General features: G+C 42.6%; 1 protein-coding gene across 1 annotated transcript; it reads left to right on the forward strand.

The window, feature by feature from the left end:
• The first annotated feature begins 11,791 nt into the window (after positions 1–11,791).
• On the forward strand, positions 11,792–57,078 carry LOC134566219 (uncharacterized). Its single transcript, XM_063425928.1, has 2 exons — positions 11,792–11,817; positions 54,816–57,078. Exons 1-2 carry the CDS (start codon positions 11,792–11,794, stop codon positions 57,076–57,078), a joined length of 2,289 nt encoding a protein of 762 aa, XP_063281998.1.
• The last annotated feature ends 15,011 nt before the right edge of the window (positions 57,079–72,089 follow it).

Consider the following 72,089-nt stretch of genomic DNA (forward strand, 5'->3'; position numbering starts at 1 on the left):
ATTCGGGTGGTCCTATCTCCCCCTCCCCCCTATTCAGTCTGATATTATTGCTGTGGAGCTCTGTTATACACTCAGACACATTACTGGGAGTATTATTGCTGTGGAGCTCTGTCATACATTCATACACACTGCACATTACTGTGAGCTTTATTGCCGTGGAGCTCTGTTATACACTCAGACACATTACTGGGAGTATTATTACTGTGGAGCTCTGTTATACACTCACACATTACTGGGAGTATTATTGCTGTGGAGCTCTGTTATACACTCAGACACATTACTGGGAGTATTAATACTGTGGAGCTCTGTTATACACTCAGACACATTACTTGGAGTATTATTGCTGTGGAGCTCTGTTATACACTCAGACACATTACTGGGCGTATTATTACTGTGGAGCTCTGTTATACACTCAGACACATTACTGGGAGTATTATTACTGTGGAGCTCTGTTATACACTCAGACATATTACTGGGAGTATTATTGCTGTGGAGCTCTGTTATACACTCAGACACATTACTGGGAGTATTATTGCTGTGGAGCTCTGTTATATACTTAGACACATCAACAATATGGAGCTCCTAGAAAAGGGGGGCATTAAGATAGAAAAGAGGGACCCAGGGGTTTGGGCCCAAAATGGGGACTGCCCTTTCTAAATAGGGACACTTGGGTGGTACGAATCTAGTATAGACTTGGCTGAACCATATATGGATCTTAGCCACACTCCGTATGTGTAGACCTGTAACTATAACATGGAAACAATGGTGTACTATCTATCACACCATCAAAGCCACACTCAATACTCGCTTTGTTCTGAGCATTCTCTACTGAGAGCGGGGAAACAAACCGTGAACAATGATCTAATTTTGCTAATTTCTCCTGTCTACACAACATTGTCATTCTTTCTCTAAACCGTTTGGGTTCCCTGGGGCTTACAAACATAACTAGTAGTTTTTTTGTGCTACTGACTTTGAGAAAAATTAAAGACAAAAGACAATGTGAATATATGTATTCATAGGGAGAAACCTCTGTGGGGTCTATTTACCAGACAGTGAATTGGATTAGGGCTCGAAGTCCCCAACCCCATAATTATTTATTGACCCTACGCAATCATAGAAAGATTTGTATGTTTTGCAATTCTCAGTAGAAAGCTGACGGGTGAACGACAATTTTCATAAACCCCTATAGGCAGCCCCCCGTTTATTAATGGCAGGTTCGGGGTGTGAACATTAGAAAGAAAATAAAATGAATGTAATGAACCCACCCAGCATAACTAACTGAAATGCAGCCGACTCATTGCGTCACGAGTTGGAGTGTCCTTTTAATATTAATTCATTTAATAATAATGTAATATTATTTTGTCTTATCAGAGACAGACAACACATATAGCAATCCAAAAAACCCACAAGATTAAATGTATGTTTGTTACCAGATTGAATCCACTTCAGTAAACATGACCTTAAAGTTTAGTGCAATCGTTTAGTATCAATGTCACAGTTACGCAACGCGCAAACCTTCTTCCCAACCGCAGATACCACACCACGTAGAGACTGCATTGTCTGAATGTGTTGGTGATAAAGATCAGAAATGTATTCCTTCTGTTTTGTAATTTTTTTAACCTAAATAAATATATGTCTCATTCTTTGTCATGTCATTTATTATTATTGTTTTTCATTTGAAATTGAAAAGAGATCGGGAAAATCAACATTGCAAATCGTGAGACGTCTCCACCACGACCACTGACAGATCACGAATGGCGTCATAATTCTGGTGAAGGACAGATAAATGTAAAACGCCCTTTAACTACATTATTTATTCATTAATCGGATAATTGGGTTAAACTGATTTACAATGTTTATGCCAAGAGAGCTAAATTGGAAAATATTACAATTTATCTATATTTCTATCTGACGCAAACACGGGCAGATCCCTGTGAGCAGTCAAACTTTAGACACCATAACCACTACACTGCTTTGCAGTTGTTATGGTGCTCAGAGTGCCCCTTGAACGTACATACAGCTCAGTAAGCTCCTCCTAACCTCCATTATCTCGTAATAATTATATATCACCAGGGAGTGCGGCAAAGCTTTCTGGAATTTGTAGTTTCGGCTAACAGCTTTTAGAAGTACTAAATATATAATAATAGATTTCTTAAATTTTTAATGGAATTGTGCAAGTGAATTGGCACATGAACAAAATGTTTTAATTATGTATCCACAAACAAATGTATTAAACATGTAATGTTCTAATTAGTGTTTTATTGAGGTGACGTACAGTATGTAACAGAACATTACTGGGAGTTTCATTGCTGTGGAGCTCTGTGATACATACATACACACTGCACATCACTGTGAGTTTTATTAATGTGGATACACTCATACACACTATACTCTGTTGTGAGAGTTATAATGCTCGCTGCCCTGGGCATGGGAATAGATATATAGATAAAGAGATAGATAGATAAAGAGATAGAATAGATAGATAAATGAACTGATGGATAGAAGATAGATAGATAGACAGACAGACAAGCAGATAGATAGATAGATAAAAGGTAGTTAGGTATGTACGTAGGTAGGTAGGTAGATCTACCTAGCAGAGCTGGGAGTAAATGAGTGAGTGTTGGGGGTTAGTTCTGTATACCCCACAATGCGGTACGGCCACACAGGGGTAAATGGTGATTGAGCAATAAACCCTGATAATGATTATAATGTATCGCGTAATATCAGTATTCTTTGTTAACGGCATAAATGTGTGCGATATGTAAACTCTTCTGCTTTATGTTTACAGACGGGTGACCGGCTCTTTCATGGAACCACAGCCAGTCCAACATCCACGAGAAACGGGATACAGCTCGGAACTGGTGAAATGCGTCTGTTCTGCTTCCACAAACCCTCCCAGAGTCGTTTCTTTTCCTTCGACAATTCTTATTGCGAAAACCAAAGCCATGTTTAAAGGAATCACTTCACACGTTGCTGAGCACATTTTGAATGTAGATAGATAATAAAATCCAGGTATTAATGTTTGATCAATAGTTAATAATGTAATAAAAATAATAACATATAATTATAGTATTGGCGTGGAATTCAGATCATAGGATCTACCAGTGGAGAACTTGGACAATTCTTTGTTTCCCTGCCTGCCCTGACACTGTCTATAAAACGTTTCTCTCGGATGATCCATCTGGCTAATTTGTATCCTTAGCCTCGCTGATTGGGAAAACACAGTGTCCGATTCCCCATATTATTCCAGTAATCTCCTTTTCAAACTCGTTCCGGTTACAATGTTCAATAGTTTGTCTCATTTGTTGTTAAATCTCCCTTTACAATGTTGTACAGCTCTGCAGAATAAGGTGGCGCTATCTAAGAGAAATCATGTTTCCACAAACATCCCAGAATTCACAGCTTGTGTGGGTTTTTTTTTTTTGGGGGGGGGGGGGGGGGGGGGGTGAGATGGGGGAGGGATTTTACTCCCAGATGGCAGCAGAATGAGGACCAGGCAGCACATTTGAAAATAATTCTACCACAAAAAAAATAAATAAAAAAACGAACCTGTTACAGATACATTTTTCTGACATTTTAGAATATTTGGTATTTGAGCAAGTAATATATAAAATACCGTCTACTTAAAGCTGACACTGTAACCGTATATTTAGCGAATGCGTATTACTGACATCAAAGCAAGCTTTAACACGTTTTGTTGTATTTACTAATAAACAACTAAAATCAGTCAGTCTGGAGGCAGCCATCTTGAAATAGCAGCTGTCAGTGACACATCTTTAAAAAAGCGACCAATCAGAATGTGGGATTGCAGCCTTCCATAGTGCAGGGGACAGGAAATGGCGATTCGGCCTCACCGATTACACTCAGAGCCCAGTATGGCCAAGATTAGCTGGTACTTTCCGATTCAGAATTTATATAATAAAGTATATTATTATTATTAATATTGTTATTATTATATATGGTTGCGATTCTTTTTTTATTATTATTATTATTATTATTAATATTGTTATTATTATATACGGTTGCGATTCTTTTTTTATTATTATTATTATTATTGTTAATATTGTTATTATTATATACGGTTGCGATTCTTTTTTTTATTATTATTATTGTTAATATTGTTATTATATACGGTTGCGATTCCTTTTTATTATTATTATTATTGTTAATATTGTTATTATATACGGTTGCGATTCCTTTTTATTATTATTATTATTATTAATATTGTTATTATTATATACGGTTGCGATTCCTTTTTATTATTATTATTATTATTATTGTTAATATTGTTATTATTATATATGGTTGCAATTTTTTTTTATTATTATTATTAATATTGTTATTATTATATACGGTTGCGATTCTTTTTTTATTATTATTATTATTATTGTTAATATTGTTATTATTATATATGGTTGCAATTCTTTTTTTTATTATTATTATTAATATTGTTATTATTATATACGGTTGCGATTCTTTTTTTATTATTATTATTAACAGCAGGCATGGGTATTCCATCTGACGATATCGCTTGGTTAGCAGGACAGGCAATTATTATTAACAATAACTTTCCCCCATTTTGTTACAAATTATGAATTATTTAGAAGAGCTGCACTCTGTCTAGTAAAGGTTTAAAGCAGGAATGCCCAAAAACTAGAACTCCCACTCCCACAATCCTTTGCCAGGCTTTCTGAATGGCCAGTCATGGGAGTTGCAGTCCTGAGCCATCTGGGGATCTGACATTTGTACAGCACTGACTTAACGTAGAGGCATAAGACTGGACGTCCAATAGCTTTACATAGATTTTTATATTTGTTAAAGGGACACTATAGGCACCCAGACCCAGTCAGCTCATTGAAGTGGTCTGGGTGCAATGTCCCAGCCCTTAACCTTGCAATAGTAATTATTCCAGTTTGTGAGAAAATGCAATAATTAACTTGCAGGGTTTAGACTACCTCTAGTGGCTGTCAATCAGACAGCCACTAGAGGCACTGTCAGGTGGTTAGGTGACTTGGCAGTCTAGCAAATGCCAGACATCCTCATGCTCTACATGAGGGCATTGAGCGTCAGTTAATTCCCCACAGGAAAGCTTTGCAGCAATGCTTTCCTATGGGGAGGGCCTAACGCGCTAGCAATACAGGGGCAGGGGCAAAGCGCTGACAGGGGCAGGGGCAAAGCGCTGACAGGGGCAGGGGCAAAGCGCTGACAGGGGCAAAGGGGCAAAGCGCTGACAGGGGCAAAGGGGCAAAGCGCTGACAAGTGCCGAGGGACATCAGCCCTGATATCGGGTAAGTACAGTAAGGGTATTTTAATCCTTACTATGCTACGGGGTGGGGGATGGGGGGAATAGGATGGAGCTATAGTGTTAGGAATGCAACTTTGTATCCCTAGTACAATAGTATTCCTTTAATATCTCGCAGATCACATGGTGTATTACTCAGGCATTTCACAAACACAGTTTTAGCTTTGGGTAAGATATCTCAGTGGGTCAGTGACAAACTGCGAATTCTAGCAAATGAAACCCCAAACAGCAGATTTATCAGCCGAACCTGTGACCAGCTGTGACAGCGTTGCAGAATTTTTTTAAAACCAGCAGTTTTAGCCTCAAGATCGAACTGTAGTTCAGTGTTTCATGAATAAACTGCTTAGTGATTTCATAATCATTTTTTTGACTCTTGGAGACAAACCCCTCATTACGACTGAATTAAAAATAGCTTATAAGAGGCCTTTCAGTTTAATTAAATGCTGCTTCATCCTCCATTATTAGGTAAAGTTGAATTGTGTTGGTTGGTATCATTCTTCGGTATCAGCTGTGACCATTTCCAAAAAGAGAAGGAATTGCTGCAAATCATGCCCATTAGTCATTGTGAGTGTCTTTGCTCCCAATTCCCTTTTCTCAGTCTGGTCAGATGAGATTCACTGAATTGAGATGTGAGCATTTGAGTTTCCAAGTATCTCATTGTGAAAGAGATTAAAAGTTCCTCTATTGATTAAATACAATCTGATTAACTGCCATCTTGGTTGGACAAAGACCTCTAGCTGCTGTGCAAAGAGCACGTCAGTGGAACGTGACAGATATACATAATTCATCCATCCATCCATCCTCCATCAATTCTTCATCCATCCATCCTTTCACCCATTAATTTATCCATCCATCTATCCATCCATCCTCCATCAATTCTTCATCCATCCATCCTTTCACCCATTAATTTATCCATCCATCTATCCATCCATCCATCCTTTCACCCATGCATTTATCTATCTATCTATCTATCCATCTATCCATCTATCCATCTATCCATCAATTCTTCATCCATCCATCTTTACACCCATTCATTTATCCATCCATTAATCCATCCATCTATCACACCAAAAAAGACATGGCCTCCTGGATTTAGGAATTCAGCACTGTGTGAAGTTATGTGTAGGAATTCAGCACTGTGTGAATCTAGGTGTAGGAATTCAGCACTGTGTGAAGGTAGGTGTAGGAATCCAGCACTGTGCGAAGGTAGGTGTAGGAATTCAGCACTGTGTGATTCTAGGTGTAGGAATTCAGCACTGTGCGAAGGTAGGTGTAGGAATTCAGCACTGTGTGAAGGTAGGTGTAGGAATTCAGCACTGTGTGAAGGTAGGTGTAGGAATTCAGCACTGTGCGAAGGTAGGTGTAGGAATTCAACACTGTGTGAAGCTATGTGCAGGAATTCAGCACTGTGTGAAGTTAGGCATAGAAATTCAGCACTGTGTGAATCTAGGTGTAGGAATTCAGCACTGTGTGAATCTAGGTGTAGGAATTCAGCACTGTGTGAAGGTAGGTGTAGGAATTCAGCACTGTGTGAATCTAGGTGTAAGAATTTAGCACTGTGTGAAGTTAGGTGTAGAAATTCAGCACTGTGCGAAGGTAGGTGTAGGAATTAAGCACTGTGTGAATCTAGGTGTAGGAATTCAGCACTGTGTGAAGTTAGGTGTAGGAATTCTGCACTGTGCGTAGCTGGGTATGGAAATTCAGCACTGTGCAAAGGTAGGTGTATGAATTCAGCACTGTGTGAAGTTAGGTGTAGAAATTCAGCACTATGTGATGGTAGGTGTAGGAATTCAGCACTGTGTGAATCTATGTGCAGGAATTCAGCACTGTGTGAAGCTGGGTATAGAAATTCCGCACTGTGTGAAGTTAGGTGTAGGAATTCAGCACTGTGTGAAGGTAGGTGAAGGAATTCAGCACTGTGTGAAGGTAGGTGAAGGAATTCAGCACTGTGTGAATCGAGGTGTAGGAATTCAGCACTGTAACGGACCGTTTCAGCAGAAAAGGGTAAAAATCCGTTTAGGTGATAATCCCCTTTTTCACAGACAGGCACAGCTACTGCAGAACATCAAAACTCACGAATTGGATATAAATGAATGCACCAAACTCCCGAACGGCATACAAGGGAATAAGGTAGCACTCCAACTGGAACCTCACGAATAACTGATAGCAGACGAACAGGAAAAGCATGCATCAGCTTACACTCCTAGCAATCAGCCTCCAACAGCATACAGTGAATCCCCCCAAGAACGAGACAAGGCTCTGTGTTGAGGGTCAAGCAGTGGTCTGTTTATTGAGGGCTACCTGCCCCTGTATTTATGCAGGTCTCCCACCTGGTGGACACTCCCCTAGGGGACCAAATGGAAGACTGTAACAAAAGACAGACATTTAGCATTTCAGGAATAACAGAAGTAAAACATCCCCACAATGCATCCTGGCTTCCTCCCTTCTGCCCTGGAGATAATTGGAGAAGTAATCCAATTATCTCCCAGGACAAAGACAAAACTCCATTACACATGTGGGGACCTAAATACAGTATTATGTTTTAAAATATATAAAGTTACTTCTATTACATTAAACACAGACATGTTACATATCCCCAGATAGCTCAGGTCTGGGTGCACATTATTAGGTGAATGGCACCCAGACCACACGAATACAGTTTAATCGCCATGGAGCCAAAGTCTTTAATCACATGAATAGGCTCCATGGCATAGCTATCTGGGTTACCACAGTTCACATAAAAATAACTACCGTATGAACGGCTGTTCGGCTACATCCCCACGAATAGGAACCAGGAGACGGACGGCTCAGCGGTGTTCGTGCAAATAAGTGTCCGTTTATAGTTCCATAGATTAGGTGCCGAACACCGCTGGCCGTACGGTACTTGTAAAATGGCCGCCGCCACGTGTTCGGTCGATGAACAAAGACCACCCTGCCTTCTTCAATTAAGCTGCGGTTAACCGCAGCTTTAGGGTGGTCAATTGGCGGCACACTCCAGCTCCCAGGAGGTCGTGCAATCGGTAGTTTGTTCGGTAGATAAAATCTACTGAACACCCCGGCAGAAAAGGCACGAATAAGCCTTTCTGCAGGGAAAATAAGTCTTTTAATGTCTGGTCCATAGTCCAAAGGCAGCAGGCGGGCAACCAGGCTCCTCCAATGCAATGTGGCGAGATTGGTCTCGTCACAAGCACTGTGTGAAGTTAGGTGTAGGAATTCAGCACTGTGTGAAGGTAGGTATAGAAATTCAGCACTGTGTGAAGGTAGGTGTAGGAAATCAGCACTGTGTGAAGGTAGGTGTAGGAATTCAGCACTGTGTGAAGGTAGGTGTAGAAATTCAGCACTGTGTGAAGGTAGGTGTAGGAATTCATGTATGTACGTGGTGGGCATTGGATAGCATTCCCTTTATCCCCCATAAAACCATAACTTACCCCTTCAAATAACGACAGACAACCTCTTGGAGAAAACAGGCCACAGCATTTATTAACACAACCAAATACTGTATAACTCCTTTAACATATAACGAAATAATAAATATCATGAATTAACAAACAATTTGCATATAGTCATACAGTAACCAAAGAAACCGTCCTTGCCAATCTAACTTCCCCAAGGCTCTCACCTCCCCCCCTCGGCATAATAAAAACATCTTCCTTTTCAGGGCTCCCCACCAGTTCGGTGGGGCCCAACCATAATGCTCCCCACTGGTCGACTTACAACCCAGTGGGGACACGTCCAACCTGGTACCTCCTCCAGGTTCACCATAAGAGACAGGGGGAGGATGAGACCCGGCCATTATCCCCCTTTTTCATCTAATCTACCAAACCATCCCTTATTTGGCAAGGACACCCCCCCCTCCCCCGCCTCGCTGTGACAACCCCCCGGGCCCAAAGCAGCAAAGGGAGGGTGGGCGGGAAACTTGTTGCTGGCCCGGCTCCTAAGTGGCACTGAGGTCAGTCTGATCTGTCACCACCCACTTCCTCACATCTCACACTCCCACATGTAGCATATAGCCAATCATGCTTTATCCATCCCACACTCATACATGTGCCCCTGTCCGCTAAGCTGCGCACTCTCCCTGGGGCCTGCACTGTGCGAAGGTAGGTGTATGAGTTTGCACAGAACCTGATTTTCCAAAAGACTTAGACAATGAACATAAAACACTATCTCTTAAAGCAAAACTTTAGTATTAGAAATACAAAGATGTATTCCTAGAACTAATGTCTTCCTCAGTTGCCGTACTGATTGAAATTCAGGTATTTGGTCTTTTGGTTTGAATTCTCACTAGTGAATAACCCTGATAAATACTATTAAATGGTTTACAGGAAGGCATTTCGGCCTCCGGGAGTCTTATATTTAAATTGCGCCTTGACAATGGTTGCATAATCTGCTCCTATTCTTAACAGAGCAGGAAGGAGGAATTATCAATCCTGTCGCAGAATAATGCAACGATTATCTTATTATTTGTTTAATGTAAAATCCCAACATAACATGCAATTATTTATAGTCACGCCAAAATGTATAATGCTGGCTTTAAAACGCATCAATAAATGTATCATCTAATCTACTAATCAAATGATATAAATGATATAAATGATATAAACATCGGATGTTTTATAAATTAGCTGCTGCCTGCTATGAATGATTCTCAGATTCACCTTTGTGAAATCATGTCAAGAAATAAAATAAATATTCAGTAAGAGCCATGCTTATAATTCCATTTTTATGCCCCGTGCTCAGAGATTAAACATGTACAAATTAAACGAAACCAAATGCAGTGTGCGACCTAACACCCAGAATGATATTGTGACTACAATGCCCACTAAAGGAGGCCAAATTATACCAGATCGCCCTCACCTTGGTAGTCCTATCCCAAACAAGTCATTACACAGGCTAGAGCACATACATACAACATACAAGATCCAGCGCACTCGCTCATCCACTAAACAGCGATTTCAAGATTCACAGATTGTAATAGTTTTATTTAAAAACACCTCATCTGGGCAAAAATAATGGGCTTTAGTTACAGTATATGATCATATATAGGTTTACTTCACTTCTTATTTGGTCAATGTCATTTCTACGACTCCAAAAAGTACGAGAATGGGGATCTCCCTGGTGATGCAGTGACTTTAGAATCAGATGTGGCATTTTGTGAACGCTCTTAATGCATAGACGCACCATTCGAGGTAATTTCTTTGGGAAGGCAGGCCTTGTGGACGAGCGGTGGCCCTTGCAACCTGTGAAGAGGAGCAATTCGACGTTGTTGAACGGGTAAGTTTAGTAACAGTTGCTTCCACATGTCTATTGAAAGAAAAGGTAGGCAGTTTGACCAAACGAGGCATTCGGCCAACATGGCCTGTGAAGAGGAGCAATTTGACGGCATTGAACAGGTAAGTATTGTAACAAAATGTAGGACTTCTTATATGGTTTTAGTGTCTTTAAAGTTGATCTGTAGGAAAGTGTTAGCTATATTATATTATCCACTGATGGAACCATTCCCATCAACCTTCAATCACAGTTACTTCTCGTTTAGAAGCTTCCATGAAGTCCACTATGTAACCACACAGCAACCCAACAAACTGGAAACCATAATGTAGAGTAAAGGAAAGCAGGTGGTGGGACAACACTTCTTTGAGTTAGCCGGAACTAACAGAAAGGGTAGAGCAGAGCAGAGGTGAACACCAACTGTATGTATTTACAATAATAAACCTATAGCCTGATATTGGCGATGACGTACTCCTGGGAACAAAAGGGACCTAGGAGTGCCATGACAGAGCACCACAAATATCTCAATATAGACACGGAAGCCCCCTTTAACCAGTGAATAATTCAAGTCTGTCAGGACTCGTAAAATATCTGTGGGTTGGTCGTTGGTGGCTGTAGATGGCTAACTACGTGTTTCACTTGAAATATGCAGATTGGATTTGCAGTAGGAATCTAAAGGCTCTGGTCAAACCCCAGTTCATAAAGGTGGATGTATTGGGGTCCATAAAATCAATATTAGAAAATCCTATGTGGAACAGCTCCTTACTGATCTTTGGGGGGGGACTTGAAAAAACACTTTTTGAAGCAGTTTAGGTTCTTTCCTCTTTTTACGTATTTTCTCACAGTGGCACCCACGACCCCCACATTCCATGAATTGGCGGAAAGTGGAAGGAAGGAACCCAATCAGAACTCCCCATGTCACCATGCATGTGACAAAAACCACATCTGGGACTATCGCACAATGAGCCCTAAGCCAGTCAAACTAAGAAGGATCCCATGCTACCACTTGAGCCGAAAATCCCTTATAACTTGTGTTAAACTTTTTCATGTGTCATCCTATGTATATTAAAGATTTAGCAATCAACATAAAAATCCAGTCCAGTCCTGGCACAGCCAAGGCACACATTGTGTGGAAGGTGTGGGCATGGAGACATTGTGTCTGTTTATTTTCCTCTCCCTGTGCTGACTGGCAGAGTTTATGGCAATGATTGACAGGGAGCTAAGATGGAGGTGCGCAGTCCCAGTATAAGGTAAATAAAGCAGGATAAGTTAAAATAATATTTAAAAAGGGTAAATTTCCCGTTAATTTACAGAGTAACTCGTGACATTGTAGGAAATAAACTCACATTACCACTGCATAGTAGGTTAATAACAGCAACTAATGAAAAAACAGCTCACAGCAAATTAATAGATTGATCATAATGAAACCAAAATATGGTGATTCCAAGAAACAGAAACTAGACCATTTCAGCCAATACCGAAAGGAGACCATCACACATTCTTAAAATAACCAGCACCTCGTATTCTCAGCCTGCACCTCCTGCTTTACGTTCTCAAAAACCAGACTATAGCCTTGTGGGGAAATATATATATTCTAAGAAAGAGCAATATGTTTTACCTCAAATCATATTGTGAGGGTTTTCTGCTTAAGTACATCCTGGCATTATAAATATTATTAATAATATAAACCCTCCCAGTATAACTAACTGTAACCTAACCTACACAGTGCATCTAACGTGTGTGGGAGCCTGGAGTGTCCCTTTAATAATATAAACCCACCCAGTATAACTAACTGTAACCTAACCTACACAGTGCATCTAACGTGTGTGGGAGCCTGGAGTGTCCCTTTAATAATATAAACCCACCCAGTATAACTAACTGTAACCTAACCTACACAGTGCATCTAACGTGTGTGGGAGCCTGCAGTGTCCCTTTAATAATATAAACCCACCCAGTATAACTAACTGTAACCTAACCTACACAGTGCATCTAACGTGTGTGGGAGCCTGGAGTGTCCCTTTAATAATATAAACCCACCCAGTATAACTAACTGTAACCTAACCTACACAGTGCACCTAACGTGTGTGGGAGCCTGGAGTGTCCCTTTAATAATGTAAACCTACCCAGTATAACTAACTGTAACCTAACCTACACAGTGCACCTAACGTGTTTGGGAGCCTGGAGTGTCCCTTTAATAATATAAACCCACCCAGTATAACTAACTGTAACCTAACCTACACAGTGCACCTAACGTGTGTGGGAGCCTGGAGTGTCCCTTTAATAATATAAACCCACCCAGTATAACTAACTGTAACCTAATCTACATAGTGCATCTAACGTGTGTGGGAGCCTGGAGTGTACCTTTAATGATATAAACCCACCCAGTATAACTAACTGTAATCTAACCTACACAGTGCACCTAACGTGTGTGGGAGCCTGGAGTGTCCCTTTAATAATATAAACCCACCCAGTATAACTAACTGTAACCTAACCTACACAGTGCATCTAACGTGTGTGGGAGCCTGGAATGTCCCTTTAATAATATAAACCCACCCGGTATAACTGTAACCTAACCTACACAGTGCACCTAACGTGTGGGAGCCTGGAGTGCCCCTTTAATAATATAAACCCACCCAGTATAACTAACTGTAATCTAACCTACACAGTGCATCTAACGTATGTGGGAGCCTGGAGTGTCCCTTTAATAATATAAACCCACCCAGTATAACTAACTGTAACCTAACCTACACAGTGCATCTAACGTATGTGGGAGCCTGGAGTGTCCCTTTAATAATATAAACCCACCCAGTATAACTAACTGTAACCTAACCTACACAGTGCATCTAACGTGTGTGGGAGCCTGGAGTGTCCCTTTAATAATATAAACCCACCCAGTATAACTAACTGTAACCTAACCTACACAGTGCATCTAGCGTGTGTGGGAGCCTGGAGTGTCCCTTTAATAATATAAACCCACCCAGTATAACTAATTGTAACCTAACCTACACAGTGCATCTAACATGTGTGGGAGCCTGGAGAGTTCCTTTAATAATATAAACCCACCCAGTATAACTAACTGTAACCTAACCTACACAGTGCATCTAACGTGTGTGGGAGCCTGGAGTGTTCCTTTAATAATATAAACCCACCCAGTATAACTAACTGTAACCTTAACCTACACAGTGCACCTAACGTGTGTGGGTGCCTGGAGTGTCCCTTTAATAATATAAACCCACCCAGTATAACTAACTGTAATCTAACCTACACAGTGCATCTAACGTATGTGGGAGCCTGGAGTGTTCCTTTAATAATATAAACCCACCCAGTATAACTAACTGTAACCTAACCTACACAGTGCACCTAACGTGTGTGGGAGCCTGGAGTGGCCCTTTAATAATATAAACCCACCCAGTATAACTAACTGTACCCTAACCTACACAGTGCACCTAACGTGTGTGGGAGCCTGGAGTGTCCCTTTAATAATATAAACCCACCCAGTATAACTAACTGTAACCTAACATACACAGTGCACCTAACGTGTGTGGGAGCCTGGAGTGTCCCTTTAATAATATAAACCCACCCAGTATAACTGTAACCTAACCTACACAGTGCACCTAATGTGTGTGGGAGTCTGGAGTGTCCCTTTAATAATATAAACCTACCGAGTATAACTGTAACCTAACCTACACAGTGCACCTAACGTGTGTGGGAGCCTGGAGTGTCCCTTTAATAATATAAACCCACCTAGTATAACTAACTGTAACCTAACCTACACAGTGCATCTAACGTGTGTGGGAGCCTGGAGTGTCCCTTTAATAATATAAACCCACCCAGTATTACTAACTGTAACCTAACCTACACAGTGCACCTAACGTGTGTGGGAGCCTGGAGTGTACCTTTAATAATATAAACCCACCCAGTATAACTAACTGTAACCTAACCTACACAGTGCACCTAACGTGTGTGGGAGCCTGGAGTGTACCTTTAATAATATAAACCCACCCAGTATAACTAACTGTAACCTAACCTACACAGTGCATCTAACGTGTGTGGGAGCCTGGAGTGTCACTTTAATAATATAAACCCACCCAGTATAACTAACTGTAACCTAACCTACACAGTGCACCTTACATGTGTGGGAGCCTGGAGTGGCCCTTTAATAATATAAACCCACCCAGTATAACTAACTGTAACCTAACCTACACAGTGCGCCTAACGTGTGTGAGAGCCTGGAGTGTCCCTTTAATAATATAAACCCACCCAGTATAACTAACTGTAACCTAACCTACACAGTGCACCTTACATGTGTGGGAGCCTGGAGTGTCCCTTTAATAAAATAAACCCACCCAGTATAACTAACTGTAACCTAACCTACACAGGGCATCTAACGTGTGTGGGAGCCTGGAGTGTCCCTTTAATAATATAAACCCACCCAGTATAATTAACTGTAACCTAACCTACACAGTACACCTAACAGTAACCTAACCTGCACAGTGCACCTAACGTGTGTGGGATCCTGGAGTGTCCCTTTAATAATATAAACCCACCCAGTATAACTGTAACCTAACCTACACAGTGCATCTAACGTGTGTGGGAGCCTGGAGTGTCCCTTTAATAATATAAACCCACCCAGTATAACTAACTGTAATCTAACCTACACAGTGCATCTAACGTATGTGGGAGCCTGGAGTGTTCCTTTAATAATATAAACCCACCCAGTATAACTAACTGTAACCTAACCTACACAGTGCACCTAACGTGTGTGGGAGCCTGGAGTGGCCCTTTAATAATATAAACCCACCCAGTATAACTAACTGTACCCTAACCTACACAGTGCACCTAACGTGTGTGGGAGCCTGGAGTGTCCCTTTAATAATATAAACCCACCCAGTATAACTAACTGTAACCTAACATACACAGTGCACCTAACGTGTGTGGGAGCCTGGAGTGTCCCTTTAATAATATAAACCCACCCAGTATAACTGTAACCTAACCTACACAGTGCACCTAATGTGTGTGGGAGTCTGGAGTGTCCCTTTAATAATATAAACCTACCGAGTATAACTGTAACCTAACCTACACAGTGCACCTAACGTGTGTGGGAGCCTGGAGTGTCCCTTTAATAATATAAACCCACCTAGTATAACTAACTGTAACCTAACCTACACAGTGCATCTAACGTGTGTGGGAGCCTGGAGTGTCCCTTTAATAATATAAACCCACCCAGTATTACTAACTGTAACCTAACCTACACAGTGCACCTAACGTGTGTGGGAGCCTGGAGTGTACCTTTAATAATATAAACCCACCCAGTATAACTAACTGTAACCTAACCTACACAGTGCACCTAACGTGTGTGGGAGCCTGGAGTGTCCCTTTAATAATATAAACCCACCCAGTATAACTAACTGTAACCTAACTTACACAGTGCATCTAACGTGTGTGGGAGCCTGGAGTGTCACTTTAATAATATAAACCCACCCAGTATAACTAACTGTAACCTAACCTACACAGTGCACCTTACATGTGTGGGAGCCTGGAGTGGCCCTTTAATAATATAAACCCACCCAGTATAACTAACTGTAACCTAACCTACACAGTGCGCCTAACGTGTGTGAGAGCCTGGAGTGTCCCTTTAATAATATAAACCCACCCAGTATAACTAACTGTAACCTAACCTACACAGTGCACCTTACATGTGTGGGAGCCTGGAGTGTCCCTTTAATAAAATAAACCCACCCAGTATAACTAACTGTAACCTAACCTACACAGGGCATCTAACGTGTGTGGGAGCCTGGAGTGTCCCTTTAATAATATAAACCCACCCAGTATATTTAACTGTAACCTAACCTACACAGTACACCTAACAGTAACCTAACCTGCACAGTGCACCTAACGTGTGTGGGATCCTGGAGTGTCCCTTTAATAATATAAACCCACCCAGTATAACTGTAACCTAACCTACACAGTGCATCTAACGTGTGTGGGAGCCTGGAGTGTCCCTTTAATAATATAAACCCACCCAGTATAACTAACTGTAACCTAACCTACACAGTGCATCTAACGTGTGTGGGAGCCTGCAGTGTCCCTTTAATAATATAAACCCACCCAGTATAACTAACTGTAACCTAACCTACACAGTGCATCTAACGTGTGTGGGAGCCTGGAGTGTCCCTTTAATAATATAAACCCACCCAGTATAACTAACTGTAACCTAACCAACACAGTGCATCTAACGTGTGTGGGAGCCTGGAGTGTCCCTTTAATAATATAAACCCACCCAGTATAACTAACTGTAACCTAACCTACACAGTGCATCTAACGTGTGTGGGAGCCCGGAGTGTCCCTTTAGTAATATAAACCAACCCAGTATAACTAACTGTAACCTAACCTACACAGTGCACCTAACGTGTGTGGGAGCCTGGAGTGTCCCTTTAATAATATAAACCCACCCAGTATAACTAACTGTAACCTAACCTCCACAGTGCATCTAACGTGTGTGGGAGCCTGGAGTGTCCCTTTAATAATATAAACCCACCCAGTATAACTAACTGTAACCTAACCTACACAGTGCACCTAACGTGTGTGGGAGCCTGGAGTGTACCTTTAATAATATAAATGCTGAGCGTATGTTACACTTTAAACCAGAATGCTGAAATGCAATAAATGATAAGATTCGATCAAAGGGAGAAAAAAAACAAAAATATTAAGAATTCCTTGAATCATTTTTTCTCTCTCTTAAATATCTGCATTGTCTTAAATTCCCCTGTTCTTGCTTTTTTAAATTTACTACTTTCTTGTCCCTTTAAGGATTTTACAAACAAATTAGTTTTTTTGTTTTGTTGTTGTAGTCCCGAATAAATCCATGTTAATTAACCCCTGCTCCCGGCCCCTCTCTCTCTAAATGCTACGTGGTGACCATTTTCTGCCATAAGAGTGCTCCTGGGATTTTGATAGAGTTCACGTTGCTGTTATGAATTTAAGATGCTGGAGCAATGTGTCAGCCCTTTGCAGGTGTATTCTGTATTACAGTCAGACACAGGGTGTGACTTGAACGTGATAAGAATCCTCCCAAGTTTACAATAAGCCTTCACTAGCTCTATTAATCATGCTCATAAAAGCAGTACACAAAAACCAAACAATAAATAATTCAACAACAAAACCACTCTATCTCATAAAAACTCAAAAACCAGCAGAACTTGAGTTAACGTCCACTTGTTTCCCTGTTGGAGAATTATCTCCGTGGGCTATAAACACATACAGGATTAGAGATCTAGTGTTCTGCAGCCAGAGCATGTCAGGACATCTCAATCGATACAATCCGTAAACCGCAGGTGGAGGTGCGGAAAGGTGAATCCTGAGAAATCTGATTTGTTGTTGAAATTCCAACATATTTAAAGCAAGTTATAGATAGCTTGCTGAGGTGCTCTATGGGTAATGTCCCTGAAAGCTTTTGTTTTAAATGACAGCTGGACAGATTTCGTGTCTCCCTCACTGTAAACTATCGTTCAAATCAGAAGTGAGTGTTTCTCATAGAGGAACGCTGCATTAAATGTTGCTCGTTGAGAAGCATTCGGCGATCATGGTAATGGCTGTGCATGCACCGTGTCTCAGTGCTTGTCTATGATAAGGGTTGTCTTGGACAGAGTTCACAAGACATTATGATCTCACTCCAAGATATCAGCACTGGAAAGCAGAGGCAATCTCGGCATTACAAAGTAGGCGAGCCTCTTTAAAATAAACTAAAATATAAAATGAACATGTCAATGTTGTCCATATGCTCATTTTTTATGTTTCAGAGTTCCTTTAAGAATTTGTTGAATGCAATGGAGTATCTAGCAGAGGTTTGCCAATTATCCTTCACGGCGGTTGAGGTCCCCCATACTCCTATAAGGTCTCTCGTTACATCTCCGTTAAGACATTTCTTCCCACGTTTGTGTTTAGGGTCAGGTGGTGGCATCTTAGATTAACTAGGGTTATTAATGACATGAGCTGGTCTGTTTCTGTTGGTTCCTCTGCTGCTGACGCTATGACCAAGACATGAACATGGGTCTAGGACCAATATAGACATTCTTTGATTCAATAAAACTAAGAAGAAGTGTCGTTTTTGGCAGGTTCCAGTGGTATGTTCAAAGCAGAGAACTTCCCCACACGGATCCCCTGGCCATCCCTTTAGGGAAAAAAAAAAGATGGTAACAAGGTTTTCAAAATGAGATTACCCAAAAAGGAACATAAGCAGGGAGAGGTCACATGTCTAGAGTTCACCAATACTTCCTTCTAGAGTCCACCAACACTTCCTTCTAAGTTCAGAACACAAATTTTGACACAGTGACTGTTTTCGGACCCAGGCCAGAAGTACTGCCTCAAAGTGCCAGAATCCCCTGTTACAGCTATGTTTGCTTTTTCTTCGCTCTTTATATTCTAGTCCTGAGGGCTCTTTAGAAAACCCAGATCATGTATCTAGAACTAAGTAGAAGTGTCTATGGAAGCTTGGATAAGAGGATAGGGTTAACCACTGTCCTAACAGCTTGAGATTTATTACACAGGGAAAGAACAAGCAGAAGGAAATAGATAAACTCTTTCTATCAGACATTTCCTTGTTAACTTTATGAATCATAGAAGGGTTTATGATGACATCAACACCCTCTCTGGCTGTATATACAGTAAAACACCTACAAACGTCCTGTGTGCAGATTCCAACTGCTCTGAGATCAAGGTCTACTTCTTCTCTTGCAAGATTACACGTTTGTTTTTTATGATCTCACGACTTTTATGGGATTCATGGCAAACACAAAACCAATGCTGTACTCAACTCCTATAATTCCCAGCCATCTTCATGGGTTTGGGGATTCGTCCACGATTTACAAGTAGAAAGTAAATAAAGGTTCCAGCATTGTGTCACAGATCTCAGAGCACCCTTAGATAAAGGAACATCGCCATAAAGTGTGAGCTCCTCTGCCAAAGCAAACCACTTAGGTGAGACCTTCGCCAAGAGGTATATAAGGCCCGATATATTTACCCTGGCTTTTACAAATATCTATTGAGAAATTCTCTGAACAGCATTAAACCAGGACGTACTTGAAAACGAGAGAAATCTCAATGTATCCTTCCTGGTAATATATTTTAGAAATAAATAAATAATTAAATACATAATGAAATAACCCTTTACAAGGAACACAGAAACATTGTAACAGAATCTTACAAATCAGTAACAAATTCCAAACCAGCCCTATCGGCAGTTTAGCTGTTAAAACTCGAGCAAATTAGTTCTGATTTCATTTCAATTTACTGTTTAGTAAATAAACCTTAACGTTTTTAGTCTGATTTTTTATTTTTCTTATGTTTTGTCACATGGACCATCAATCTAACAGTTATATCGGCTGTCTTAGTATTCCTCTGGTTATTTAAAATATCGTATTTCCATTTTATAAGTTTGATATGTCTTTTACTCAAATGACGAAAGCAACAAAAAGTTGCTTTTTTTTGAGACCAGTAGATACAACGTTGAAAATGCATTTCACGCCACACTAAAGCACACAGAGATTTAAAAATGGCAATCGGAGATTAAATAAAACAGATTTATTTCTATAATACCGCCATGCAATGGGTATTCGACAATTTCAAAACGAAGCAGCCTATTTATTCCAAAGTCCATCTGCTGTCACAAGCCTGGCGTCACCTTTAAACAAAGTCTTGTAACTTTCTTTATACGTCCGTATAGCAAACAATGGTCATATAAACTGTCTGGACAATAACGACCCTCCCATGACATTTACCGATTAAATGTTCTCAGTTTCCTTAATTTATGAAGTACAGCTCAAATTATACAATAACTCCAACTGTACTCTTCAAATACTCTCTACCCCCCACGCCAAAAAAAATATATGTTGCGCAAGTATACCAACGATTCAACAGTTAAATGTTATTGCCTTCATTATATTGTTAACCCTTTCATTTAGTGATGATGTCCTGTAACTGTCATTATATCGTTTCATTTGCCTAACCCTTTGTCCTGAAGGGTTTAACTTGACGTGGTATTGGCGTTCAGCCCGATCCCTTTGTATATTTGTAAAGCACATGACAACAGGTCACCTTATCTCTCGTTAATCATTGGATGAGCTACAGATACGTGATTTGTGTCTACGTCGATACATGACAAGAACTCTACAATGATTTAGCACCCATTTTATGGATTTATTATGTGTTTTGTCCGTAACATTCATTGCAGTGAAATTGTATAACGATCATCATTTTCATAGATTGAATAACACAGTCTGTGCTGTACCAGAAAAGCTAAATATGTCCTAAATTACCCAACTCACTGATCCTCATTCTAATGACCTTGGAAGGATAAAACGTGAACCGACCCCTCAATATATTGTTAACCATCACTAAAAATCGTGCACTAAAAAAATGGAGTTAAATAAGGAATATATGTATTGAATAAGTAAAGGTTAAGATTAAAGCAGAACTGTCCTTCATAAAATGTTTACACGATCTGATACATACGGTAACTAAAATCCAGCGATAAATTCTCACAGTTTTTTATTTTATAATTTACATCATCCGGCTGAATGTCCTGGCATAACCAGGGCATGCTATGCAAATCATTTAACCCCAACGGTGCCGTATTTCTCTGTAGATGCCAAGTCTGCGTGAGTGAGGGTCAGGATATCGCTGTGAACACGGACGGTAAGTGTGTTTCTGTTCATTTCTGTTGTTCTACTTCAGATAGTGTGGACTACATCTCCCATGATGCTTTGTCGGTGCTAGGAATGCTGACGGTTGGACACCCCTTTTTCACTCCATTCCAGTATTTCAATAAATTATAATTTAAGATGATTTTAAACACCATGGGACTACAATCCTTTATTTTGAAAGGTATGTTAAACATGTTTCTGATTTACAGGCAGGAAGAAATAACCCCAAAATGTATATCATTATTATTATATAAATACATCAACATGTATCCCAGGTACATAATAACAATAATAATAATAACAACAACAAAGTGTTTAAGCCAGGACGGTACAGTCAGATATTCACGGGTTTCCCAGTAAATGTTTATAATAATTTACCATTAATCGCAGGTTCAGTGCCAGCTACAGATCATTGTTCGGGGATACCTAAAACCCCCCAGATGTTACATTTCCATTTACTTGCTTTGTAGAAGATATGGTATTTCTTATCTTGATCCATAGAATTTTCTTTGCTAATTTAGTGGACAAAACATTTCTACTTTGGAGGAAGCGGTTTCAGTGTCACGATTTTACGACATGCAATTAGGTTAATGTTTATAAAGTAAGATGATTACCTACATATATGGTTTTGCGTAGCATCTTCCGGTCACCTTTGTCACATAAAGGTTAATTAACGAGCTATTGGACTGCTGTTGCATCATCTGTCAATATACAATTTAAAGCCATGCAAGACCTTGGCACGCCACCTACTGGCGAAAATTGAGATTTTACATTCTTTGCTGAACAAGGACACCCAGCGATCATTATCCCCATAAGCCTGGATGCTGAAGAGTTGGACCATTTAGTAGGTGGACAACCTATAGCTTTTGTTAAGATTATTATTATTATTATTAATAATAATCATTTCATTACCAGGATCACCCATAAACGATTTTACTTTCATGTATTTTGCAAAAACAAATTTTTAGACCATAAAGTCTTACTCAACCTTTATACACTAGGAATACCAGCCTGTAGGTACAAATTCTGTGGCAGAAGCCATTGGTCACTGATTTAAAGAGACACCCCACTACCTCAATAAAATAATAAAATAAAATTCACATTTTAGTACATATACCCCCAACGAAAGTAGACATGCATTTAATCATGCATTTTTTTAAAATTGGAGATATATCTAATAACAGCTTGTAAAAGCCTTGTTACACCCCCCTGGCTGTCAATCAGACACCTGGTCCTGTTACTTCCTTGGTGCTTAGCTCAGTGGAGATACACTCAAGAGGCAGCAAATGCCCAGAGCCCCTGCCTTGCAAAGACTTCTCATTGAGCTGCATTGGGAAGTCTGTGATTGGACAGCCCATTAAAGGCCCCGGCCCATGAGTGGACAGAGGTCTCTCTTTGGGCCAGTGCTGCCCTGCATAGGCCGGCAGGGGAAATCCTTTGATCTACACTGTCAGCCTCGGCCTGTGGCTATTGTGGCCCACTCAGCATTTGCCCAGGTTTGCTTGACTGCCAGTTCTGGCCTGCTCTCGACAAATGAGCTAAGCCCTGCACTGCTAATCTTAGCTCAGTAAAAATAACTTGAGAGAAGCAAAGATGGGGACCAGCTCAAGCAGACCTCAGTTAAGAAGTCAATCCATTAACAAGCAGTTTGACTACTTCCACTGGAGGGGCCGTCAGGGCACCCCTAACACCATAACCTGTAAAACAGCCTGTAGTTGTTATGGTTTTCATTTTAAACAAGATAGTTTGCCAGTCTTTACAATATATATATATATATACAGGGGCGGACTGAGAGCCTTTGGGGCCCCCGGGCAAAATTACATCCCAGGCCCTTTGAATGCACAAATATATGTGCATTAAATATATGTTAAAGGATCACTATAGTGTTAGGAAAACAAAGCAGTTTTCCTGACACTATAGTGCCCTAAGGGTGCCCCCACCCTCAGGGTTCCCCTCCCGTTGCGCTGAAGGGGTTAAAACCCCTTCAGCAGCTTACCTTTATCCAGCACCGGGCTCCCTCGGTGCTGGTGACCTCTCCTCCCCCGCCAACGTTAGCTCCCGAGTGGAGCGAAATGCGCATGCATTCAAACAAGCGCGCATTCAAACAGTCCATAGGAAAGCATTTCTCAATGCTTTCCTATAGACGTTCTGCACGTCAGGATGACACCCACTAGAGGTTTGATTAACCCTGCTAAGTAAACATAGCAGTTTCTCTGAAACTGCTATGTTTACATCTGAAGGGTTGCAACCTGAGGGGCCTGGCACCCAGACCACTTCATTGAGCTGAAGTGGTCTGGGTGACTATAGTGTCCCTTTAAATATATCTCTCATATAATACAGCATTCCTTTGGATGTGTATATTGTGAGTCAATGTGAATGCACTTTGTATTTGAGTCTGTGTGAATGCACTTGTGCATGTCTGGATGACTACATGTGCTTTTTTGTATATAGTGTCAGTGTGAATGCATATGTGACAGGTGACAGAGGGTGTGAGGGAGAGGGTGACAGGTGGCAGAGTGTGGGAGGTGGTTACAGGTGGCAGAGTGAGGGGGTACCTGGAGGCAGAGTCAGGGAGGGAGGGGGTGACTAGTGACAGAGTAAGGGAGGGGGTGACTAGTGACAGAGTAAGGGAGGAAGGGGGTGACTAGAGTGAGGGGGTGACTAGTGACAGAGTGAGTGAGGGGGTGACTAGTGACAGAGTAAGGGAGGGAAGGGGTGACTAGTGACAGAGTGAGGGAGGGAGGGGGTGACTGTCACTAGTCACACCCTCCCTCTGTCCCTAGTCACCCCCTCCCTCCCTCTGTCACTAGTCACCCCCTCCCTCCCTCTGTCACTAGTCACCCCATGCCTCCCTCACTCTGTCACTAGTCACCCCATGCCTCCCTCACTCTGTCACTAGTCATCCCCTCCCTCTATCACTAGTCACATCTTCCCCCTCCCTCACTGTAACTAGAGTGAGGGGGTGACTAGTGATGGAGGGAGGGGGTGACTAAGGACAGAGTGAGGGAGGAAAGGGGTGACTAGTGACAGAGAGAGGGGGTGACTAGTGACAGAGAGAGGGAGGGGTGACTAATGACAGAGGTAGGGAGGGAGGGGGTGACAAAGAGAGGGGTGACTAGTGACAGAGGGAGGGTGGGGGTGACACAGAGAGGGAGTGATTAGTGACACAGTGACACGGGAGGGAGTGATTAGTGACACAGTGACGGAGGGAGGGGTGACTAGTGGCCGTGAGGGAGGGGGTGACACAGTGACAGAGAGAGGGGGTGACTAGTGACAGAGGGAGGGGGTGACTAGTGACAGAGGGGGGTGACTAGTGCCAGAGGGAGGGTGACCAGTGACAGAGGGAGGGGGTGAATAGTGACAGAGGGAGGGGGTGAATAGTGACAGAGGGAGGGTGACTAGTGACAGAGGGGAGGGGGTGACTAGTGCCAGAGGGAGGGTGACCAGTGACAGAGGGAGGGGGTGAATAGTGACAGAGGGAGGGGGTGAATAGTGACAGAGGGAGGGTTACTAGTGACAGAGGGGAGGGGGTGACTAGTGACAGAGGGGGGTGACTAGTGCCAGAGGGAGGGTGACCAGTGACAGAGGGAGGGGGTGAATAGTGACAGAGGGAGGGGGTGAATAGTGACAGAGGGAGGGTGACTAGTGACAGAGGGGAGGGGGTGACTAGTGCCAGAGGGAGGGTGACCAGTGACAGAGGGAGGGGGTGACTAGTGACAGAGGGGGGTGACTAGTGACAGAGGGGGGTGACTAGTGACAGAGGGGAGGGGGTGACTAGTGACAGAGGGGGGCGACTAGTGCCAGAGGGAGGGTGACCAGTGACAGAGGGAGGGTGACCAGTGACAGAGGGAGGGGGTGAATAGTGACAGAGGGAGGGGGTGAATAGTGACAGAGGGAGGGGGTGAATAGTGCCAGAGGGGGGCGACTAGTGCCAGAGGGAGGGTGAATAGTGCCAGAGGGAGGGGGTGAATAGTGACAGAGGGAGGGGGTGAATAGTGACAGAGGGAGGGGGTGAATAGTGACAGAGGGAGGGTGACCAGTGACATAGGGAGGGAGGGAGGGGGTGAGTAGTACCTACCTTTCTCTCTGCTCCCTCTTCTCTCCCAGGCTGCTGCTCCTTGTCCTGCTGATCGCTCTGTGTGAGAGGAGAGTACAGGAAGTGAGGTCACTTCCTGGCTCCGCCTCTCCCATCACACAGAGCCGCGTGGGACAGTGAGAAGGAGACCTGGCAGAGAGCTGGTGAAGCTGCCAGGTCTCGGGTGAGAGGGGGGTGACTTACAAAGCGGTAGGTTGCTGGGGCCCTGCACTCCATCAGGGGCCCCAGCAACCTAATAAAGGAAAATATATTTTTTTCGTTCCAGTTGGAGAGATCTCTGATCTCTCCAGCTGGAGCATGGCTGTGCTGCCGGGCCCCTGGCTGTCTCGGGCCCTCGGTCCATGACCGATATGCCCGAGTGGTCAGTCCGCCCCTGTATATATATATATTTATATATACAATATATCTGCATATGTTATTGGATAACTTGGTGAAATCAAGGTGAAACTATTGGCAATGGTTAGGATAGGCTAACTGGATACCCCCGGCTATGTTACATTTGCTCCATAATCCCATCCTTTCTACTCATCCCCTCTACCTGCAGTGTTTGTATTTTGGCTCCTGTGATACATCATGCAATGGCTACAGCAAAATAATAAATATTGGATTCAAATTCGCCCTTTTGGATGTTACTACAAGTAAGGTCTCTGCAGATAACAGACCCTAGGACTCAGGTGATGGTTAATCTACCAATCAAACGAAGGATCGTGAAATGGTTACATAGTATTACAGGCACAATAAGACGTCAGTCCTTTCACATATCTGTTCCTGATGATCCAAAAATAGGTTTCAAGCAATTTTGCCACAAAATGGGAAAAATGTGTTCTTGACTCCAAACTGTCAGTCCAGTTCCCCCTTGGATCAATAAGCTGCTAGCCACAAATTAACCCTCGTATCCTTGAATATTTTGTTAAATTAATTTTATTTTAAAATGTGGAACGATGTGCTTTTAACGGTTATTTTCCCAATTATAATAATTTCACAAAATATTAAAAATGCTTTCGAACAAAATCTTGTTTGTCCTCAGGGCCGGACTGGCCCACTGGGATACCGGGAAATTTCCTGGTGGGCCGGCACACTATCGGGCCACCTAGTGCACACGGCCCGCGGGCCGCACAGCGCAATTACAGAGTAACTGGCAGGAGTGGACACGCTCCCCTCCTGCCGGTCACAGAACGTAGCGTGGCCAAGCTGGCAGATTGCTTCCTGTCAGACAGGTACAGTGAGTAGGAGCTCATCCACTTGGTCTGCCTGCTTGGACACACAGCAAGGTACAGGGAGAGCTGGGGGGACCAATGGGACACATGGGGGCTGGGGGGAGGACAATGTGACACCTGGGGGGGGGGGGAACTAATGTGACAACTTGGGGCTGGTGGGGTACTAATGGGACACCTGGGGGTTGGGGGGGAGAACTAATGGGGCATGTGGGGGCTGGGGATGGGCAATAATGGGACACATGAGGGTTGGGGGGGAACTAATGGGGCACCTGGGGGGAGGAACTAATGGGACAAATGGGGCTGGGGGGCACTAATGGGACACATGGGGGGCTGGGGGGAACTAATGGGACACATGGGGCTAGGGGGCTATAGGGGCATATTAAGAGCTGGGAGAGGGTATGGGGACACATGAAGGGCTGGGAGTGGAGTATAGGAGGGCACATAAAGGGCTGGGAAGGGGGTATAGGGGCACATGAAGGGCTGGGAGTGGAGTATAGGAGGGCACATAAAGGGCTGGGAAGGGGGTATAGGGGCACATGAAGGGCTGGGAGGGGAGTATAGGGACACATGAAGGGCTGGGAAGGGGGTATAGGGGCACATGAAGGGCTGGGAGGGGAGTATAGGGACACATGAAAGTCTGGGAAGGGGGTATAGGGGCACATGAAGGGCTGGGAGGGGAGTATAGGAATGCATGGAGGGCTGGGAGGGTCTATAGGAACCTATGGAGGCACATGGAGGTCTTGGGGGGTAATGAGACACATGGATGGCTGGGGGGAATGGATTGAGAAACATGGAGGGATGGGCGGGCTAATGAGACACATGTAAGGCTGGAAGGGGAGCTATAGGGACACATGAGGGGCTAATGAGACAAATGGAGGGGCAGGGGAGTAAGAAGACACCTGGAGAGCCTGCGGAGAAAAAAAGACACAGAGGGTTCTGGGGAGAAAGAGACAAAGGGGCTGGGAATGGGGAACAGGAGATACACAGATGGGCTGGGGAAGAGGAGAAAGAGACACACAGAGAAGCTGTGAGGAAAGATACACAGAGATGCTGTGGTTTGGGAAAGAGACTCACATAAGGGCTGGGGAAGGGGAGAAAGAGACAAAGGGGCTAGGGCTAAGAGACACATGAAAGGGGCTTGGGGGAGAAAGACACAAACAAATTACATCTTCATTTGGGTCTCCTGCTCTTTCTGTAATTTAGTGCCGACCGGTAAGAGAAAGGCTTTGTATTAAAGGGACAGTATAGTCACCAAAACGTCTACAGTTTAATGTAGTGGTTCTGGTGTCTATAGCCTGTCCCTGTATGCTGAGCACTGTAAATGCTACCTTTTCATAGAAAAGGCATTGTTTACATTGCTGCCTAGGAACATCTCTAGTGACAGTCACTCAGACGGCCACGAGAGCTGCTTCCTAGTCCAGTGCTGCACAGTGTGCAGCACCTATGTTGAGCATCTCCACGCTCTGCATGGAGGCGCTGAACGCTCCCCATAGAGATGCAATGATGTAATGCATCTCTATGAGGAGATGCTGATTGGTGCGGTGAAGCGCAGCGTTTTGCCACATATGTGCAACAGCCTCCCACTGCTTTCCTATGGGAATTAAATTGGCGTTGACTGAGATCATCCAGTTGTCAGCCAAAGTGAAGAGCACACTCTTGTTACTTCAAAATGAGCAGGATAACGTAATTCTTTTTATTGCTGTGCAATAGCATACATTCACAAATTCAGTCCAATTACGAAACTTTCATTATATATATATTTCATTATATTGATTATATGCAAATGACGTCTGATTACAACAAATCCGCTATTTTGTTTATTTTGAAGCCCTACTAGTCCTTACTTTCACGTTTAGTTTTCAGTTTTAAGGTTGTTTTTTTCCTGCCTTTATATGCGCACTATGCTGGCGCCAGGGCTGTATTTACCACAAGGCAAACAAGGCATTTGCCTGGGGCGGCACTTCCAGGGGGACACCAAAAAACTCCACCCCCAGCTCCCAGGCAAATGCCTTGTTTGCCTCATGTCCTGGGGCTGTTCACCTTAAGGCCCCCCCGAGGTGTTACACTACTAATATTCTAGCCGTGCAGCAAGGAAACTCTGTCCTCCGCTCTTCTTGCTCTCTCACGCGCCCTTCTGTGATGCTGGTAGCCGAAATATGATGTCACCCCGCCCCGGGATCACTAAGCGGTGCATGAGGTTGCTGAGCAAAAAGAGCTTGGTCTCCACGCCGCCTTCATTAAGGGCCAGCAGTCCCAGCAGAGCCAGCCCAGCCAGCTGTCAAGGACCACTCCAAAGATAGAGAGGCTGGGTGGATTTAAATTTTAAAAAAATATTAATAATTGGTGAGTGTATGAGAAAATGTGTGTGTGTGTGTGTGTATCTGTGTGTCTGTCAGTGAGTGTGTTTGTGTTTGTCAGTGTGTGTGTGTGTCTGTCAGTGAGTGTGCGTCTGTCATTGTGAGTGTGTGTGTGTGTGTCTGTCAGTGATTGTGTGTATGTCTGTGAGTGAGTGAGTGTAGCTGTCAGTGTGTGTGTGTGTGTGTGTGTGTAGCTGTCAGTGTGTGTGTGTGTAGCTGTCAGTGTGTGTTTGTGAGTGAGTGAAAGTGTGTGCCTGTCATTTTATGTGTAACTTAGAGTGTGTGTATGTCAGTGAGTGGGTGTGTCAGTGTGTGTCTGTTAGTGAAAGAGTGTGTTGGTTAAACAGTGTGTGCCAATGACTGTGTATCTGTCAGTGAGTGTATGTCAGTGCATGTATCAATGAGGGCCTGTGTCTGTCAGTCAAAAAAGTGGCCTTGACACGAATTGGGGGGCAAATTTAGATTTGGGGGGTGCTCGAATTTAGTTGTGCCTAGGGCAGCACAAATCCAAAATGCACCACTGGCTGGCGCGATGCATTATGGGGCTGGTATTGTTCCAGGGCTGCTTTTCATTCCCAGTCCGGCCCTGTTTGTCCTTATACATTTTTTATTTATTATTTTTTTACTTCGTAAAAGAACAAATTTGAAAAGTGAAAATCAACTTTTACGTTGACTAACAACTAAGGAAAAGTAAACCCATGTAAATATCTCTCTCCACATCAGTCAGAGGGTGGCGCATGTGGTTTCTAAGATGTCAAACAAAGTCCCATCGGCGTCAGCGTTCATCTAACCGCAGGATCGTGCCGTACGCCAGCCTCTGTTACCCAGTCACAATTTCCTTCCTCTGTTCTGGTGATATCAGTGCGAAGAATATTGGGTTCAAATTAATGACATTGCACATGCCAACGGAAAAACAACAACAAAGCTTTGGTTACACTGAGTTAACAGGAAGTTCTGTCTCCTGATATTCTGTGTGTGGTTCACCGTGAGATTTCTTTATATCATATCTGCAGCTGGGCGACAGAGGCGGCTCTCTAATTAGGTGATTTAGGTGGCCGCCTAAGGCCTTGCTCTGGCTGGGGCCTAAATCACCATAAGGCAGACTGACATGTCGGGTACTCGGTTTGTGTATTATATGTATTGTGTATTAGTGTTTATATGTGTGCATGTATTAGTGTGTGTCGATGTCTGCAATGTGAGGGTGGTACGGTATGGGTAATGCAAAGGTAAAGTAGCAAGCAACATATATATTACATGCATACCTACATATACAATACATGGGGAAACACATATATGGTAATATACATGTTAAGGATTATAGAATATGTGGGGAAATGTCTACGACATTGTTTTCATGGGTTGTATCACCATCTTAGCTTTACCTCCATCGGGGTCCAGGGCTGCGGGTGGACCTTCGTTTTAAGGAAAATTCTTCAAGAATAATTATTAATGAACCACAGGATGGCTCTGGTGGGCTCCAGACTACCACTTCAATGGCATGAAGTAGTTATGGTGCCTTGGATCCATAAATATTAATATATATTGTTTTCAGGATATAATCTGCTTTTAATCCCTGGTGGCATCTCTCTCTCTCTCTCTCTGTGACGCAGGGCCCAGATTTAACCTGTTTTCAAGCTGTATAAATGGGGATCTATTTGGGCATGTGCTTGAGGGGCTCAGGTGTAAACGCACAATGCTGATTAACCAGTTAGTGACCCAGTGGGAAAAAGCTAGTTCACTGGTTATTTGTAATGTTTGCTATGACAATATAACATTATATTGCTATGTTCTCGATTTATTTATTTATTAAGGCAGTTTATTTGCTTTAATGTTTTTTATTCCTGCAGATTTCCATAATTTATTATACAATTCTGAATCTTTTTTTTCCTCCTGTTTTTATATTCTTTTTACCCATATTTGTTCTAAAATTCTTCTCTCACCACCAATACTTCCAACTGGTACCTTTTGAGAGAAATCATATATATAATCATAATATTTTCCCCAACAATATTCTTTTCTATCTCCTGCGGATTTGTTTTAATGCATTTTGGAGATTAGTGAAGGAGGAATTAGCTAAATTCCAAATTCTAAATTTCAGGAATAATTTCACTAATTTGGTGGAATTGAATTTCTCAGAATGTCCAGCTATATTATATGTATTATGTATGTTCTGTCCAAGCAGCATTGCCCCGAGTTTTCACTACGGATTTCCTGTCAGTGAGTTAACGAGAGCCGCGCACAGCGTTAGCGCGGTTACTTACTCTCTCGCTTAGTATTACATCGTTCCTGCCAACGAAAGGCTGATTATCTAAACATCGATTGACCTTCATTATTTGAAATGCATCGTCACTTAACGCTCTGTCCTGTGATTGCTCTTTTTTTGCAATATTTTCGATAGTTGTTGTCATTATAAAGATAAGATTCATACAGGATGTTCCTGAAGACTTCGAAATTGTATCTCCCCTTCAACTTCACTGCATTGTTTACTGTCTGACCCTTCACGTCAACTTCCCTAACCAATCCATACTTCACACCTCCCAACATTCCACATGGACAAAGAGGGACACTTTAATTTAGGGGGTGCATGGGGTGTAGCCAGGGGTGGGCTGTTCTTACTAATAACATTTTATAGAACAAAAATATAATTTATAAGAAGAACAATGTGTCTTATTTACACAGACTGATTTCTAAACACATTTATTGTAGTTTAAAGACACATTACTGGGAGTATTATTACTGTGGAGCTCTGTTATACACCCAGACACATTACTGGGATTATTATTGCTGTGGAGCTCTGTTATACACTCAGACACATTACTGGGAGTATTATTGCTATGGGGCTCTGTTATACACTCAGACACATTACTGGGAGTATTATTACTGTGGAGCTCTGTTATACACTCAGACACATTACTGGGAGTATTATTGCTGTGGAGCTCTGTTATACACTCAGACACATTACTGGGAGTATTATTACTGTGGAGCTCTGTTATACACTCAGACACATTACTGGGAGTATTATTGCTGTGGAGCTCTGCTATACACTCAGACACATTACTGGGAGTATTATTGCTGTGGAGCTCTGTTATACACTCAGACACATTACTGGGAGTATTATTGCTGTGGAGCTCTGTTATACACTCAGACACATTACTGGGAGTATTATTACTGTGGAGCTCTGTTATACACTCAGACACATTACTGGGAGTATTATTACTGTGGGGCTCTGTTATACACTCAGCCACATTACTGGGAGTATTATTGCTGTGGAGCTTTGTTATACACTCAGACACATTACTGGGAGTATTATTACTGTGGAGCTCTGTTATACACTCATACACATTACTGGGAGTATTATTGCTGTGGAGCTCTGTTATACACTCAGACACATTACTGGGAGTATTATTGCTGTGGAGCTCTGTTATACACTCAGACACATTACTGGGAGTATTATTGCTGTGGAGCTCTGTTATACACTCAGTCACATTACTGGGAGTATTATTGCTGTGGGGCTCTGTTATACACTCAGTCACATTACTGGGAGTATTATTGCTGTGGAGCTCTGTTATACAATCAGACACATTACTGGGAGTATTATTACTGTGGAGCTCTGTTATACACTCAGACACATTACTGGGAGTATTATTGCTGTGGAGCTCTGCTATACACTCAGACACATTACTGGGAGTATTATTGCTGTGGAGCTCTGATATACACTCAGACACATTACTGTGCGTATTATTGCTGTGGAGCTCTGTTATACACTCAGACACATTACTGGGAGTATTATTGCTGTGGAGCTCTGTTATACACTCAGACACATTACTGGGAGTATTATTGCTGTGGAGCTCTGTTATACACTCAGACACATTACTGGGAGTATTATTGCTGTGGAGCTCTGTTATACACTCAGACACATTACTGGGAGTATTATTGCTGTGGAGCTCTGTTATACAGTCACACATTACTGGGAGTATTAATACTGTGGAGCTCTGTTATACACTCAGACACATTACTGGGAGTATTATTGCTGTGGGGCTCTGTTATACACTCAGACACATTACTGGGATTATTATTGCTGTGGAGCTCTGTTATACACTCAGACACATTACTGGGAGTATTATTGCTGTGGGGCTCTGTTATACACTCAGACACATTACTGGGAGTATTATTACTGTGGAGCTCTGTTATACACTCAGACACATTACTGGGAGTATTATTGCTGTGGAGCTCTGTTATACAGTCACACATTACTGGGAGTATTAATACTGTGGAGCTCTGTTATACACTCAGACACATTACTGGGAGTATTATTGCTGTGGAGCTCTGTTATACAGTCACACATTACTGGGAGTATTAATACTGTGGAGCTCTGTTATACACTCAGACACATTACTGGGAGTATTATTGCTGTGGAGCTCTGTTATACAATCAGACACATTACTGGGAGTATTATTGCTGTGGAGCTCTGTTATACACTCAGACACATTACTGGGAGTATTATTACTGTGGAGCTCTGTGATACACTCAGACACATTACTGGGAGTATTATTGCTGTGGAGCTCTGTTATACAATCAGACACATTACTGGGAGTATTATTGCTGTGGGGCTCTGTTATACACTCAGATACATTGCTGGGAGTATTATTGCTGTGGAGCTCTGTTATACACTCAGACACATTACTGGGAGTATTATTGCTGTGGAGCTCTGTTATACACTCAGACACATTACTGGGAGTATTATTGCTGTGGAGCTCTGTTATACACTCAGACACATTACTGGGAGTGTTATTGCTATGGAGCTCTGTTATACACTCAGACACATTACTGGGAGTATTATTGCTGTGGAGCTCTGTTATACACACAGACACATTACTGGGAGTATTATTGCTGTGGAGCTCTGTTATACACACAGACACATTACTGGGAGTATTATTGCTGTAGAGCTCTGTTATACACTCAGACACATTACTGGGAGCATTATTGCTGTGGAGCTCTGTTATACACTCAGGCACATTACTGGGAGTATTATTGCTGTGGAGCTCTGTTATACACTCAGACACATTACTGGGAGTATTATTGCTGTGGAGCTCTGTTATACAGTCACACATTACTGGGAGTATTAATACTGTGGAGCTCTGTTATACACTCAGACACATTACTGGGAGTATTATTGCTGTGGGGCTCTGTTATACACTCAGACACATTACTGGGATTATTATTGCTGTGGAGCTCTGTTATACACTCAGACACATTACTGGGAGTATTATTGCTGTGGGGCTCTGTTATACACTCAGACACATTACTGGGAGTATTATTACTGTGGAGCTCTGTTATACACTCAGACACATTACTGGGAGTATTATTGCTGTGGAGCTCTGTTATACAGTCACACATTACTGGGAGTATTAATACTGTGGAGCTCTGTTATACACTCAGACACATTACTGGGAGTATTATTGCTGTGGAGCTCTGTTATACAGTCACACATTACTGGGAGTATTAATACTGTGGAGCTCTGTTATACACTCAGACACATTACTGGGAGTATTATTGCTGTGGAGCTCTGTTATACAATCAGACACATTACTGGGAGTATTATTGCTGTGGAGCTCTGTTATACACTCAGACACATTACTGGGAGTATTATTACTGTGGAGCTCTGTGATACACTCAGACACATTACTGGGAGTATTATTGCTGTGGAGCTCTGTTATACAATCAGACACATTACTGGGAGTATTATTGCTGTGGGGCTCTGTTATACACTCAGATACATTGCTGGGAGTATTATTGCTGTGGAGCTCTGTTATACACTCAGACACATTACTGGGAGTATTATTGCTGTGGAGCTCTGTTATACACTCAGACACATTACTGGGAGTATTATTGCTGTGGAGCTCTGTTATACACTCAGACACATTACTGGGAGTGTTATTGCTATGGAGCTCTGTTATACACTCAGACACATTACTGGGAGTATTATTGCTGTGGAGCTCTGTTATACACACAGACACATTACTGGGAGTATTATTGCTGTGGAGCTCTGTTATACACACAGACACATTACTGGGAGTATTATTGCTGTAGAGCTCTGTTATACACTCAGACACATTACTGGGAGCATTATTGCTGTGGAGCTCTGTTATACACTCAGGCACATTACTGGGAGTATTATTGCTGTGGAGCTCTGTTATACACACAGACACATTACTGGGAGTATTATTGCTGTGGAGCTCTGTTATACACACAGACACATTACTGGGAGTATTATTGCTGTGGAGCTCTGTTATACACTCAGACACATTACTGGGAGTATTATTACTGTGGAGCTCTGTGATACACTCAGACACATTACTGGGAGTATTATTGCTGTGGGGCTCTGTTATACACTCAGACACATTACTGGGAGTATTATTGCTGTGGAGCTCTGTTATACACTCAGACACATTACTGGGAGTATTATTGCTGTGGAGCTCTGTTATACACACAGACACATTACTGGGAGTATTATTGCTGTGGAGCTCTGTTATACACACAGACACATTACTGGGAGTATTATTGCTGTGGAGCTCTGTTATACACTCAGACACATTACTGGGAGCATTATTGCTGTGGAGCTCTGTTATACACTCAGGCACATTACTGGGAGTATTATTGCTGTGGAGCTCTGTTATACACACAGACACATTACTGGGAGTATTATTGCTGTGGAGCTCTGTTATACACACAGACACATTACTGGGAGTATTATTGCTGTGGAGCTCTGTTATACACTCAGACACATTACTGGGAGTATTATTGCTGTGGAGCTCTGTTATACACACAGACACATTACTGGGAGTATTATTGCTGTGGAGCTCTGTTATACACTCAGACACATTACTGGGAGTATTATTGCTGTGGAGCTCTGTTATACACACAGACACATTACTGGGAGTATTATTGCTGTGGAGCTCTGTTATACACTCAGACACATTACTGGGAGTATTATTGCTGTGGAGCTCTGTTATACACACAGACACATTACTGGGAGTATTATTGCTATGGAGCTCTGTTATACACACAGACACATTACTGGGAGTATTATTGCTGTAGAGCTCTGTTATACACTCAGACACATTACTGGGAGCATTATTGCTGTGGAGCTCCGTTATACACTCAGACACATTACTGGGAGTATTATTGCTGTGGGGCTCTGTTATACACTCAGACACATTACTGGGAGTATTATTGCTGTGGAGCTCTGTTCTATACTCAGACACGTTACTGGGAGTATTATTGCTGTGGAGCTCTGTTATACACTCAGACACATTACTGGGAGTATTATTGCTGTGGGGCTCTGTTATACACTCAGACACATTACTGGGAGTATTATTGCTGTGGAGCTCTGTTCTATACTCAGACACGTTACTGGGAGTATTATTGCTGTGGAGCTCTGTTATACACTCAGACACATTACTGGGAGTATTATTGCTGTGGGGCTCTGTTATACACTCAGACACATTACTTGGAGTATTATTGCTGTGGAGCTCTGTTATACACTCAGACACATTACTGGGAGTATTATTGCTGTGGAGCTCTGTTATACACTCAGACACATTACTGGGAGTATTATTGCTGTGGAGCTCTGTTATACACTCAGACACATTACTGGGAGTATTATTGCTGTGGAGCTCTGTTATACACTCAGACACATTACTGGGAGTATTATTGCTGTGGAGCTCTGTTATACACTCAGACACATTACTGGGAGTATTATTGCTGTGGGGCTCTGTTATACACTCAGACACATTACTTGGAGTATTATTGCTGTGCAGCTCTGTTATACACTCAGACACATTACTGGGAGTATTATTGCTGTGGAGCTCTGTTATACACTCAGACACATTACTGGGAGTATTATTGCTGTGGAGCTCTGTTATACACTCAGACACATTACTGGGAGTATTATTGCTGTGGAGCTCTGTTATACACTCAGACACATTACTGGGAGTATTATTGCTGCGGAGCTCTGTTATACGCTCGGACACATTACTGGGAGTATTATTACTGTGAAGCTCTGTTATACACTCAGACACATTACTGGGAGTATTATTGCTGTGGAGCTCTGTTATGCACTCAGACACATTACTGGGAGTATTATTGCTGTGGGGCTCTGTTATACACTCAGACACATTACTGGGAGTATTATTCCTGTGGAGCTCTGTTATACACTCAGACACATTACTGGGAGTAATATTGCTGTGGAGCTCTGTTATACACTCAGACACATTACTGGGAGTATTATTACTGTGGAGCTCTGTTATACACTCAGACACATTACTGGGAGTATTATTGCTGTGGAGCTCTGTTATACACTCAGACACATTACTGGGAGTATTATTGCTGTGGGGCTCTGTTATACACTCAGACACATTACTGGGAGTATTATTGCTGTGGAGCTCTGTTATACTCAGACACATTACTGGGAGTATTATTGCTGTGGAGCTCTGTTATACACCCAGACACATTACTGGGAGTATTATTGCTGTGGAGCTCTGTTATACACTCAGACACATTACTGGGAGTATTATTGCGGTGGAGCTCTGTTATACACTCAGACACATTACTGGGAGTATTATTCCTGTGGAGCTCTGTTATACACTCAGACACATTACTGGGAGTAATATTACTGTGAAGCTCTGTTATACACTCAGACACATTACTGGGAGTATTATTGCTGTGGAGCTCTGTTATACACTCAGACACATTACTGGGAGTATTATTGCTGTGGAGCTCTGTTATACACTCAGACACATTACTGGGAGTATTATTGCTGTGGAGCTCTGTTATACACTCAGACACATTACTGGGAGTATTATTCCTGTGGAGCTTTGTTATACACTCAGACACATTACTGGGAGTAATATTGCTGTGGAGCTCTGTTATACACTCAGACACATTACTGGGAGTATTATTGCTGTGGGGCTCTGTTATACACTCAGACACATTACTGGGAGTATTATTCCTGTGGAGCTCTGTTATACACTCAGACACATTACTGGGAGTAATATTGCTGTGGAGCTCTGTTATACACTCAGACACATTACTGGGAGTATTATTACTGTGGAGCTCTGTTATACACTCAGACACATTACTGGGAGTATTATTGCTGTGGAGCTCTGTTATACACTCAGACGCATTACTGGGCGTATTATTGCTGTGGGGCTCTGTTATACACTCAGACACATTACTGGGAGTATTATTGCTGTGGAGCTCTGTTATACTCAGACACATTACTGGGAGTATTATTGCTGTGGAGCTCTGTTATACACCCAGACACATTACTAGGAGTATTATTGCTGTGGAGCTCTGTTATACTCAGACACATTACTGGGAGTATTATTGCTGTGGAGCTCTGTTATACACTCAGACACATTACTGGGAGTATTATTGCTGTGGAGCTCTGTTATACTCAGACACATTACTGGGAGTATTATTGCTGTGGAGCTCTGTTATACTCAGACACATTACTGGGAGTATTATTGCTGTGGGGCTCTGTTATACACTCAGACACATTACTGGGAGTATTATTGCTGTGGAGCTCTGTTATACACTCAGACACATTACTGTGAGTATTATTGCTGTGGAGCTCTGTTATACACTCAGACACATTACTGGGAGTATTATTGCTGCGGAGCTCTGTTATACACTCAGGCACATTACTGGGAGTATTATTGCTGTGGAGCTCTGTTATACACTCAGACACATTACTGGGAGTATTATTACTGTGGAGCTCTGTTATACACTCAGACACATTACAGGGAGTACTATTGCTGTGGAGCTCTGTTATACACTCAGACACATTACTGGGAGTATTATTACTGTGGAGCTCTGTTATACACTCAGACACATTACTGGGAGTATTATTGCTGTGGAGCTCTGTTATACACTCAGACACATTACTGGGAGTATTATTGCTGTGTAGCTCTGTTATACACTCAGACAAATTACTGGGAGTATTATTACTGGGGAGCTCTGTTATACACTCAGACACATTACTGGAAGTATTATTGCTGTGGAGCTCTGTTATACACTCAGACACATTACTGGGAGTATTATTGCTGTGGAGCTCTGTTATACACTCAGACACATTACTGGGAGTATTATTGCTGTGGAGCTCTGTTATACTCAGACACATTTCTGGGAGTATTATTGCTGTGGAGCTCTGTTATACAGTCACACATTACTGGGAGTATTAATACTGTGGAGCTCTGTTATACACTCAGACACATTACTGGGAGTATTATTGCTGTGGAGCTCTGTTATACAATCAGACACATTACTGGGAGTATTATTGCTGTGGAGCTCTGTTATACACTCAGACACATTACTGGGAGTATTATTACTGTGGAGCTCTGTGATACACTCAGACACATTACTGGGAGTATTATTGCTGTGGAGCTCTGTTATACAATCAGACACATTACTGGGAGTATTATTGCTGTGGGGCTCTGTTATACACTCAGATACATTGCTGGGAGTATTATTGCTGTGGAGCTCTGTTATACACTCAGACACATTACTGGGAGTATTATTGCTGTGGAGCTCTGTTATACACTCAGACACATTACTGGGAGTATTATTGCTGTGGAGCTCTGTTATACACTCAGACACATTACTGGGAGTGTTATTGCTATGGAGCTCTGTTATACACTCAGACACATTACTGGGAGTATTATTGCTGTGGAGCTCTGTTATACACACAGACACATTACTGGGAGTATTATTGCTGTGGAGCTCTGTTATACACACAGACACATTACTGGGAGTATTATTGCTGTAGAGCTCTGTTATACACTCAGACACATTACTGGGAGCATTATTGCTGTGGAGCTCTGTTATACACTCAGGCACATTACTGGGAGTATTATTGCTGTGGAGCTCTGTTATACACACAGACACATTACTGGGAGTATTATTGCTGTGGAGCTCTGTTATACACACAGACACATTACTGGGAGTATTATTGCTGTGGAGCTCTGTTATACACTCAGACACATTACTGGGAGTATTATTACTGTGGAGCTCTGTGATACACTCAGACACATTACTGGGAGTATTATTGCTGTGGGGCTCTGTTATACACTCAGACACATTACTGGGAGTATTATTGCTGTGGAGCTCTGTTATACACTCAGACACATTACTGGGAGTATTATTGCTGTGGAGCTCTGTTATACACACAGACACATTACTGGGAGTATTATTGCTGTGGAGCTCTGTTATACACACAGACACATTACTGGGAGTATTATTGCTGTGGAGCTCTGTTATACACTCAGACACATTACTGGGAGCATTATTGCTGTGGAGCTCTGTTATACACTCAGGCACATTACTGGGAGTATTATTGCTGTGGAGCTCTGTTATACACACAGACACATTACTGGGAGTATTATTGCTGTGGAGCTCTGTTATACACACAGACACATTACTGGGAGTATTATTGCTGTGGAGCTCTGTTATACACTCAGACACATTACTGGGAGTATTATTGCTGTGGAGCTCTGTTATACACACAGACACATTACTGGGAGTATTATTGCTGTGGAGCTCTGTTATACACTCAGACACATTACTGGGAGTATTATTGCTGTGGAGCTCTGTTATACACACAGACACATTACTGGGAGTATTATTGCTGTGGAGCTCTGTTATACACTCAGACACATTACTGGGAGTATTATTGCTGTGGAGCTCTGTTATACACACAGACACATTACTGGGAGTATTATTGCTATGGAGCTCTGTTATACACACAGACACATTACTGGGAGTATTATTGCTGTAGAGCTCTGTTATACACTCAGACACATTACTGGGAGCATTATTGCTGTGGAGCTCCGTTATACACTCAGACACATTACTGGGAGTATTATTGCTGTGGGGCTCTGTTATACACTCAGACACATTACTGGGAGTATTATTGCTGTGGAGCTCTGTTCTATACTCAGACACGTTACTGGGAGTATTATTGCTGTGGAGCTCTGTTATACACTCAGACACATTACTGGGAGTATTATTGCTGTGGGGCTCTGTTATACACTCAGACACATTACTGGGAGTATTATTGCTGTGGAGCTCTGTTCTATACTCAGACACGTTACTGGGAGTATTATTGCTGTGGAGCTCTGTTATACACTCAGACACATTACTGGGAGTATTATTGCTGTGGGGCTCTGTTATACACTCAGACACATTACTTGGAGTATTATTGCTGTGGAGCTCTGTTATACACTCAGACACATTACTGGGAGTATTATTGCTGTGGAGCTCTGTTATACACTCAGACACATTACTGGGAGTATTATTGCTGTGGAGCTCTGTTATACACTCAGACACATTACTGGGAGTATTATTGCTGTGGAGCTCTGTTATACACTCAGACACATTACTGGGAGTATTATTGCTGTGGAGCTCTGTTATACACTCAGACACATTACTGGGAGTATTATTGCTGTGGGGCTCTGTTATACACTCAGACACATTACTTGGAGTATTATTGCTGTGCAGCTCTGTTATACACTCAGACACATTACTGGGAGTATTATTGCTGTGGAGCTCTGTTATACACTCAGACACATTACTGGGAGTATTATTGCTGTGGAGCTCTGTTATACACTCAGACACATTACTGGGAGTATTATTGCTGTGGAGCTCTGTTATACACTCAGACACATTACTGGGAGTATTATTGCTGCGGAGCTCTGTTATACGCTCGGACACATTACTGGGAGTATTATTACTGTGAAGCTCTGTTATACACTCAGACACATTACTGGGAGTATTATTGCTGTGGAGCTCTGTTATGCACTCAGACACATTACTGGGAGTATTATTGCTGTGGGGCTCTGTTATACACTCAGACACATTACTGGGAGTATTATTCCTGTGGAGCTCTGTTATACACTCAGACACATTACTGGGAGTAATATTGCTGTGGAGCTCTGTTATACACTCAGACACATTACTGGGAGTATTATTACTGTGGAGCTCTGTTATACACTCAGACACATTACTGGGAGTATTATTGCTGTGGAGCTCTGTTATACACTCAGACACATTACTGGGAGTATTATTGCTGTGGGGCTCTGTTATACACTCAGACACATTACTGGGAGTATTATTGCTGTGGAGCTCTGTTATACTCAGACACATTACTGGGAGTATTATTGCTGTGGAGCTCTGTTATACACCCAGACACATTACTGGGAGTATTATTGCTGTGGAGCTCTGTTATACACTCAGACACATTACTGGGAGTATTATTGCGGTGGAGCTCTGTTATACACTCAGACACATTACTGGGAGTATTATTCCTGTGGAGCTCTGTTATACACTCAGACACATTACTGGGAGTAATATTACTGTGAAGCTCTGTTATACACTCAGACACATTACTGGGAGTATTATTGCTGTGGAGCTCTGTTATACACTCAGACACATTACTGGGAGTATTATTGCTGTGGAGCTCTGTTATACACTCAGACACATTACTGGGAGTATTATTGCTGTGGAGCTCTGTTATACACTCAGACACATTACTGGGAGTATTATTCCTGTGGAGCTTTGTTATACACTCAGACACATTACTGGGAGTAATATTGCTGTGGAGCTCTGTTATACACTCAGACACATTACTGGGAGTATTATTGCTGTGGGGCTCTGTTATACACTCAGACACATTACTGGGAGTATTATTCCTGTGGAGCTCTGTTATACACTCAGACACATTACTGGGAGTAATATTGCTGTGGAGCTCTGTTATACACTCAGACACATTACTGGGAGTATTATTACTGTGGAGCTCTGTTATACACTCAGACACATTACTGGGAGTATTATTGCTGTGGAGCTCTGTTATACACTCAGACGCATTACTGGGCGTATTATTGCTGTGGGGCTCTGTTATACACTCAGACACATTACTGGGAGTATTATTGCTGTGGAGCTCTGTTATACTCAGACACATTACTGGGAGTATTATTGCTGTGGAGCTCTGTTATACACCCAGACACATTACTAGGAGTATTATTGCTGTGGAGCTCTGTTATACTCAGACACATTACTGGGAGTATTATTGCTGTGGAGCTCTGTTATACACTCAGACACATTACTGGGAGTATTATTGCTGTGGAGCTCTGTTATACTCAGACACATTACTGGGAGTATTATTGCTGTGGAGCTCTGTTATACTCAGACACATTACTGGGAGTATTATTGCTGTGGGGCTCTGTTATACACTCAGACACATTACTGGGAGTATTATTGCTGTGGAGCTCTGTTATACACTCAGACACATTACTGTGAGTATTATTGCTGTGGAGCTCTGTTATACACTCAGACACATTACTGGGAGTATTATTGCTGCGGAGCTCTGTTATACACTCAGGCACATTACTGGGAGTATTATTGCTGTGGAGCTCTGTTATACACTCAGACACATTACTGGGAGTATTATTACTGTGGAGCTCTGTTATACACTCAGACACATTACAGGGAGTACTATTGCTGTGGAGCTCTGTTATACACTCAGACACATTACTGGGAGTATTATTACTGTGGAGCTCTGTTATACACTCAGACACATTACTGGGAGTATTATTGCTGTGGAGCTCTGTTATACACTCAGACACATTACTGGGAGTATTATTGCTGTGTAGCTCTGTTATACACTCAGACAAATTACTGGGAGTATTATTACTGGGGAGCTCTGTTATACACTCAGACACATTACTGGAAGTATTATTGCTGTGGAGCTCTGTTATACACTCAGACACATTACTGGGAGTATTATTGCTGTGGAGCTCTGTTATACACTCAGACACATTACTGGGAGTATTATTGCTGTGGAGCTCTGTTATACTCAGACACATTTCTGGGAGTATTATTGCTGTGGAGCTCTGTTATACTCAGACACATTACTGGGAGTATTATTGCTGTGGGGCTCTGTTATACACTCAGACACATTACTGGGAGTATTATTGCTGTGGAGCTCTGTTATACACTCAGACACATTACTGGGAGTATTATTGCTGCGGAGCTCTGTTATACACTCAGACACATTACTGGGAGTATTATTGCTGCGGAGCTCTGTTATACTCAGACACATTACTGGGAGTATTATTGCTGTGGAGCTCTGTTATACACCCAGACACATTACTAGGAGTATTATTGCTGTGGAGCTCTGTTATACTCAGACACATTACTGGGAGTATTATTGCTGTGGAGCTCTGTTATACACCCAGACACATTACTGGGAGTATTATTGCTGTGGGGCTCTGTTATACACTCAGACACATTACTGGGAGTAATATTGCTGTGGAGCTCTGTTATACACTCAGACACATTACTGGGAGTATTATTACTGTGGAGCTCTGTTATACACTCAGACACATTACTGGGAGTATTATTGCTGTGGAGCTCTGTTATACACTCAGACACATTACTGGGAGTATTATTGCTGTGGGGCTCTGTTATACACTCAGACACATTACTGGGAGTATTATTGCTGTGGAGTTCTGTTATACTCAGACACATTACTGGGAGTATTATTGCTGTGGAGCTCTGTTATACACCCAGACACATTACTAGGAGTATTATTGCTGTGGAGCTCTGTTATACTCAGACACATTACTGGGAGTATTATTGCTGTGGAGCTCTGTTATACACCCAGACACATTACTGGGAGTATTATTGCTGTGGAGCTCTGTTATACACTCAGACACATTACTGGGAGTATTATTGCTGTGGAGCTCTGTTCTACACTCAGACACATTACTGGGAGTATTATTCCTGTGGAGCTCTGTTATACACTCAGACACATTACTGGGAGTAATATTACTGTGAAGCTCTGTTATACACTCAGACACATTACTGGGAGTATTATTGCTGTGGAGCTCTGTTATACACTCAGACACATTACTGGGAGTATTATTGCTGTGGAGCTCTGTTATACACTCAGACACATTACTGGGAGTATTATTGCTGTGGAGCTCTGTTATACACTCAGACACATTACTGGGAGTATTATTCCTGTGGAGCTTTGTTATACACTCAGACACATTACTGGGAGTAATATTGCTGTGGAGCTCTGTTATACACTCAGACACATTACTGGGAGTATTATTGCTGTGGGGCTCTGTTATACACTCAGACACATTACTGGGAGTATTATTCCTGTGGAGCTCTGTTATACACTCAGACACATTACTGGGAGTAATATTGCTGTGGAGCTCTGTTATACACTCAGACACATTACTGGGAGTATTATTACTGTGGAGCTCTGTTATACACTCAGACACATTACTGGGAGTATTATTGCTGTGGAGCTCTGTTATACACTCAGACACATTACTGGGAGTATTATTGCTGTGGGGCTCTGTTATACACTCAGACACATTACTGGGAGTATTATTGCTGTGGAGCTCTGTTATACTCAGACACATTACTCGGAGTATTATTGCTGTGGAGCTCTGTTATACACCCAGACACATTACTAGGGGTATTATTGCTGTGGAGCTCTGTTATACTCAGACACATTACTGGGAGTATTATTGCTGTGGAGCTCTGTTATACACTCAGACACATTACTGGGAGTATTATTGCTGTGGAGCTCTGTTATACTCAGACACATTACTGGGAGTATTATTGCTGTGGAGCTCTGTTATACTCAGACACATTACTGGGAGTATTATTGCTGTGGGGCTCTGTTATACACTCAGACACATTACTGGGAGTATTATTGCTGTGGAGCTCTGTTATACACTCAGACACATTACTGTGAGTATTATTGCTGTGGAGCTCTGTTATACACTCAGACACATTACTGGGAGTATTATTGCTGCGGAGCTCTGTTATACACTCAGGCACATTACTGGGAGTATTATTGCTGTGGAGCTCTGTTATACACTCAGACACATTACTGGGAGTATTATTACTGTGGAGCTCTGTTATACACTCAGACACATTACAGGGAGTACTATTGCTGTGGAGCTCTGTTATACACTCAGACACATTACTGGGAGTATTATTACTGTGGAGCTCTGTTATACACTCAGACACATTACTGGGAGTATTATTGCTGTGGAGCTCTGTTATACACTCAGACACATTACTGGGAGTATTATTGCTGTGTAGCTCTGTTATACACTCAGACAAATTACTGGGAGTATTATTACTGGGGAGCTCTGTTATACACTCAGACACATTACTGGAAGTATTATTGCTGTGGAGCTCTGTTATACACTCAGACACATTACTGGGAGTATTATTGCTGTGGAGCTCTGTTATACACTCAGACACATTACTGGGAGTATTATTGCTGTGGAGCTCTGTTATACTCAGACACATTACTGGGAGTATTATTGCTGTGGAGCTCTGTTATACTCAGACACATTACTGGGAGTATTATTGCTGTGGGGCTCTGTTATACACTCAGACACATTACTGGGAGTATTATTGCTGTGGAGCTCTGTTATACACTCAGACACATTACTGGGAGTATTATTGCTGCGGAGCTCTGTTATACACTCAGACACATTACTGGGAGTATTATTGCTGTGGGGCTCTGTTATACACTCAGACACATTACTGGGAGTAATATTGCTGTGGAGCTCTGTTATACACTCAGACACATTACTGGGAGTATTATTACTGTGGAGCTCTGTTATACACTCAGACACATTACTGGGAGTATTATTGCTGTGGAGCTCTGTTATACACTCAGACACATTACTGGGAGTATTATTGCTGTGGGGCTCTGTTATACACTCAGACACATTACTGGGAGTATTATTGCTGTGGAGCTCTGTTATACTCAGACACATTACTGGGAGTATTATTGCTGTGGAGCTCTGTTATACACCCAGACACATTACTAGGAGTATTATTGCTGTGGAGCTCTGTTATACTCAGACACATTACTGGGAGTATTATTGCTGTGGAGCTCTGTTATACACTCAGACACATTACTGGGAGTATTATTGCTGTGGAGCTCTGTTATACTCAGACACATTACTGGGAGTATTATTGCTGTGGAGCTCTGTTATACTCAGACACATTACTGGGAGTATTATTGCTGTGGGGCTCTGTTATACACTCAGACACATTACTGGGAGTATTATTGCTGTGGAGCTCTGTTATACACTCAGACACATTACTGTGAGTATTATTGCTGTGGAGCTCTGTTATACACTCAGACACATTACTGGGAGTATTATTGCTGCGGAGCTCTGTTATACACTCAGGCACATTACTGGGAGTATTATTGCTGTGGAGCTCTGTTATACACTCAGACACATTACTGGGAGTATTATTACTGTGGAGCTCTGTTATACACTCAGACACATTACTGGGAGTATTATTACTGTGGAGCTCTGTTATACACTCAGACACATTACTGGGAGTATTATTGCTGTGGAGCTCTGTTATACACTCAGACACATTACTGGGAGTATTATTGCTGTGTAGCTCTGTTATACACTCAGACAAATTACTGGGAGTATTATTACTGGGGAGCTCTGTTATACACTCAGACACATTACTGGAAGTATTATTGCTGTGGAGCTCTGTTATACACTCAGACACATTACTGGGAGTATTATTGCTGTGGAGCTCTGTTATACACTCAGACACATTACTGGGAGTATTATTGCTGTGGAGCTCTGTTATACTCAGACACATTACTGGGAGTATTATTGCTGTGGAGCTCTGTTATACTCAGACACATTACTGGGAGTATTATTGCTGTGGGGCTCTGTTATACACTCAGACACATTACTGGGAGTATTATTGCTGTGGGGCTCTGTTATACACTCAGACACATTACTGGGAGTATTATTGCCGTGGAGCTCTGGTATACACTCAGACACATTACTGGGAGTATTATTGCTGTGGAGCTCTGTTATACACTCAGACACATTACTGGGAGTATTATTGCTGTGGAGCTCTGTTATACACTCAGACACATTACTGGGAGTATTATTGCTGTGGAGCTCTGTTATACACTCAGACACATTACTGGGAGTATTATTCCTGTGGAGCTTTGTTATACACTCAGACACATTACTGGGAGTAATATTGCTGTGGAGCTCTGTTATACACTCAGACACATTACTGGGAGTATTATTGCTGTGGGGCTCTGTTATACACTCAGACACATTACTGGGAGTATTATTCCTGTGGAGCTCTGTTATACACTCAGACACATTACTGGGAGTAATATTGCTGTGGAGCTCTGTTATACACTCAGACACATTACTGGGAGTATTATTACTGTGGAGCTCTGTTATACACTCAGACACATTACTGGGAGTATTATTGCTGTGGAGCTCTGTTATACACTCAGACACATTACTGGGAGTATTATTGCTGTGGGGCTCTGTTATACACTCAGACACATTACTGGGAGTATTATTGCTGTGGAGCTCTGTTATACTCAGACACATTACTGGGAGTATTATTGCTGTGGAGCTCTGTTATACACCCAGACACATTACTAGGGGTATTATTGCTGTGGAGCTCTGTTATACTCAGACACATTACTGGGAGTATTATTGCTGTGGAGCTCTGTTATACACTCAGACACATTACTGGGAGTATTATTGCTGTGGAGCTCTGTTATACTCAGACACATTACTGGGAGTATTATTGCTGTGGAGCTCTGTTATACTCAGACACATTACTGGGAGTATTATTGCTGTGGGGCTCTGTTATACACTCAGACAGATTACTGGGAGTATTATTGCTGTGGAGCTCTGTTATACACTCAGACACATTACTGTGAGTATTATTGCTGTGGAGCTCTGTTATACACTCAGACACATTACTGGGAGTATTATTGCTGCGGAGCTCTGTTATACACTCAGGCACATTACTGGGAGTATTATTGCTGTGGAGCTCTGTTATACACTCAGACACATTACTGGGAGTATTATTACTGTGGAGCTCTGTTATACACTCAGACACATTACAGGGAGTACTATTGCTGTGGAGCTCTGTTATACACTCAGACACATTACTGGGAGTATTATTACTGTGGAGCTCTGTTATACACTCAGACACATTACTGGGAGTATTATTGCTGTGGAGCTCTGTTATACACTCAGACACATTACTGGGAGTATTATTGCTGTGTAGCTCTGTTATACACTCAGACAAATTACTGGGAGTATTATTACTGGGGAGCTCTGTTATACACTCAGACACATTACTGGAAGTATTATTGCTGTGGAGCTCTGTTATACACTCAGACACATTACTGGGAGTATTATTGCTGTGGAGCTCTGTTATACACTCAGACACATTACTGGGAGTATTATTGCTGTGGAGCTCTGTTATACTCAGACACATTACTGGGAGTATTATTGCTGTGGAGCTCTGTTATACTCAGACACATTACTGGGAGTATTATTGCTGTGGGGCTCTGTTATACACTCAGACACATTACTGGGAGTATTATTGCTGTGGAGCTCTGTTATACACTCAGACACATTACTGGGAGTATTATTGCTGCGGAGCTCTGTTATACACTCAGACACATTACTGGGAGTATTATTGCTGTGGGGCTCTGTTATACACTCAGACACATTACTGGGAGTAATATTGCTGTGGAGCTCTGTTATACACTCAGACACATTACTGGGAGTATTATTACTGTGGAGCTCTGTTATACACTCAGACACATTACTGGGAGTATTATTGCTGTGGAGCTCTGTTATACACTCAGACACATTACTGGGAGTATTATTGCTGTGGGGCTCTGTTATACACTCAGACACATTACTGGGAGTATTATTGCTGTGGAGCTCTGTTATACTCAGACACATTACTGGGAGTATTATTGCTGTGGAGCTCTGTTATACACCCAGACACATTACTAGGAGTATTATTGCTGTGGAGCTCTGTTATACTCAGACACATTACTGGGAGTATTATTGCTGTGGAGCTCTGTTATACACTCAGACACATTACTGGGAGTATTATTGCTGTGGAGCTCTGTTATACTCAGACACATTACTGGGAGTATTATTGCTGTGGAGCTCTGTTATACTCAGACACATTACTGGGAGTATTATTGCTGTGGGGCTCTGTTATACACTCAGACACATTACTGGGAGTATTATTGCTGTGGAGCTCTGTTATACACTCAGACACATTACTGTGAGTATTATTGCTGTGGAGCTCTGTTATACACTCAGACACATTACTGGGAGTATTATTGCTGCGGAGCTCTGTTATACACTCAGGCACATTACTGGGAGTATTATTGCTGTGGAGCTCTGTTATACACTCAGACACATTACTGGGAGTATTATTACTGTGGAGCTCTGTTATACACTCAGACACATTACTGGGAGTATTATTACTGTGGAGCTCTGTTATACACTCAGACACATTACTGGGAGTATTATTGCTGTGGAGCTCTGTTATACACTCAGACACATTACTGGGAGTATTATTGCTGTGTAGCTCTGTTATACACTCAGACAAATTACTGGGAGTATTATTACTGGGGAGCTCTGTTATACACTCAGACACATTACTGGAAGTATTATTGCTGTGGAGCTCTGTTATACACTCAGACACATTACTGGGAGTATTATTGCTGTGGAGCTCTGTTATACACTCAGACACATTACTGGGAGTATTATTGCTGTGGAGCTCTGTTATACTCAGACACATTACTGGGAGTATTATTGCTGTGGAGCTCTGTTATACTCAGACACATTACTGGGAGTATTATTGCTGTGGGGCTCTGTTATACACTCAGACACATTACTGGGAGTATTATTGCTGTGGGGCTCTGTTATACACTCAGACACATTACTGGGAGTATTATTGCCGTGGAGCTCTGGTATACACTCAGACACATTACTGGGAGTATTATTGCTGTGGAGCTCTGTTATACACTCAGACACATTACAGGGAGTACTATTGCTGTGGAGCTCTGTTATACACTCAGACACATTACTGGGAGTATTATTACTGTGGAGCTCTGTTATACACTCAGACACATTACTGGGAGTATTATTGCTGTGGAGCTCTGTTATACACTCAGACACATTACTGGGAGTATTATTGCTGTGTAGCTCTGTTATACACTCAGACAAATTACTGGGAGTATTATTACTGGGGAGCTCTGTTATACACTCAGACACATTACTGGAAGTATTATTGCTGTGGAGCTCTGTTATACACTCAGACACATTACTGGGAGTATTATTGCTGTGGAGCTCTGTTATACACTCAGACACATTACTGGGAGTATTATTGCTGTGGAGCTCTGTTATACTCAGACACATTACTGGGAGTATTATTGCTGTGGAGCTCTGTTATACTCAGACACATTACTGGGAGTATTATTGCTGTGGGGCTCTGTTATACACTCAGACACATTACTGGGAGTATTATTGCTGCGGAGCTCTGTTATACACTCAGGCACATTACTGGGAGTATTATTGCTGTGGAGCTCTGTTATACACTCAGACACATTACAGGGAGTACTATTGCTGTGGAGCTCTGTTATACACTCAGACACATTACTGGGAGTATTATTACTGTGGAGCTCTGTTATACACTCAGACACATTACTGGGAGTATTATTGCTGTGGAGCTCTGTTATACACTCAGACACATTACTGGGAGTATTATTGCTGTGTAGCTCTGTTATACACTCAGACAAATTACTGGGAGTATTATTACTGGGGAGCTCTGTTATACACTCAGACACATTACTGGAAGTATTATTGCTGTGGAGCTCTGTTATACACTCAGACACATTACTGGGAGTATTATTACTGTGGAGCTCTGGTATACACTCAGACACATTAATGGGAGTATTATTGCTGTGGGGCTCTGTTATACACTCAGACACATTACTGGGAGTATTATTACTGTGGAGCTCTGTTATACACTCAGACACATTACTGGGAGTATTATTAATGCGGAGCTCTGTTATACACTCAGACACATTACTGGGAGTATTATTACTGTGGAGCTCTGTTATACACATTTAGACACATTACTGGGAGTATTATTACTGCGGAGCTCTGTTATACACTCAGACACATTACTGGGAGTATTATTGCTGTGGAGCTCTGTTATACACTCAGCCACATTACTGGGAGTATTATTGCTGTGGAGCTCTGTTATACACTCAGACACATTACTGGGAGTATTATTAATGCGGAGCTCTGTTATACACTCAGACACATTACTGGAAGTATTATTGCTGTGGAGCTCTGTTATACACACAGACACATTACTGGGAGTATTATTGCTGTGGAGCTCTGTTATACACTCAGACATATTACTGGGAGTATTATTGCTGTGGAGCTCTGTTATACACTCAGACACATTACTGGGAGTATTATTGCTGTGGAGCTCTGTTATACACTCAGACACATTACTGGGAGTATTATTGCTGTGGAGCTCTGTTATACACTCAGACACATTACTGGGAGTATTATTAATGCGGAGCTCTGTTATACACTCAGACACATTACTGGGAGTATTATTACTGTGGAGCTCTGTTATACACTCAGACACATTACTGGGAGTATTATTACTGCGGAGCTCTGTTATACACTCAGACACATAACTGGGAGTATTATTGCTGTGGAGCTCTGTTATACACTCAGCCACATTACTGGGAGTATTATTGCTGTGGAGCTCTGTTATACACTCAGACACATTACTGGGAGTATTATTAATGCGGAGCTCTGTTATACACTCAGACACATTACTGGGAGTATTATTGCTGTGGAGCTCTGTTATACACCCAGACACATTACTGGGATTATTATTACTGTGGAGCTCTGTTATACTCAGACACATTACTGGGAGTATTATTGCTGTGGAGCTCTGTTATACACCCAGACACATTACTGGGATTATTATTACTGTGGAGCTCTGTTATACACTCAGACACATTACTGGGAGTATTATTGCTGTGGAGCTCTGTTATACACTCAGACACATTACTGGGAGTATTATTACTGTGGAGCTCTGTTATACACTCAGACACATTACTGGGAGTATTATTACTGCGGAGCTCTGTTATACACTCAGACACATTACTGGGAGTATTATTTCTGTGGAGCTCTGTTATACACCCAGACACATTACTGGGATTATTATTACTGTGGAGCTCTGTTATACTCAGACACATTACTGGGAGTATTATTACTGTGGAGCTCTGTTATACACTCAGACACATTACTGGGAGTATTATTGCTGTGGAGCTCTGTTATACACTCAGACACATTACTGGGAGTATTATTACTGTGGAGCTCTGTTATACACTCAGACACATTACTGGGAGTATTATTACTGCGGAGCTCTGTTATACACTCAGACACATTACTGGGAGTATTATTGCTGTGGAGCTCTGTTATACACCCAGACACATTACTGGGATTATTATTACTGTGGAGCTCTGTTATACTCAGACACATTACTGGGAGTATTATTGCTGTGGAGCTCTGTTATACACTCAGACACATTACTGGGAGTATTATTGCCGTGGAGCTCTGTTATACACTCAGACACATTACTGGGAGTATTATTACTGTGGAGCTCTGTTATACACTCAGTCACATTACTGGGAGTATTATTACTGTGGAGCTCTGTTATACACCCAGACACATTACTGGGATTATTATTACTGTGGAGCTCTGTTAAACACTCAGACACATTACTGGGAGTATTATTACTGTGGAGCTCTGTTATACACTCAGACACATTACTGGGAGTATTATTGCTGTGTAGCTCTGTTATACACTCAGACACATTACTGGGAGTATTATTGCTGTGGAGCTCTGTTATACACTTAGACACATTACTGGGAGTATTATTAGGAGAGAAACAAAGGAATTTCTGAGCAAAATAGGGACTGTCCTTCCTAAATAAGGACACTTGGGTGGTATGTTATTTTCCTCCCTATGTCACTTGCTCTTTCCCTATTTCTTAATGCCACTGTCTCTCTCCATATCGCTCCATTACTCCCTATGTCTCTAATCCTGGGGTCCTGCCACTTGCCCACTCCCTCTTAGGCCACGTCACATTTGGCCATTACCATTCTCCCTGTGTCTTTCATGCCACGTCCCCTCCACATTTGCTATGTTCTGTCTGCTAATGCCACTTGTTGATTGCCTTCCTGATGCCACGTGCACCCACTCTTATTTTCCACTAAATATGTGCCCACGTGTACGGTTTAGTGCGATTTGCCCTGGGTATTATAAAGGGCAGAAGGCATTCTGGATATAGAATGCCCGGTGGGTTAATGATGAAATCATTTTTTCAACTTCTCATTTCAAGACAGCAATGATACAAAGTAACACCAGCCCAGGACTCGATGTAACATCGTAATTCATCTCCAGACCACTAATCATGTCTGTGTTTTGAAAGAAAACACCACGAGAGTAACTTGCTTTCATTTCCATATGTTTCCATCATGATATAGCATATTTGTACGTGTAGTCAGCTGGCCCATTAAATAATTACGGGAAGAGAACTTGAGAAACGCTGTGAATCATTGAAACAGCCGGTACATCCAAAAATAGTCCTCCCCGTACCAGCGGGTGCAAGGAAGGATGGGTTCTGAAAGCAGCGGGGGGGTCAGACAATGAACCAATGGGGCACCAACTCTCCAATTTACCAACAGAGAAAAACCATATGAGCTGAATTACAAAATGTAAGCTGCAAGTTGGAGAATGATCCTCAGTCAACAAGGAAGGGAAGAACAGGTGCATTCTGGGGACCATTACGGTGGATTTACATCGTTATAACACATTATAAATATAGTGATGAAAAAAATGAACAAACATAAAGGTACAAAACTGATTATCCAGAATTCCCTCTTATACCTACACCGCCATATTCCTTCTCACACCTCCACCGCCATATTCCCCCTCACACCTCCACCGCCATATTCCCTCTCACACCTCCACCGCTATATTCCCTCTCACACCTCCACCGCCATATTCCCCCTCACACCTCCACCACCATATTCCCCCTCACACCTCCACCGCCATATTCCCCCTCACACCTCCACCGCCATATTCCCTCTCACACCTCCACCGCTATATTCCCTCTCACACCTCCACCGCCATATTCCCCCTCACACCTCCACCACCATATTCCCCCTCACACCTCCACCGCCATATTCCCTCTCACACCTCCACCGACATATTCCTTCTCACACCTCCACCGCCATATTCCCCCTCACACCTCCACCGCCATATTCCCTCTCACACCTCCACTGCCATATTCCCTCTCACACCTCCACCGCCATATTCCCTCTCACACCTCCACCGCCATATTCCACCATATTCCATCTCACACCTCCACCGACATATTTCTTTCTCACACCTCCACCGACATATTCCTTCTCACACCTCCACCGCCATATTCCCCCTCACACCTCCACCGCCATATTCCCCCTCACACCTCCACTGCCATATTCCCTCTCACACCTCCACCGCCATATTCCCCCTCACACTTCCACTGCCATATTCCCTCTCACACCTCCACCGCTATATTCCCTCTCACACCTCCACCGCCATATTCCCCCTCACACCTCCACCGCCATATTCCCCCTCACACCTCCACCTCCATATTCCCTCTCACACCTCCACCGCCATATTCCCTCTCACACCTCCACCGCCATATTCCCCCTCACACCTCCACCGCCATATTCCCCCTCACACCTCCACCTCCATATTCCCTCTCACACCTCCACCGCCATATTCCCTCTCACACCTCCACCGCCATATTCCCCCTTACACCTCCACCAACATATTCCCCCTCACACCTCCACCTCCATATTCCCTCTCACACCTCCACCGCCATATTCCCTCTCACACCTCCACCGCCATATTCCCCCTCACACCTCCACCGCCATATTCCCCCTCACACCTCCACCGCCATATTCCCCCTCACACCTCCACTGCCATATTCCCTCTCACACCTCCACCGCTATATTCCCTCTCACACCTCCACCGCCATATTCCCTCTCACACCTCCACTGCCATATTCCCTCTCACACCTCCACCGCCATATTCCCCCTCACACCTCTACCGACATAATCCTTCTCACACCTCCACCGACATATTCCTTCTCACACCTCCACCGCCATATTCCGTCTCACACCTCCACTGCCATATTCCCTCTCACACCTCCACCGCTATATTCCCTCTCACACCTCCACCGCCATATTCCCCCTCACACCTCCACCGCCATATTCCCCCTCACACCTCCACCTCCATATTCCCTCTCACACCTCCACCGCCATATTCCTCTCACACCTCCACCGCTATATTCCCTCTCACACCTCCACCGCCATATTCCCCTCACACCTCCACCGCCATATTCCCCCTCACACCTCCACCGCCATATTCCCCCTCACACCTCCACCGACATATTCCTTCTCACACCTCCACCGACATATTCCTTCTCACACCTCCACCGCCATATTCCCCCTCACACCTCCACCGCCATATTCCCTCTCACACCTCCACTGCCATATTCCTCTCACACCTCCACCGCCATATTTCCTCTCACACCTCCACCGCTATATTCCCTCTCACACCTCCACCGCCATATTCCCCCTCACACCTCCACCGCCATATTCCCCCTCACACCTCCACCGCCATATTCCCCCTCACACCTCCACCGCCATATTCCCTCTCACACCTCCACCGCCATATTCCTCTCACACCTCCACCGACATATTCCTTCTCACACCTCCACCGCCATATTCCTTCGCACACCTCCACCGACATATTCCTTCTCACACCTCCACCGACATATTCCCTCTCACACCTCCACCTCCATATTCCCTCTCACACCTCCACTGCCATATTCCCTCTCACACCTTCTCCTTAATATTCCTTCTCACACCTCCACCGCCATATTCCCCCTCACACCTCCACCGCCATATTCCTTCTCACACCTCCACCGACATATTCCCCCTCACACCTCCACCGACATATTCCTTCTCACACCTCCACCGACATATTCCCTCTCACACCTCCACCTCCATATTCCCTCTCACACCTCCACTGCCATATTCCCTCTCACACCTTCTCCTTAATATTCCTTCTCACACCTCCACCGCCATATTCCCCCTCACACCTCCACCGCCATATTCCTTCTCACACCTCCACCGACATATTCCCTCTCACACCTCCACCTCCATATTCCCTCTCACACCTCCACTGCCATATTCCCTCTCACACCTCCACCTCCATATTCCCTCTCACACCTCCACCGCCATATTCCTTCTCACACCTCCACCGCCATATTCCTTCTCACACCTCCACCGCCATATTCCCTCTCACACCTCCACTGCCATATTCCATCTCACACCTCCACCGCCATATTCCCCCTCACACCTCCACCGCCATATTCCTCTCACACCTCCACCGCCATATTCCTTCTCACACCTCCACCGCCATATTCCTTCTCACACCTCCACCGCCATATTCCCTTTAACACCTCCACCTTCATATTCCTTCTCACACTTCCACCGCCATATTCCCTCTCACACCTCCACCGCCATATTCCTTCTCACACTTCCACCGCCATATTCCCTCTCACACCTCCACCGCCATATTCCTTCTCACACCTCCACCGCCATATTCCCTCTCACACCTCCACCGCCATATTCCCCCTCACACCTCCACCGCCATATTCCTTCTCACACCTCCACCGCCATATTCCCTCTCACACCTCCACCGCCATATTCCCTCTCACACCTCCACTGCCATATTCCATCTCACACCTCCACCGCCATATTCCTTCTCACACCTCCACCGCCATATTCCTTCTCACACCTCCACCGCCATATTCCCTCTCACACCTCCACTGCCATATTCCATCTCACACCTCCACCGCCATATTCCCTCTCACACCTCCACCGCCATATTCCCTCTCACACCTCCACCGCCATATTCCATCTCACACCTCCACCGCCATATTCCGTCTCACACCTACACCGCCATATTCCCTCTCACACCTACACCGCCATATTCCCTCTCACACCTCCACCGCCATATTCCACCATATTCCGTCTCACACCTACACCGCCATATTCCTTCTCACACCTCCACCGCCATATTCCGTCTCACACCTCCACCGCCATATTCCCCCTCACACCTCCACCGCCATATTCCTTCTCACATCTCCACCGCCATATTCTGTCTCACACCTCCACCGCCATATTCCACCATATTCCGTCTCACACCTACACCGCCATATTCCTTCACACACCTCCACCACCATATTCCGCTCACACCTCCACCACCATATTCCGCTCACACCTCCATGGACACTTTTTCTCTTCCACACTTACAGTCTATTTCTCCTTCACCCCACAGTTCTGGGCTCTACCCTACCCACAGCCACATTCCCTCTCTCCCCCAACACAATTCATGTGGGCCTTACGTTCCATTATGACCTGCTAAGAACCCGAACCTCATCAAGAAGCGGAGAGAAAGTGTCGTTCTGCCTTAACAGATCATTGTAAACAAGCCTCTGTCAGAACGAAATGTACAGCAGCTGCTATACTATCTGTTTGTTCAGCCCAGGTCAACCTAGAATGACCTGATTTTATCTGTACATGAGCGGGAATAGCTTCTATGGTTTAATACATTCGGTGCCAGAGAGCAGCATATTCTCACACGCTCTCTGTAAGGAAGTTACCCCAGTGCTGGGCAGTTCTGCAGCTATTTACTAAGCTTTTACTGGTGGCAGTTGTGGACTTTTAAAGATGGTGGGATGCGGTCCCCCCCCCCCCCCCCCCCCCAAGTCCTGTTAATATACTCATGACAGACGATTTTATTCTGACCAAGCCTATTGATAATCCAATAGAACTGATTTGTATAACCTTATTGGCCTTTCTTTCTGAACGCCCTTTCCATGATTCCATGATTAAGCCTTCCTAATTTGTCTCACAATCTGTAACTGCATTCTTGACTGAACTTATCGATTCATCATATTTACCATATGTAAGGGGAACCATAAATAAAGTTATATTAGGTATGGGCTTTGCTTCCTAGTTGCTGAATTATAACCAGGAATGAGACAGTTGCAGTTGTAGGACCGCTTTACGACACATATTAAGCTTTGTAAACACAGACTGAGATCAATTCAGCTATTAGTGTGTTGGTTGCATCAGTCTTTTATGGCAGTTAATAGGTTAACCCCTTCCTTTTAGGAAGTTTTTTTTTATATAAATGGATATAAGAAGAAATATTTTTCAACTCTTTCCCTTAATCCCCCAGCTGCAGGAAATGAAAAAGTACGGCATTCAAATAGTAAGAGTTTTCTAATTATCGGAACAGCGAAAAATAAGATGCGTTCTAAGTGCATTCTCGTTAAAAAAAGTAAAAAACACTCAGCAGGATACAGCACGTTCTGAAGCCCTTGTTGTTTTGCTTTTAGCGCAGGTTGTTGTTTTGTTCCTCATGTACGATGGCAGGAACGTTACAGAAAGATATTTTCCCATTGAAATAGCAGAAAATGTTCTGATTGTGCGATGCCTTTGTAGGACGTTGATAGGAAACATTACTGAAATGAAATGTTCCACATGAATGGATGCTGTGTATTTTGCTCTTGCTGCCATTCAATCGTTTCTAATTATTTTGGTGATTTTAAGGTGAATTCTCTTCTTGTCAGGATTACAGAATGATCCAGCACGTAGAATTGTGTAACACAGAGGACTGGTAGGTAACGTATACCGGACCTTAGAATGGCCGGACTAACGTACCAAAGAATAGTCAGGAATAGCCGAGGTCAAGGGAAACAGAAAGAGACACAACGATAAGGAAAAGCCAGGAGTCAGGGATGCCAGAAAACAGGGAAGTCAAAAACAATGCCAAAGTCAAATAACCAGAATTACCAGAATAAATAACGCGCTCTCGGACAACCACAAGGGCACTGAGCAGGATGAGAACTGGGCCTAAATACCCCTCCTCTAGATCTGATAGGCTGTAACCGGCCTTTGACCCCAAAGGCAGTTACCAGGTTCCCATTTGCATGATTGCTGCTCAGCACAAACCCTCCTGTGGATTGATTGCTGCTCGGCACAACTTTACCTGACAGGACAGTAATGTTGCTCGGCACAACAGAACAGTAAATGCCATTAATCACATTTTAATGTGCAGATGAATACGTGACACTTCTGCCATAAGTCCAACCATCCATAAGTCTACCCCTCTGCAAGGAAGTGTAAATCCCACCATTTCCGTCATGCCCACCCTTCCTGCTCTACATGACAGTACGTTAATATTCTACAAGTAACTGATGGTAAAATGCCCTGCTGACCCTTCGATGTGGCCTGTGGCTCCTTAATCATTTAGAATAATGTTGATGAAGATGATGATTATGAATGTACATAGTAGCAAAGCAAAGGAAAAACCTACTTTAACCATAATAAAATATCTCTATGATAATTCACATTAGCATTAACTATTATTATTATTATTATTTTATCATTTATATAGCGCCATCAGATTCCGTACTAACTAGAGAAATTCCATTTAGAGAGTGTCTCCTTTAGACCTCACTCGACCTAAAATATCAAATTATTTGTCGATGGCCTTAATAAAGGATGAAGGCAATGTCAAGATTTCAAGTTTGGTGTAAAAAAACACTGTGCACCCCAGGTATACTATAAAATTCACCTCTATATTCATTAACGTTGAATTTATAAATAATCTTTGTTCTTTTAAAATGATTCTAGACAAGTAACTGGAGAATATTTTGTTGCATGTTGCTGTTCAGAATATTCCTCGGCTCTGGAAATATCACTAGTAGCCAATATTTTCTTTACCAAACAAAAAGTGCCAATGTTCATGCGGCAAAGAGACAATGAATAGATTTCTAGCTGTGCCGTAACGCCCACTGCCCTCACTACTCAATGTCGTTAATGGTGGTAGAAGTGGGATTATCAGGACAGGTCTTTGTTTTTTTGTTATTTTTTTTTTGTTTAACAGGTGAATTGACATTGAAAGGGTTAACCATTCTGAGTGTTAATGGTTTTCTGGAATAAAGGCTGGACAGGGTTCAAATCCCTGCCCTTCAGACCTGTCATCTGCACATTGCCCGGCAAAGCCAAACAGATTTTATTTGAGCAGCCTATCAAGTTTCATGGCCAACTGCTGTTCTTTGACCTACCTTGGCATCCGCAGAGCAGTGCTAATGCAGCTGTGTCTGTGACGGTAATTCATTAACCTAATCACTGCCAGAGCAAAGATTCTACAAAATAAATCTGACACTATTTAATCCTTCTGTCCCTGGCCGTGACGTAGAAATTCCTTGATTTATCTGTAGGATTGTCCCAAACATTATTTTTCTAATCACGTGTGGTTTTAAGATGATCATGAACGTAACTCATACAGTATATCACTTTTTTGACTGCAATACAATGTATGAACAAATAGCTTTAATGTATTATGACACACCTAATAATATCTTTTAACTCACAATCTTAGTCAAGCAATTCTTCAGCAGAATTATTGAGCTGAGCTGCAGGAAAGGTTGAAATACAGGCTGTTAGGTAGTTTAGTGGCGATGCAGAGGGTGCATTTATGATGGCTCAGTTAGTTAATACCCTGACTGTAAGACTGGTGACAATCTCAGAGTTGCATGAATGATCTGCAGCAGGGACATTGAGTTTGGAATTAATCAAATATATAAGCAATAAACTAATTTAAAAAAAATTTAAGACAAATTTCAAGATGTCCCACAGTAATAAGGGTCCCTTGCTTCCCACAGTCCGGCCCACACTGGAGGTGTGGCTAATCCAGAGATTACACACTTACTTCTAGCCATACCAGTTCATACCAGAAATTAGAGTTGTGATAGGTTGAGAGTGGTCAGCTGACACTCTCAGCCAGGCTGATGCTTACTCATTTTTCCAAGCACCACAAAGCAGGGCCGGATTAAGAGCACACTGGGCCTGGTGCTGACAATTATGATGGGCCTAATTACGGAATCTTATCGACCAAAAACACTAAAACGGTCATACCTCCCAAGCGTCATGTATCTGATGGAGATGGTGCTGGAGGGAAACTCATAGGATGCAGCTATAAGAAAACACATACTCCATGCTAATCTCTCTCTAATTTATGCTTTCATCTTTCAAGTAAATCCATACCCCCTAACAGCAGTGTCCAGTGAAGCAGGAAGTCAATGGGCACGGTAAAAGGGTGGCCACTGGTGCAAATCACGTAACCAGAACTGCCAAAAGGGGAGAACATGCCCAAAAAGGGGGCATGTCTGTCCAAAGAATTTGAAGGACAGCCTGGCATGAATGCATGTCAGGCTGCCCGCCAATAATGCAGGCTGTCCTACTAAGGGCATACTATGCAGGCAGCACCCTGAGCTTGACATAAATGTGTCTAATGATGCACTCACTCCATGCTTTCTAAGGATTGTCCCCTAGCACTCGCTGGTCCACTTGTCTCCTTACCTTCTTACTAGCAGGCAGAAGCTCCTGGTATATAGTCTGGGACAGAGAAAAGGTGTATGTAGTAAGTGTAAAAGAAAGGGGACATGCCACAGTGTTAGAGAGACCAACGTCTGCATTACCTAAACTAATTTTATTGTCAGCCAGTCCACACAAGTTTAGTTCCCATACATCCCTCTTAAGGGTCCAAACTTAAAGGGACACTATAGTCACCAGAACAACTACCACTTATTGTATTTGTTCTGGTAAGTAGAATCATTCCATTCAGGCCCTTTGCAATAAACACTGTCTTTTTAGAGAAAATAACTCCACTGGCCACTCCTTAGATGGCTGCTAGAGGTGCTTCCTGTGGTAGTACTGCCTAGTGTGCAGCACTGCCATTCAGTGTCTCCACCCTCTGCATGCAGACACTGAACTTCCCTCACAGAGATGCATTGATTCAATGCATCTCTATGAGGAGATGAAGATTGGCCAGGGATATGTTGGACTTGTGCTGGCTCTGCCCCTGATCTGCCTAGTTGACAGTATCAGCCAATCCTATGGGGAAGTATTGTAATTTGCTCAGACCACCACTTCTGATGATGTCAGCAGACAGTCAGTTCAGAGGCAGATCCAGCAGCATATTTTACTATATGTAGGGAGTCAAGAAGGGGCCAGGGTGGTTGTTTTAACATAATAGGGTCAGAAATACATGATTGTGTTCCTGACCCTATAGTGCTCCTTTAAGCAAGAGTATGTGAAGAGTAGTTAGGGTTGCCACCTTTTTTGAAAATAAATACCAGCCTTAATCATTTGTATAATCACAAGGAGTGACATCAGAGAAAATTCTGTAAAATCACCAACAAACTACTCACAGTTTGATTCTGCTGTATAGATGGATTGCTCCCAGTGTCTCAGTCTCACAAGTCACCCAGTGTCTCAGTGTCCCTATGTATCACAGTGTCACTAGGATACTGGGGACACAGTGAGACATGGGGACACAGTGAGACATGGGGACACTGAGAGACCCAGGGACACTAAGAGACATGGGGACACTGAAAGACCCGGGGACACAAAGACATGGGGACACTGGGAGACATGGGGACACTGAGACATTTAGGGAAACTAGGAGAAATGGGGACACTGAGACACTAGGGACACTGAGACACTAGGGACACAGAGACATGGGAACACAGACACTGGGAGACTAGGGGACACTGGGAGATTAGGGGACACTGGGGACACTGGCTGGGAGACAGACACTTGGGGATACTGGGAGACATGGGGACAGTTGTGGACATAGACATGGGGACACTGGGACATATAGGGACACTGGGAGACATGGGGACACTAGGCACACTGAGACACTAAGAACACAGACACTGGGAGACATGGGGACACTGAAACATTTGGGGACACTAAGACACTAGGGACACAGACATGGGAACACAAACACTGGGAGACTAGGGGACACTGGCTGGGAGACAGACACTTGGGGACACTGGGAGACATGGGGACTCCAAGACACTAGCGACACTGGATGGGAGAAATGGGGACATAGTGTCTCCGTGTCCCAATGTCTCAGTGCCTCCCAATGTCCCTATGTCTCACAGCGTCCCCATGTGTCTCAGTGTCCCCTAGTGTCTGTGTCCCCAAGTGTCTCAGTGTTTCCAGGTCTCCCAGTGTCTGTGTCCCCATGTGTCCTAGTGTCTGTGTCCCCTAGTGTCTCAGTGTCCCCATATGTCCCCTAGTGTCTCAGTGTCCCCATGTGTCCCCTAGTGTCTCAGTGTCCCCATGTGTCCCTGCTGCCTTTCCCCCCATCCCTCACTTACCTGAGCTGTAGAGCTGCTGTCTGGACTCTGTGCTGTGTAGCTGCTCCCCCACGGATCAGTAAGTAGTAGAGAGAGGCAGGGATATGCTGTAACTTCCTATCCCTGCCTCTCTCCACACACAGTGACCCCTACTGGCCGGTGCTGGTATTGCAGAGTAATCTCCATTTATTCTGAGAAAAATACCTGCATTTGTATTGCCGGTATTACTGCAATACTGGCATGGCCAGGCAGCCTCAAATACCGGCTGTGCCAGTAAAATACCAGTGAGGTGGCAAACCTAAGAGTAATGTGTAAAAAAAAAAAAAAAAAAAAAACATTTTTTTTTTTTTTTCAATGGGCCTATTCCATGGGCCTGGGCCTGGAGCTGCAGCTCCATCAGCCCCTATGTTAATCCGGCCCTGCCACAAAGGGGTGGGCCGCCGGGGGGGCTCTGTTAAATAGAAGGAATAATACAATAAGCTGTATTGCTGTAACACCTTCTCCCAGTTAAAAGCAAAAATCTTCTGACCCAAATCTTCCAATTAGAGTTGCCCAGGTAATGGCGGTTCTTATTGTCACGTAGTAAGTAAGCTCTATTGACCGGGGTAACTATATTCTCCTTGACCGTCACATACTGGGACAGAAAACCTTGCAGTTTGTTCTAGTTTATTATACCCATTGCAGATGTTACAAAAGGACATTGGGACACAGTCAAACAACTCTCCGAAATGTGCAGGGTGGCACACACGGGGCTTTCATACCACAAATAACTTTACAGACTTGGAGAGCTAGAGAGAAATGAAAATCTGCCTTTTATTTACTTATTTATTTTCATTAGCTTTTAAAAGCACATGATTCAAAGTGTGAGGAATTCTGATTATTAAATTGTCCTTTCCAAAATTAAAAGAAAATGCATTAAAACGTTGAGTTTTATCTTACACAAAATTCAACAATGCGAAGATTTGTAATAAAAAGTTTTATTGTGAAAATTGTAATTTTATATGAAGAAAGTTGTCTGCAAAAATCTATTTATAAGTTTGATGACTTAATTTGCAAGAAATGTCTCCAAGGTAGAGAAAAAATAACGGAACGTTTTATACAGGGATCTACAGGAAACCCAGATTCTCCCTCATTGCAATCGACAAAGCAAGAAACCTCCGTCATTTTCAACTTAAAAATATACTTTAAAAATGAGAGAAGTGAGATCATAAATTCTTTTTAATCCACACCCAGAATCAATCATCCAGGATTTACCTGCGGAGTATATTTCTGCCGAAGTCAAGAGTAAATTTCTCAGACTATCGTGATGCATGCGCGGCTGCACGCTACCTCGGGCCGAACTGTAATTCAGCCAAATCTGGACCTTTCGGGTGATCTCATTGTGTCCCCGAATCATGGACCAACAGAACCGTGCAATGCAGAACATGTTCGGTTTTGGGTCGTGATTCTGAATTCCGCCTATGATGACAAAAAAATGAGATGATTGATAATTAGGGGAAAGTCGCAAAATGTTGATTTTATTCAAAGATCACGTTAGAAGTGAGCAAACGAGGGAAAAACCAGGAGGAGCGGTTACAAATATCAATATATACCGGTATGTTTCTAAAAGATACAATATATAAATATAGCATTTATGATAGCTCAGTTAGTTAAGTTCCCTGGCTGCTCCTCGTGTTTTACCTCTGTTCATTACTTTTTCTCAGTTGATCTTTGAACCAAATGGTGGAAAATGCTACGATAATATTTTTCATGCCTTTTTTTGTTCTTACGATTTGGTTCCTGAATTAGAATCTCGGTTTCAAAACGAGCCGAATCGACGTATGGCCCAAATTTAAGGTCCAGAAATTTCCAAAGTTCGTAAAAAACGGTTTGACTGAGCTAACTTTTCCAAATGAGCACAAATCTCCTATCAGCATCAGTAACATAGGGGCTTATTCACTATGGTGAGAATTATCAGGAGGAACAAAGGGATTGTAAAAGACAACAATTCTGAATTCTGTAACTCGGCTACTTTTCCAGTTTAACTATCTTGGCCTTAAATTTGTAAATCCTTTATCAATTTTCAACAATTCACAATTAATTGAATTAACTCCTCTATACAGAATCCATGATGGAAGGTAAGATTTATCCATCAAAACTACACACGGGATGGAGAATATGCAACGTTCGGCATTTCCCAAATGGCCTGTTTCGCGGTTTATCACATAGAGAACAGGTCTCTAACCTCGAATTATTATTCTTTACTTGAACTACCATTCCCATTAACCTTGAGAACTGAAGAGACACATGAGGTAAGCAGTACATTTTAGAGATTTATTGGAAAAAAAGTTTCAAGTACGCTGTGAAATCCCCACAAATTGCAAGTTTACTAAATACACAGAATAATTAGCTGCAACTGGTGTAGTCGTAAAGATTAGACAGGGCTCATTCTGAAAACTCTCCTGATTTTAGTAAACAAGTGAAGTCCTGATAAGCTATTTATCTTCATCAAGTGGTAAGATGGATTGCGCTAAGTTCCACCAATGTGAGTTGCCGTTGATTCTGGTGTCCAGCCGGAATCAGTTTTCAATATAATTCACTTAATGACAACTTGTTTGGGTTTGAAACTGTCTGAATCCAGTAAGTACCCCCTCGATAACACTTCCTTCACTTGATTTCGATGAGTCCCAAATGGTTATATTATTCCCCAAAACCCAGAAATCTGATGGCACTGCATCTAGACAGAAAGATGATCCAGATTGGTGTAATTGGGCATTGCCATTGATATTTATTCATCTGTAAATGTCAAATTTACTGTAATAAATATTTAATTAAAATCCGATTAATATTAAGTTCAGCTTTTGTGAATTTGTAGAATTCTCACTTGTTTCTTTAGAAATAGATTGTATTTAAATCTCTTTCATCGTCTGACTGCTGTGCAATAAACAACGTAAAGACGTGTGGAATACACCATACAACATCACTGGTGATACAGAGGCATTTTTACTAAAAATCAATTAAACTGGCACTATCATCACAATGTTATTACAAAAATCTGTTAAAAATAACATTCCCAATATATTAACATTTTTAACTAGCCAAGCTATTTAAGCAAGATTCATCTAGAACAGGGGTTCTCAACCCAGTCCTCAAGGACCCCCTACCGGTCCAGGATTTAGGGATAAACACCATAGACACACCCAGGTAATCCCTAAATCCTGGACTGGTAGGGGGTTCTTGAGGACCGGGTTGAGAACCCTGATCTAGAGGTATCTCCAGAAGGTCAGACATTTTTCCAGCCATATTTAAATTTCATCAAACAAGGCCACGGAGAGTATGTGATATCAGCAAGCAATCAGAACAAGGAAGTGCTTATTGGACCGCTCTGGTGATGTGGAACAGCAAGTTGGCTAGGAACCTTTTTATCAATTGCTCTATGATAATGATCACTCATTATCTGTTGACGGTACCTCTTTAATTCCGTAGGCTGAAACCAATTTATAATTTTTAGCAGAGTGGAAGTAGACACAGATCACAATCAATTGCTAAGGAAATCGGAAAGAGAAGATTAATAAAAAATATATAATATATTAAAATGGTAATTTTATGCACTAGATTGCTCAGTTCAGGCGCTAAACTGTGCCCAACCTTTCGAGAATGAGAAAATGGTGAGCGACGCCGGCACCCATCGAACCCAAGTTATAATTATATACAATCCTTGACGACTGTTATCATGTTAATAATGCTTGGTTTTGTGTCCCAGACTGCTGCTATGTTACATAGTTTCAATCAGTTTAGTTTTCCGTTAATACTTAATAATTATGGATGCAAGTTATTCTCTGCAGGAGACATACAGTAACGTCACGGTTACATATTTGCGCAGAAAGTTTGTACTCTGTAATTGTGCGTTTCATAAGTGAAATTATCCATAAAACGAAATCTTGTCTTTTAAGGCAGTTATCATATGGGCAAAGTATTTTAGAAATCCTTGTTAACGTTTACGAGGATCCAAAGCTGGCATTAGGACAGACATGGCTCAGGAGAGCTGCCCAAAAATCGGTGAGCTGGCCGCATACCGCGTGCTTAAAAACTGGAAGACAGAAGACATGCTTGTATTTCACTGCACGTTTAAAGGAAAACGGAGAAATTTGCTGTAAAATGTACAGTTTTTCTGGACTTTATTAAAATTAGACATCTCTGAACTTGACATAGAGATTCATTTCAGGCTGGACTGCAATTTGACAGAATTTGAGCCAATCGTGTGTATGGACAAATTCCTGCCCTCTAACCCAAATTACGGAACACCCAAAACACGCAATGCCCAGCAGGATCGGTCTGGAGTCGTGATTCTGGATTACGCATGTCATTTTTATAGTTTTTTAATAGCTCGTGCCCCCTCTGTCCCGCTTCACAAGTTATACAATCCTTTCTTTCTGTTGGTTACTGTAACCAGGGACTTCGATACTTTAATGGATACCAATGTACAAAACAGTCACTCTCTCCCGGCATTGTAGGAACTGAAGTGCACAGTGTTTTTAAAGGGAAGGGACTCCAGATCTCTTCAAAATGCACTTTTCATTATGTCCTACAAAGGTATTACTTTGGGCGGTAATTAACTGGAACCATTTAGAAAAATAGACAATCCCGTATACCCAGTATTTCACATAATAAATCATTTAACCCTCTTTGTATCCAGATACATTCATGTAAATACGATTCTTTAAGATCTCATTATCTGTTTGTACTATTTTCCTTTAAGTGCTTCAAACTGCCTATGACCCGGTAAACAGCGACACACTGCTTAATATAAAATACATTCTGCCCCCTAAGGACCAATGTGGTGTACTGCAGAGCCTTTTGATTCATTCATGGCTAGCAGCTCTGAGGAACATTTGTTGGCCGTTCTCCACACACTGTTAGACGTCACAGAATCCACTCAGAACATAGTGTACTGGCATTGGGACACAGGTTAATGGTGGGAGAAATAAACTAAAACAGTCAGAGCTCTCCAGTCTAAGCCAAGAGAGGGAGGGAGAGAGGAATATGACTGACAAGACAGACAACTGTAATAAATATGGATTCAGCCTCTGTTGGCAGAGTCAAACACTATTTTAGTTCACAAACGAGACAACATCCAAAAATAATAGAGCAAGAAACATCCAGCTAATTTACTAAGAGTCTCTTTTATTTGGCTCTTTCTACGGCTGCGGTGGACACGTTTTGGTAATGTTTACTTGTGTAGTAGATTAAATAGTTCACGTTCGCCATCTGGCATCGAACAAAGGGTTAATGATCAAAGCCTTGAGCCAGACATGGCTGGAAACTCTCCACACTCTTTTTTTTTTTTTTTTTTTTTAAACGTAGGTGACAGTCAGCAAAGTTAAATATTAATGGTGTTTACTGGCAAAGAAAATAATCGATGGTGGGACAGGCCATTGCTCCCGATGGTACCATCGTAAAGTCAGAAAAGTGGGCGTTGTGGAAAAAGCACTCAGTCACACAAACGCCGGGGGCATAATTTTTACAAAGAATTTTGGGGATTATTGATTAAATGCTGACTTGTGCTGAATCAGCAAATGACTCCTAAAATTTAGATGAAGTACCTTGTATTGAAGAAGATTATGTCACACAGGATCCGTGGCAAGGTTTGCAAGATAGACACACATAGCAATTCACTCTGAATTGTAGCAAACAGGAACCTAAATGGCTACCCAAACTGGGACTTTAGCGGAACTTTAGAATTTTTCCCGAATAGCTGTTTTTACCCACATTTCGCAATTTGGATTTGAATTTGCTACAATTTGGAGTTTAGCGAATAACCCAGAATAAGTTGATTTTCCTTTTGGGTTGATTCAAACTCACTTTCACCGTTTTTCCAAGTTAGACGGTGGTTCTAGTCACATCACATCATTAAAAATCATCTCTGACCCAGTTTTTATCAAACTCCTGAACTTGACAAAACAATCGTGATTGTCATGGTTGATTAAATACTAATTCATGTTAAATATCTGCCCGTCCCTTAGGGTTACTGTTCAGGGATGTCTGCCAAACAAACTTAATAAAAACCTGATGATATATAACGCGGCTCTAGACATTCTTGTTATTACCTGTCAGGTCTATTTAATTAGGGGCTTATTTGCTAAACTCAGATTGTAGTGAATTGAAATCCAAACAGCTACTAACTAATTTAGCGATTTTTGCCTAAGTTTTGCTACCATTTGAAGTTTTAGTGAATATAGCCATAGACGTGTCTGAATTCAAAATGAATTTTGAATTTCAAATAAAAATTCTAATTCATATAAAATGTAAATACAATTTAGTTTGATAGTCCAATAGTTGTCCATGTATTTGTTAAGCTTGTCCGAATATCGCCAAGGAAAATATTTGGGAAAACGATTTGGAAAAAGGCGCCAAGAACGGGGCAATCTGTCTACTGCAAAATATATACAAATTACAAATAAAATGTAATATTATGATTATATTTAGCAGTACACTGATAGGAGAATTTTCCCACTATTTGGTTCACAGATCAAGTGAGAAAAATAAATTGGCATCATAGACGTAACTTGATTTAAACGAACATGCTCGATTGCTCGTCCAGTGCGCGAGTCATTACCGTAATACATCTTAATGGCATTTCACAGAATTCAGACAATCCGCTGCCATTCGTCCTCAATTCAGACAAACTGGAATTCTCTAAAAAATGAAATCTATTTAACACCATTAAGGAAAGTGAGGTTTTTAAGGTATTCTCATTATCAGAAATGATCACTGGTTTTTTTTTTGGGGGGGGGGGGGGGGATTTAACGTAAAAGTGAGTTACGAGACTGCATTCATGTGTGCCGAGATACCTGATACTGTAAGATTAATTCCAACAAGGGATAGTTTAGCCTTAATTCTATTAACACATCCTATAGCTATTCTATGTTATATGCATTAAGCTTACAAGAAATAGCATTTTTTCTATCTGAATTTTCATTATAAAAGGGACACTATAATCACCAATCAACTTTAGCCTAATGAAACAGTTTTGGTATATGGATTATGACCCTGCAGTCTCACTGTTCAATTCTCTGCCAGTCAGAAGTTAAATCACTTTGTTCATACATGTCACGGTAATATACCCCAACACGCAGGAATAGTACAGATAGTCAGGAGACAAGAAACCAGGGGTCGTCTTACCGGACCTTAGAATGGCCGGACTTGACGAGAATAAGCAAGACAGAGTCTAGAACAAGCCGAGGTCAAGGGAACAGAGAGACAGCGTAACGTAGAACAAGCCGAGGACTGGTACACAGAGGACAAAACAGCGGATAAGCAAGCAAGGATAAAGAGAGAGCGGAGTCAGGAACAAAGCCAAGGTCAAGCACCAAAAAACCAACTGAACGATACAAGCACTAAAGGGAAACTGGACAGAAACCACGATAGGGCAAGGAGCAAGGGAAACAGGTGAGTATAAATACCCTAAGGTTCACTTTGATTGGCCCCTGTCATATCCACGCCCCCAAAACGTGAGTGTATGGGGAATGTGGCCTGACAAGGGCCAATGGGAGACTGATTCTAATTTAGTCTCCCACTGTCCCTTTAAGAGCGCGCCCGAGACGCGCGGCGCGCTCTTAGTGTCGGGCGGGACACGTGACCGCTTCTCGCGGTCACTGCCCGCCTGACTGATCATATCGTAGGCTGAGCCGCGCGCGGCTCGTGCAGGAGCAGGACCGCGCGCGGCGAGAAGAGAGGACCCCGGCCGGCCCCTGGAGAGGGTAAGTACCGCTACAATACAGCCCTAGTCACACCTCCCTGCATGTGACTTACACAGCCTTCCTAAACACTTCCTGTAAAGAGTCATCTAATGTTTACACTTTC

Source organism: Pelobates fuscus, chromosome 6, assembly GCF_036172605.1.
Source record: "Pelobates fuscus isolate aPelFus1 chromosome 6, aPelFus1.pri, whole genome shotgun sequence".
NCBI lineage: Eukaryota > Metazoa > Chordata > Amphibia > Anura > Pelobatidae > Pelobates > Pelobates fuscus.

Excerpts from the sequence above, each read along its gene's own strand:
- LOC134566219 (XM_063425928.1), top strand. The coding sequence starts at position 11,792 with ATGGAGGTGCGCAGTCCCAGTATAAG. Across the intron at positions 11,818-54,815 it reads GTGCGCAGTCCCAGTATAAG|GTACAAAACTGATTATCCAG; the intron begins GTAAATAAAGCA and ends ACAAACATAAAG.